Source organism: Silene latifolia, chromosome X (assembly GCF_048544455.1).
Source record: "Silene latifolia isolate original U9 population chromosome X, ASM4854445v1, whole genome shotgun sequence".
Taxonomy (NCBI): Eukaryota; Viridiplantae; Streptophyta; class Magnoliopsida; order Caryophyllales; family Caryophyllaceae; genus Silene; species Silene latifolia.
The window spans coordinates 2648679-2709984 of record NC_133537.1 but is presented as its reverse complement, the minus strand read 5'-3'; the positions used below and the strand labels follow the sequence as shown (position 1 = coordinate 2709984).

Sequence of the window (61306 nt, the reverse complement as noted above, 5' to 3'; positions counted from 1 at the left end):
AAAGTACTCTTGAAAAAAATTCCGAAAATTTAACTAAAAATTTCAAAAAACTTGTCCGCCAGGAGGCGAGGGCAGGGGCGTTTTTCATGGGGGTGCAGAGGGTTCATCTGCACCCCTTCTCCAGGAAATAATTACAATTTTGCTTAGTATAGGAGTACATAAATTATGTTAGTCTAGTGGTTGTTAAGATTATTTTTTAGTTAGAGGTCATGAGTTCAATTCTTGTATTGAACATTTTTTATCCAATACCATATCACCATACATTTTGTCTCGTAGTTGCTCATTCATGGACGAGTTTTACTCTTTCATGGAATTTTTTTCATTGCATGCCCTTTGCCTAGAAAAAAAAAAAAAAAAACTCTCTAATTCTCTCCTCACAAAATTAATCAAATCCACAAAATTAGTCAAATTCGTCAAATTACAATTATGGACGATAATTCTTGTATCGATCGGGTAATAATTCTAATTCTTAATTTTATCAATTATATTGTAGAAGTATCAAATTGAAGAATTGATTTACACTAATTAATTTAGGGTTTGTTTAAACGTTCTAACATTAGGGTGAGGGACGACCATGAAAGAGTATACAATATACTTATAATGTTATTGCCCAATGTCTGAGTCTCGGTGAAACATTTAAAAATCATTATCGGCAGTACATGAACAAATTGAAGACAATGTTACTACGTTATACTCCTTCTGCTAGTTTGATTTTTCCGTTTTTCATTTTCAATTTTTTTTTTGTTAAATGTTTTGTATTTTTTTTAATTGTCCAAGGAGGTTGTCAAGACGGCCGATGGCACAAGGGAGGCAGCGGTGAGGGTGGTGAATGGTGGCTGACGGGTAGACGGGTAGTGGTGGTTGGATGGTGATAGTTAAAGTGAGAAAAGAGTAAAGGAAAGAGATAGAGAGAGAGAGTGAGAGAACGAAAGAAGGGCATTAAAACGAAAATCATTAAAACAAAAAGGGTATTATGGTCATTTACGTCTATGAAAAAAGTAAAACTCGTACATGAATGAGCACCACCCTTTTGTCTAACTAAACTAAATTTTATTCGTAAAACTCGATATTTTCATTGTTAGAAAATTTTACACACCCCCTTACATCAAATCCTAGAATCGCCTCTGGGCGAGGGCTAAATCTTTTCTGCACATATTTACCCTATCTACTCCATCCTAGAAAGTATAATGTTGACTACAAGGCTAAAACAAGAAAAAGTTATCCTACGCAAATCTATCTATTCATCCTTAAATACATGCAATTCCGGTAACAAACTTTCATTTTCTCACGTCATTGGGAGAATGCAACTCCATAGACTGTACCCTGCAAAATAGAGGGTGAAATATTGAAATGGTCCCTAAATACAGTGAAAAAGTAAAACTGACACTGTAACTGTAACTTCAGTGAGCTTTAAATGGAATCTTTATTACCCACTTTTAACTCATTCGTTCATCTTTAATTGGTTTAGCTAGTGGAATATTTAAAGATTTTGCAACTCCTTTTTCTAGCACAAAGCCACAAAATCACACCTTTCCATTCCAAGTAATATCACATTTGAGCAAATATACCCTTGCCAAAATTAGAAACTTTTCCTTATCCCTCAACTATATATAAAGAAAAGTATAAAAATATTTCACACTACAAATATTTAATTTACGTCAATATCCTCGATTTTAAATTTGTCTATTTTGTATTAGAATTGACATCATATTATGATCCTAGATGATAAATAAGAGCATATAAATGTGAAAGTATCAACAAATATTATGTTTAGTATGCGGAGTATTACTTATACCAACGACGAAAAGTCTAGAATCTTTATAACAGATACCATTTTCGACAACTTTCGATGACAAATTAACTAGCTGTTATTTGGTCAATTATCTAATCTAACACTTTGTATACGATTGTCTAGACTACAACGTAACTATATATGGTAATATGAACAATTATCCAAATTCCAATAAAAGAAAAGAATATTCCTAAATATACACTCAATAAGTCACTAGCCACTATTATGATATCACTATCAATAATTCTCGTGTAAGGCGGTTGTACACTAAATTAGTGTAAAACCAACTCATAATTTTACCTAAACACCCTCCCATAACTAACCATGTTTTGGAAACAGTATATTTATCTTTAATGGATTGTTTTACATTAATTTAGTGTAAAAATATTTTACACAAGAATAACTCAAACTCGAGTGGGGATCCTCTGTTCCATTTAGTGTCCCAATGTGTGTGCCACTCAAATCACCTTCTAACACATTAACAAATTAATATAATTATTGCAATATTTTATTTTGCAATAAGTGATTTGTCAAAAGGTGAGTTGGGTGCCACACAGAATGACTGCTCAAACTCAACATCCATTCTCAAATTTGACACTCTTTTTATTTCCATAGTTTTCTCAAAACCTATAATAATTAAATTAAATCAAACTTTTACGGATTAAATTCCTTCATCTAGAAGTTCACGATAATATTATTAAAAAGAAATGTCATTAAATATTCAAATTATCCAAAAACCCTTTTTTTTTTTATAGTAATAATATTTAGGATATATCTCTCTTAAATTTAAGGCTAATCACATAAATAAAATAGATAAAATAAAACAAAATACACAAAAATTAACAAAGACCTCTATTTTATGAACTAAAATAAAATACAGTCGCCTTCATTTTTATCTTAATACGGATACACATGTAGTCGGGAATTTGGATCATCTCTATTTTTTCTCTCTCTATTTTTTCTCTAATACACACATATTTTAATATATTTTCTCTCACTGTCCATTAGAACTTTATTTTATGAAACCATTACAAGCATTGAATCATCACAATATTTCATTTGGACCGTTAATGGAGAATTGAAGTCCATTTCTTTTGAAGAAATGTAGCGAATCCGGACCGTGCGTTCGGATACCAGGTCGTTTAGGATTAGAAATCAATTCTAATAAGGAAGAAACCTGGTGAGAGAAACCTATAAACAGTTTCCTAAAGCTAAATTTTGACGGTTCGAGAATAGAAGACAATAAAGCTGCTTTAGGATATTATATAAGAGATCATAATGGTAAAGTCGTTTTGTTAGGAGCAAAAAAGTACGGATCTAATAATATTCTTGTTGCGGAAGTTCTCGCTTTACAAGAAGTTATTTTAGCCGCTAAGCACTTAGGAATTTCAAAGTTAATTGTGGAGGGTGATAATTTATGTGTTATTAACCCACTTCGTAGTACTTGACAAATTATTTGGAAAATCTCTAGTATTATCAAAGATGTGAAATTAGACCTTCATTTCTTCGATGAAGTAATAATTAAACTTTGTTTTCGTGAAGCCAACAAGTTTGCTGACTTCATGTCTTTTATTAGACATTCATGTCCAACTCTTTCGAGGTAGTTTGAAAGCCGGTGGCTTCAACTTACCTCACTCATTCGAAAAGATGAGATATGTTGATTCTACCCTATAAGATCAACTTAGTTAAAAAAAAAAACGGAAAATTCACGTGATACCCTCGAACTTTGCCATTTTTCACGTGGTACTCAACTTTTTCAGTTTGTGCATATGATATCCTTGAAATTTGATTTTTAAGCACAACGTGCCATTTTTATCGTTTTTAAAATTTTTAATTGAGCATAAATTATAGACCAGAAATCGGAATTGACTAATTTTTTTTTTCAAATTGATTAACTCTTCGAGATCTATAAATTGATGAAACGAAAATGACCATTCGGAAATTTAAGATCTAAGGTATGTTTGTTTTGAGATTTTCTTAAAAAAAAAAACCCTATAATATGTTGGTCGACAATTTTTTTTTCTCAAATCGTAGATTATGACGAGATAATCATTTAACGAGAAAAAAATTGGCCGATTCTGATTCCGATCTAGGAGTTATGTGCAACTTAGTTTTTTTAGAGCGACGAAAATGATGTATTGTGCATGAAAATCAAATATGAATGTTATAATGTACACAAACTTAAAAAGTTGGGTAACATGTGCAAAATGACAAAGTTCGAGAGTATCACGTAAATTTTTCGAAAAAAAAAAAGTCGTTAAGGATTAGGACAAGAGCACTAGAAATCCAAAATCTTGATGGTCCCAAAATGTCAAACTTAAAACCCCACAACAACACACCTCAACTCAGTCTTGTTCTACTTCTCCTCTGTTTCAAGTTCCGTTACTATAAAATTAATTAATTAATTCTCTCTGGCGTTCTCCTCGAGGTATTGTCCTTCTATTGAAACTTCTTCCCTTTTCACAGATCTCACTTTTAATAATCCAGTAACTTTTTTAATTTGTTGCATTCATAATTTATATACTTCGATCAGTAAGGTTTGATTTGTTTTAATCTGTTATGATTTGATTTGATTTTGATCTAATTGTATGATTAGGGAGATTAATTTCAATTTGAATTTGTTCAATCATGATTTTTGTTTGGTTTTCACTGTTAATGGATCTGATTTTTGAGCTATGATGATGATGATGATGATATATGTAATTTAGGATCTTACTCTTTGAATTTGATTTTTATCTCGGTGTGCTATTATTCAGTGACGGTTCTAAATGATGATTCATGTTAGCGGACCCCAAAACATTTCTGGTTTAAGGCTCTGATGATGTTGTTGTTGTGGTCGTCGTAGACGTTGAATTTGATTGAAGAATGTTATTCTTTCATGCATGGTGAATTACATTGTTTTCATATACTCCCTCTGTCCCGGTCATTTGTTGTCCTTTTCCATATTGGGGTGTCTCAATGAGTTGTTGTCCTTTTTATTTTAAGAATGAACTTGATGAGCAATTTCATCATTCACACTCAATTTGTTCCACTTGTCATTTAGTAATTGACCCATTTCTCTTTCCTTTGTTTTTGTGCCAAAGCCAAAGGACAACAAATGACCGGGACGGAGGGAGTAGTAATGTTGCAACTTTTTTTCAATTTTAAATTTTTAATCATGTTTAGTACTACTCCCTCCGATTTGTAGGAATTAACCCATTTGATTAAAATACTTCTCACAAATCTTAAAAAGTGGGGGCAATTCCAATGAATGGGTATGGGAGGTAGTAGTATTATCTCAATATGTATAATATTATAATAATCAATTAATTTCATGCATGGTATGCTCATTTGTTTGATAATTTGAGTTTTTTTTGGGGGTAAAAATCTTAGTTTGGTGATTGTCAATGAAATTGTGGTTATTAATCTAACGAAGTGTTCTTCTGGGGGAATTTGTGTTATAGATCTGAGTAAATTCTAGTGATCGATGGCGGCTGCAGCGACACAAGGTAGATGGTTGAGAGGGAAAGTGAAGGCTGTTCCTTCAGGGGACACTTTGGTCATTATGGGCATGGCTAAGGCCGAAATTCCACCTGAAAAGATGGTTACTTTAGCCTCTGTCATTGCTCCTAGACTGGTTCGTGTTTTTTCCTTGTTTAGCTTTCGGTATTGCATTGTAATTTCAATTCAGTTGTGTGCATACCCAACCATTTGAGATTTTGGTCCAGTTGTCGAGACTGAGGGCGTCTATACAATAGGTCACAACTTTGAGCCGTTCTTTCCTTTGTTATTTTCTCCATTGTGGGAGTTGCGGACCTTGTGGTTCATTTCACACACCCTAAAAAAATAGTCTTTAGGATAATGTGGTGTTAAGGGATATTTGTAAATTCTGACCATGAAACCTCATAAACTCGTATTTTTGTGTCAAATTGTATCATCCAAGATATGCTTGTGCCTTGTGGGCGTATAGGTTTTTATTAATTAGTATCTCGCTGTAATTTAACTTTTTGATAGTCATTAATATGTTTAAACGTAATTCTAGCGTAACTTATGACGGTTGCAAAGCTATAAATCTTCTAGGTTCGTGATTCAAATCCTAATTGATGCAAAATGTATTATTATAGGCCCGCAGAGATGGAGTTGATGAGCCCTTTGCATGGGAGAGCAGAGAGTTTTTGAGGAAACTATGCATCGGAAAGGTGCAGCCTTTTTTTTTTTTTACTTCGCGCCCCCCCTCTCTTCTAGTATATGGCGTAACATTGTTTCTGACATTACTAAATGAATGAAATAGTGACTTGGTAACTTGTTGCCATCACCTGTCATTTTAAAACTCTGAACTTTTATATCTTACATATTATTCCGTACTTTTGTTGTATCATGGCCTGCAGGAAGTAACTTTCTTAACTCATGCCACACCACCTACGCAATCTGGAATGTCAAGGGAGTTTGCTACCGTGCTCCTTGGAGGTAGTACCACACAGAATGTTTCAAAGCTGGTGGTTGCCAATGGCTGGGCAAAGGTTTACTTCATGCTGTTATACAACTCTTCTATGCCTGAAATCTGACTATTATTTTAAAACTAGGTCTTTTCCTTATTTCATTTTTATACAACCAGGTCAAGGAGCAGAAAAGTGAATCAAACGAGGATGTGGCAGAGTTACTGCGGCTTGAAGAGCAAGCAAAAGAACAAGGCTTAGGAAAATGGAGTAAGGTAGTTCTATTGCGTTGTTATATGGCTGTCTATTTAGCAATGCCATAAGTTTTCTCATCCTTTAAGCAGATAGCAAACAATCAGTATACCCACAAATCAATTGATGGTTTTATGTCCGGATTGATTTATTTAAGGAACGTAATGCAGTGGTTTGTTTCTTTGCGACTTACTGTAGAAGTTTTTTGTCCCTTCATAGGTACCTGGTGCTCCAGAGGCCTCCATTAGAAATTTGCCCCCCTCTGCCATTGGTGGTTATAGCGGTTTTGATGCTCTTGATTTTGCAACTAGCAACAAAGGGAGGTCAATTCAAGCAATTGTCGAGCAGGTTCGCGACGGGAGTGCTCTTCGTGTCTACTTACTTCCGGAGTTTCAGTTTGTTCAGGTTTTTGTGGCCGGAATTCAGGTAGGATTTTGTGGTGAATTGGTGACTTCTATTTTTGTGCTTAATCTTGAATTTAGTCTCCTGTACCACTACATACTGATTCCGATGTACGTGTTAATCTCTTTTGACTTTAGTCTCCTTCAATGGGAAGAAGAGCAGCCCCTGAGAATATAACTGAACCAGAGGTGAGCGCAGATAGACCAAACGGGGAAAGTAAAGCTGAGCCTCGCGTTGAGCTCACATCAGCTCAGAAAGTTGCTTCTGGTCAGACAATGATTGAGGTAGCACCTGATCCCTTTGGAAGGGAAGCTAAGCATTTCACCGAGATGCGTACATTACATAGAGATGTAAGTTGGTTCTACATTTCTGAATGTCCATTCTATGCCTAAGTATACCTGTTAATATGAGAGGTTTTTAATTTATATTGCATCCACAGGTCCGTATTCTCCCTGAGACAGGAGACAGATTTAATAACCTGACTGGTTCAATCTATTATGATGAAGCCGGTGAAGTGAAGAACTTGGCCTTGGAATTGGCGAAAAATGTAAGTGAAGCTACTAATCTGACTGCTACTGAATGTCTTCTCTAGGTAAACTTTGATGGTAAAAAAGAGAAAATAATCTCAAGTTTAGGATATCAATTATTGGCGCTATCTATCTGATGATCCACTTGCTCTTTTACACTCTCCAGTCTCCCCACCCCACTTGTCATTTCATAAACTTTAGTTATTGTGAATGGTGGATAGTACAGCCATGTTTTTTCAAAAAAGTTAGTTGCTTCCATCAATTGCCTTGTCTGTGAACTTGTTTGCTTCATTGCCCGTGATTGACTAGAGTGATATGTTACTGCTTGCATGAACTAGGAAAAATGGTGTATATTCACTCTTGTTAGATGGTGAATCTTGTTAGGTGTTTCTGAAAAGCTTTCTTGATTGTTTTTGTTGGCAATCTTATCCGATGAGGTGATGTTTGACTTTTAATATGCAGGGGTTAGCTAAGTATGTAGAATGGAGTGGCAAATTGCTGGATGATAAGGACAAAAAGGAAATAAAATCAGCAGAGCTAGAGGCAAAGAAAAACAGAATTAGGATGTGGACAAACTACGTCCCCCCAGCTACAAATTCAAAACCTATACATGACCAGAATTTCACTGGGAAGGTAAATACACGTTTCTTATTCCTGTCATTTTATTTCATGCTATTCTCAAGCCAAGCTCACGTCTTGTGTCTGATGTTTCACGTCAGGTTGTGGAGGTAGTTAGTGGAGACTGTATTATCGTAGCTGACGATGCCGTGCCATTTGGTAGCCCACTGGCTGAGAGAAGGGTAAACCTCTCAAGCATTCGGTGTCCCAAAATGGGTAATCCACGAACAGGTGATGGGCGTGAGAATTATGCTCGGGAGGCGAAAGAATTTCTTCGCCAGAAGCTCATTGGTCGCCAGGTATTTCTTGTGTTTAGTTTTGTATTTAGTTTTGTAGGGTGCTGTGTGTGGTAATATCTGAGTATCAGACCCCAATGATTTTCCCTTTTTTTTCTGTTGTACTAACATTTTTATCTATTTATTTACTACTAGTATTAATATTATTGCTATTGTTACTTACTGTACACACACAAATTTCATCTTTCTTGTTTATTCTTTAAGAACCGTTTTCTACATTTTTATGACCTAGGTCTTAGTTTAATTCGTATTGACTGTTTATCGTGTTTGAAATATCATTAGCAGAAAAGTCTAATATCTGGAGTGATTGTGAATTCAGGTTAATGTTTGCATGGAGTACTCGAGAAAAGTTCCTGTTGGGGATAGTACTAATCCTGCGGCTATGCCAGCTGAATCCAGGGTGATTGACTTTGGTTCCGTGTTCCTGGCTCCTCAGTCTAAAGGCGAAGGAGTTGTCCCTTCTGCAAATGGTGGACAGCCAGCTGGATCCAATGTTGCTGAAATGTTGGTTGTCCGTGGGTTGGCTGAAGCAGTTAAACATCGGGATTTTGAAGAAAGATCCAGTTATTATGATGCTCTTTTGGCAGCAGAATCAAAAGCTATCGCGAATAGGAAAGGGAAACATTCCGCTGGTGATCCTCCTGCACACCACATCCAAGATCTTACCACTGTGAGTAGTAGTATCTCGTCTCCCATCTTTTGCTTCACTTTTGTATACTTGTATTCGCACCCTCTTTTCTGTCGCCCCTCTTTTTCTCTTAATACTTACCTAGAAGTACTTTCTTAGCTTACGATGTTTTTCTCGTTTGACTTTAAGACCCTTTATACATACATTTTTGCAGTTATCTAAAACCTGTTTTGTTTAAAATATAATTTTGTGGGAGATATTTTTGACAAAAAAAAAAAAAATGTAAATACGAGTATTCTATTATTATATTGTATCAGTAACTTTTGTATACTCCATATACATCTTTTTTTAAAACATATTATCTGTCAAGTGATTTCAACTTTGACTTCAGAAAGTCAAATGAAGACATTATGAAACACAGAGTATTTTTCCTTCTTTGGACTAGATTCTCATGTCTAGTATCAAATATTTCAGGCATCGGCAAAAAAAACCAAGGATTTCTTACCCTTCTTGCAAAGAAGCAGGAGGCTTTCTGCCGTTGTTGATTATGTACTCAGTGGCCATCGGTTCAAATTGGTTATACCCAAGGAAACTTGCAGCATTGCCTTTTCTCTTTCTGGCGTAAGGTGTCCTGGACGGGGTGAACCATACTCTGAAGAGGCAATTGCGTTGATGAGGAGAAGAATTCTCCAAAGGGACGTTGAGGTAATGCACTTCCTTTATTGAACATGATGATACTTGCTTTCATGCTCACAAGCATGATGGTACGAATATTTTCTTCTCAGATTGAAGTGGAAACTGTTGATAGAAATGGAACTTTCTTGGGATCCCTTTGGGAATCTAGAACAAACATAGGCGTAGTGTTGCTACAAGCTGGGCTTGCAAAGTTTCAAGCCTCATTTGGTGCGGACAGGATAGCAGATTCCCATCTCCTTGCTCAAGCTGAGGAGTCAGCCAAACGGCAGAAGTTGAAGGTTAGGATTATGTTCCTGTCTCTTTATACTTGATTGTGTCTTACGCTCTCACTTGCTCCATCCCCAAATTTATTGTATGCATTTGATTGATTTGGTGGCCAACATATGTCAACTTTGACCTTTACTTTCTCCAAATACAATTGAAGATAACATGTAAAATTGGTAAGGTTTGATTTATCAATATGACTTTTTTTCATATTACAAAGGTTTTCTTTTGTTTGTATATAAAAAGCTAGTATTTTATATTGGGAAAAATTTCGGCCACCAAAATCAACTAGGAACAAAGTAAATGAGATTGACGGACATTGGAGTATTAATATATTCCTTGTCATTTTCTAACTGTTCATCTGGTTCTAGATATGGGAAAACTATGTCGAAGGGCAGGAAATTGTTAATGGATCATCTGCCACTGAAACCAGGAAGAAGGAAGTCCTCAAGGTAGTGTTTGATTTGGCTTTTATTGTTCAGAACTTTTTATTCTTTTGTGCATTACTGTTTGAAATCGAACTGTTCCTTTTCACGTTGCCAGGTTGTTGTCACCGAAGTTCTTGGTGGTGGCAAATTTTATGTTCAATCTGTTGGCGACAAAATGGTAGCTTCCATCCAGCAGCAGCTTGCTTCCCTGGACATTGGGGAAGCGCCTGTTCTTGGCAGCTTCAATCCGAAAAAGGGTGATCTGGTTCTTGCTCAGTTCAGCGCAGATAACTCGTGGAACCGAGCTATGGTAAGATATCTGACCCTCCTTGTACCATGATAATAGCATAACAAAAGTGCAAGTGAAACAGTATTATATAAATTTGGCATAGCCATGCTCCATACAATTAGAGAGACCGTCTCATGTTAATATAAAGTGAGACCAACCCAATTCAAATAAAATCCTGACCAGTCTCATAATAATGATCATGAAATTCTCAAATGTGAATTAGTGACTTCCCTTTTCTGATATTTTAACTCAAGTATTTTATTTTGTTATTGTAGATTGTAAATGTTCCCCGTGGTGGTATAGCTCAATCACCAAATGATGAATTTGAAGTTTTCTATATTGATTATGGTAATCAAGAAATAGTTCCCTACAATCGCTTACGGCTTCTACCTCCTGCTGTACACTCTGTACCCGGATTAGCTCAACTCGCCAGCCTTGCTTTCGTCAAAGTACCTAGCTTAGAGGAGGATTATGGACAAGAAGCAGCTGAGTATTTGAGCGAGCTAACTCTTAGCAGTTCCCAACCATTTAACGCCGTGATTGAGGAGAGAGACACATCAGGCGGGAAAGCAAAAGGTCAGGGAACTGGGACAGTTCTTTTAGTTTCTTTGGTTGATGAGGAGAGCAGCTCTAACGTTAGTGCTGCCATGTTGAAGGTAATGGTTATTCCCAAAGTTCATGTTTTATGATTTTCACGAACCTTATATGAGACTTGCGTAGCACGAGAGAGGATCACTTGCTACTGGGAGTTGGGGGAACAAATTGTTAAGAACTACAGTATATTACTTTCTCTAATGTGGCTATCTCGATAAAATAAAAGAGGGTTTTACATTAAGGTACGAGAGTTTTTGCTATTCCTCAAATCCCTCCCTTCGCAGAAGGTTATGTGTGGAGCGGTGACACGGATTGTACGTACAATGTAATATGAAGGTGGGAACTATTCTCCCTGTCTTGCTAAATAGCGTTTTGGGCTTCGATGATTTCAGGCTGGTCTTGCTAGACTAGAAAAGCGAAGAAGGTGGGACACGAAGGAGCGGAAGGCTGCCTTCGACGAACTAGAAGAATACCAGCAAGAAGCAAAAACCAAACGGAGTGGAATGTGGCAATATGGCGATATTCAGTCCGACGACGAGGATTCTGCCCCACCTACGAGGAAGCCGGCAGTTAAGCGTTGAGTATTATCCCCCGCCCATCCACCGATGGGCCAAGGTAAGCAGGGCACTAGTTGCAGTGTTGCAAACCAGTGCCCAAGAGGAGAGAATGTATACTAGATTACTTTTTCCCGCGAGTCCAAATTTTGTTACGAGTATATCTTTTCTATATTTTCAGCAAATTTAAGGACGCGATTTTATTTTTTATTTTTTTTACTTTTAGCTTTGCTTTTAGAAGTCTCAAAATCTAGAACCCACTTCAATAAGGAATAAAAGCTTGTCCTCTGTGTACTTTGGCCTCCATTTGGAGGCCTCAATTTAGTGAAGTAGATTTTTTAGTCTATATATATATATATATATATATATATATATATATATTCCGAGTTTTCTAATTGAATGTATATTGATTATAGAAATACTCTTTGAGTCTCCTTCAAGTCTTCACCCAAGTCATTAATTTAGTTGACTCGGGAGCAAAGGACGAATATAATGCTAACAAAATTTAAAGCAGAGTCGGAGATATTAGTATATTACTGCGTGTCTGCGTATCACTTTACCTGCTAAACTAGTCGATATCTCGCAAAACTGGGTCAGTTTAACATTGAATCGCAAATCTTTCCCTCCCAATGTTCACTACCTGGAACCCTACTCAAACCCCAAACCCTAACCCTAAAAAAATCCCCAAATCTTCCCCAGAACAAAATTCACCTGTAAATAGGAATAGGATTTTCCGTGTAATTGTTTGGATTCCCAAGGAGGTGGATTTACCTCTGACGGTCGTTGCTTGTTGCTTGTTGATAGACCATTGATTTCTAATTTCCTTTTTCTAAGAGCATAGCATGCTCTCAATCATGAGAATATAAAGTTGCCAAGTTATTGTCGGACGCAAATAATTGTTATCTACATTAATACTCGTGGTTTGAGCCAAATCCATTTTACCTTACTAGACACACTTGTACTTTTGCCAGGCGTCCAGTGCAGGATCTGAATCTGGTACTGCAGGTGCTCCGTGTGGCATGGATGTGAAGGCCGACGGTACTTAGGCTGCGCTTGGTAATTTCTATGGTGTCGCGCTTCAGCTTCACAACTGTCATGTTAGCAGCATGTAGATATGCTCTTTAAACAAATTAGGAATCTGTTTGTGTTAATAATATGTACGGAGTATTTGCCATGTCGCCTCTGGAACCGCTTTTGACGAGTTTGGACTAGTGTTTCAATCCAAAGTTAACTTCGCATCAGTTTTTTGTTTTTGTTTTCGTGTAATTCAGTGATTTGATTACCCATTTTGAGTTTCAAGAAGCCAACTGATCGTTTTTCTTTGGCATTGCAAGATGTTGGGGGGTAAAGCGAAATAACTCGTTTTGCCATATGCTCTTCTCGCATCGTGAACTCGTGAAGTAGCAGTCGGTTAATACTTCAAGCAATTCTTGACACATCATCCATTAGGGTCTACTAGGGGTGTTAATGAGACAAGGCAGCTCGCGAGCAACTTGAGATCGGCTCGGTCAAAGCTCGACTCGAAAGCTTTTTAACGAGTCAAGCCGAGCAAAGGCTGGCTAGACTCGAAAAGCTCACAAGCGGCTCGAACTTGTGTGATTACATAAGATATTGGAAATATTTTATAAAAATATTTTATCATGATTATACCTTTGTATCACACGTATCAGATGTGTCTCGCTGATTTGCCAAACATTTTTACATATAACTTCCGAACCTTATTATTGAAAATATCGGAACAAAAAAGTAGAAAAATAAACAGTTTTATAAAGGCTCGAGTTTGGCTCGAGCGAGCTTTTTTTTTTCAGGCTCGGGTAAGCTCGAGCTCGAGTTTTAGTTCTTGAGCACAAGCCGAGCAAGGCCAAGCTCGGACTCGGGTCGGCTCGTTAACACCCTAGGGCCTAGGGTTGATATCGAGCCGATGCATGGTAGAATGTAACATTCGTAGATAAAACCCTTGCCACCAAACTTCGAGGTTCAATAGTAAAACACTTATTATCGTCTTCCCCCATTAAAAAAAAGTGTCGTCCCACAAAAAAATGTTGTGGATAAGAAAATTAAACCCTAGTTGTTAGAGTTTCAATAAGAACTGGTGGTATATAAAACTACAAACCCTAGTAATTTTCATTAACATTTCCATACTCATTTCTTTTCATACTACAAGATGACAACGAAGTTTTCGGTACAAGTTGCGCAACATCTCATCCAAGAAAACCTAGGGAAAGGCAAGAACACGGTATGTTCTCCGGCGTCAATTGACGCCATTCTTAGCACGGTCGCTTTCGGAGCCGTAAACGAGACTCAAGAGCAGTTGCTTACGCTGCTTGATCAACGTGATATTCCAGAATTGAAAGCCGCGTCTAGCAAATTAGTTAACGTTTTTAAAGCGCCGGAAACCTCTTACGCTAATGCGCTGTGGTTGGATCAAAGTTATTCGTTAAACGATGAATTTGAGATCGTTTTGAGGGAAATTCATAATGCTCATGTTAAAGTCGTTGATTTCGTCAATCAGGTACGACTTTTTTTCATTTTAATTTTGATTACTTAGTAATGCGTGATAGATAGATTCAAATTCAATATCGTATTCGATTTGATTACATTTAAATCACGATTTAGGAAATTATGACGATGATATCAAATCGAGCTAGCGATCAATTTAATCCACAATCGAATTGAGCTATCGTATTCGATTTGATTACATTTAATTTTGAATTGTTTTAATTAAATCGATTTGGATCTGTGTTTGATTTCAAATTATCGTATTTTGAATTAATTCAGATTCGAAGTTATACTATATAATCAAATCATTTCGTCGACTCAGTATTTAAAATTATTTTTGTAATTAACAAACTAAATTCGCGATTTTTGAAGGCCGATCAAGTTGTGAATGAAGCAAATGAATTGGCTAAAGAAGCAACAAACGGGTTGATCAAACAAATACTTAGAAGAGATAACATCAAAGGCGATACCGTCTTATTGTTGGCTAACGCTTTGTATTTCAAAGGAGCTTGGCAAAAACCTTTTCTATCAAAAAACACAATAACTCGCTCCTTTAATCGTCTTGACGGAGTCAAAGTTCGAGTTCCCTTCATGAGACAAGCGTGCAAGTACTACGACTATGGAACGTATAACGACTGCCAAGTTATAAGGATGCCATACAAATGTGCTTCGGAAATTATCTTCTCAATGTATGTCTTTCTTCCATTTGAGAAGGATGGATTACCAAATGTCATGGAAAACATCAAGATTATTGATCAAAATATGTTTCAGGACGAAATCAAACTCGAGTATGTCATGGTTGATAAGCTCTCAATCCCAAAATTTAAGTTTGAATCCGATATTGATCTAAAGAATACGATGAAACAATTTGGGATGACGTTACCCTTTGAAGAAAACTGTATGGATTTTTCAGGAATCGCTGATAGTACGACTAAGCCGCTTTTTGTAAGTGATATTTTTCAGAAAAGTTGTGTCGAATTAAATGAAAAAGGGACAACGGCAGCAACTGTGAGTCGCGGGATTGTTGCTACATGCGGGAGGCGTACGGGGCCGCCTCCACCAGAAATAAAATTTGTGGCGGATCACCCGTTTATGTTTGTGATTAAGGAAAATGTTTCCGGTGCTATACTCTTTGTTGGTACAATGCTAGATCCGAAACAAAAACTCTAGATTCGAAGTTTGATTTTTTGAGTGGTTGATACTTGATGTTAGTTATGTTTAATCCATAGGTACAATAAAAAAGAACATTTTTACCTTGCATAATAATATCGTTTTTGTCATAGGTATGTTTAATCCATTGGTTCGATTTAAGTTGTAGTTGAGAATATTTTTTTGTCATAATAAATTAATATTGTCATTTTTGTCGAATTAACATGTACCTTGCATGTACCTATTAAAAAAAAAAATGTACCTTGCATGTTTTAAGTATTACTCCCTACTATAGTAAATAGGAGCCCAATTTCTCTCCATTTCCTAAAAAGAAATGGAGAGGCAAGTTCCTATGAATGGTCCGGATCGTATTTTGGCAACATCTAACGGTTATAAATTTACGCATAAAAATAAAGAAGAAATGAGAATGAAGGGGTAATTATTATTTAAATAGATTGTGAGAGGAAATGGAGAGAAAGGAAATGGAGAGGATCCATTTCCAGTAAATAGGGCGTCACTAAGTGATACTTCTATCTAATATCGTGAGTGCCACCCTAATTAAAAATAAATTAATAATTATTTTGTTTACTTTATTATGAACCGCTACAATAACTTGGATGCATGCTCCAACTGATATCGTGAGTGCCACCCTAATTAAAAGTAAATTTCCAGCCCGGCCCGCCTTGACCCGCCATTTTAGTAAAAAAAATACACAGTCCAGCCAACCCGGCCTATCCTCCACCTATCACGGGCCTGGCCCGGGTCAAACATACTCTCAGCCCGGCCAAGCCCGCCTTCCCCCTGGTCGGTTCAGGGCCTGACCTGAAAAGTCCGACCCGACCCGACCCAAACCCGGCCCGAAGACAGCTCTAGATACTAGACATATACATAGAATTATTAAAATTGAATTTTCTAATATCGTTCAAAAAATTCTTTCACGGAACTTTGACCTTATATTTTGTTTTAAAAACCCTAGTTGTTAGAATTTCCGTAATAAATTAATAATTCATGATATCATATATAAGCTACACAACATAGCTCATCTAAACCAACCCTAGTTTGTTCTTCATTAAAATCTTGACAATGAAGTTTCCGATGCAAGTTGCAAAACATGTCATCCAAGGAAACCTTGCAAAGGGCAGGAGCGTGGTTTGCTCACCGGCGTCAATTGACGCCGTTCTTAGCATGCTCACTGTCGGAGCCGTAGGTAAGACTCAAGGGCAGTTGCTTAATTTGCTTGGACACCGTGATATTCCTGAATTGAAAGCGGTGTCTAGCAATTTAACTAACGTCTTCAAAGCGCCGCAAACCTCTTATACTAACGCAATGTGGTTGGATCGACGATATTCATTGAAGGCTGAATATGAGAAGGTTTTGAGGGAAGTTCATAATGCTCATGTTGGGATTGTCGATTTCGTCAATCAGGTACATACGTATAACTTTTTTAATTTGTCTACAATCTAATACATACGGACTATGGAGTAGAGATATTCTCTCGTATACCCCTAAATTTTTATGTTTTCTAAGGCGTACCCCTCGTTTTTCACAAAAAAACTTTGGCCGCCTATAATTTTATGTTACGAGATCAGAAAACGGTAATTTGAAACCAATTATCTTGTCAAGACTTGAATTTGAAAAAAGAATTCATTGCTTTTTGAAATTAGCCCGTAGTTATGGTTGGTCAAAGTTTTCTTAACGAATAAACTTTGACCGATCATAATTGCCGACTACGAGTTGAGACGTCAGTAAATTCTTGTTCAAACGGAAGACCTCTTAAAGACGATCAATAATTCACCGGTTTTTGAACTTTGACCGACTATAATTCCCGACTACGAGTTGAGACGTCAGTGAATTAATTCACCGCTTTTTGAACTCGTAGCTTGTAGTTATTGTTGGTCAAAGTTTTTTTAACGAATAAACTTTGACCGATCATAATTCTCGACTACGAGTTGAGACGTCTTCAAAAAGTTTATCATTTTAAACTTGTAGCCAAGAGTTATTAAAGTCAAAGTTGTTTTTTTTTACAAGAAAAGAGAGATATCTTAGAAAATGAAAAAGTTAAAGGGTACACGTGAAAATATCTTTTTTTTTGTTATTAACAAACTGAAATTGCGATTTTTGAAGCGCGATCAAGCGGTGAAAGAAGCAAATGCATGGGCTAAAGAAGCAACAAAAGGGTTGATCAAACAAATACTTACAAAAAATAATATTAAAGACGACACTGCGTTATTATTGGCTAACGCTTTGTATTTCAAAGGAACTTGGCAAAATCCTTTTAAATCAATAAATACAAAAAAATGTTCCTTTAATCTTCTTAATGGGCACGAAGTTCGAGTTCCCTTCATGAAACAATGGGACGAGTACTTCGATTATGGAACGTATAATGAATGTCAAGTTATAAGGATGCCATACAAAAGTAAAACAACGAAGACCTTCTCAATGTACGTCTTTCTTCCATTTGAGAAGGACGGGTTACCGAATGTCATGGAAAACATCGAGATTGATCAAAATATGTTCCAGGACGAAATCAAACTCGAGTATGTCAAGGTCGATAAGCTCTCAATCCCAAAATTTAAGTTTGAATCCGATATTGATCTAAAGAATACTATGAAACAATTGGGATTGACGTTACCATTTGAAAAAACCTGCATGGATCTTTCAGGAATCGCTGATACTGTCTTGCCAATCTATGTAAGTGATATATTTCAAAAATGTTGTATCGAAACAGATGAATTAGGGACCGTGGCCGCAGCTTTTACAAGTATGGGATATGGATGTGCTATGGGACCGCCTCCGCCACAGATAAGATTTGTGGCAGATCATCCGTTTATGTTTATGATTAGAGAAGATGTTTCTGGTGCTATACTCTTTGTTGGTACTGTGCTAGATCCTAAGTAGTATAGATGATGATTCTTTTGCATTACACAAGATTTAAGATCTCATTTTTTTTTTTTTGCTGAATGGTTGATATTTGTTTTTTTTTTTTTTGACAGCAACAAATAGCATAGATATTTGATGTTGTTAGGTTTAATCGGTGAAATAAAACAAACATTTTCTTAATCTTTATGTTAAAACTAAGAGAAACTAAAGGTAAACACAAATGACCGCAACGGAAGGAGCAGTAGCAAACAAATGAAAATTCTCCAACAACCATAAGACTTGACAGAATTAATGGGGTTAGTAGAGACAATTGTCCTTGTGAAACAACGGAAAATATTTACGGCACATCCCAAAGCCGTATTATATCAGAGTAAATTTATTCGTACACTAAAGCTAAAATCAAGTAATAAGAAAAGAAAAATTTATATAATTAAATCGTTCTCATGATCATTGGCGGATTTAAGGGGGCTAGCAGGGGCGCTCGCCTCTGCTGAAAAATGAAAATCTCGCAAGTTTTAGTTAAAATTTTTGATTTTTTTTTTTCGAGCTTGTCTTATAGCATTACTTGTACGCCCCCGCTAACCTCAAATCCTGACTCCGCATGCAAAACAACATGATTAAGCATTAGAAACCAACAAATTTTGATTCCTCTCCAAAGAAAGTTGCTTCTGTAGCTGCATTTGCTTTTTAAACCTCTGTATGAACAAATCAGCTGCTTGGTCAATATCTTCATCACCTACCTCCACCGCACCACCGCCGTGTACCATTATCGCCTCCGTCTCCACCTCTGCCTCCATCTCTGCCTCTGACTCCTTGAACAACTCATGTGTTAGGCTTAGCCTTTCATATTCATCATAACTAGTACTGGTTGTAGCTTCGTCGCCTACAACGACGTCTTCAAGTTTGTTCTCGTCGTGGTGGTGGTTTTGGTGGCGGGGATGGTGAGACGACGATGAGGGCGGTTGCGAGACGAGGGCGTGGAGGGATTGGGTTAATGAGGTTTTATCTATGTTTTTGTGTAGGAGAAAGAATATCATTATACGTATTCTTAACTCGTTTGTTTTGTTTGACAATGCCGTTATTATCTTCTTCCATAATCCTCTTACTTTCATCCTCATTTTTTTCCTACACAAAAAAACAACTAGAATTTGTTTGTGTATAAATTGAGAAAATTGTTGGAGTTTTTGAGTGATTTCGACTTTATAAATTAGAAGAACGATAATTTCTCACTCTCGACTTAAGTCGGAACAAGTGAACAATACAATTTTATGAGAAAAGAGTATATATAGGGTGAAATGAGATTATGTATGGAGAAGTTTATATATGTATATATAGACACTAAAACTAAAACTAAAACAATTAAAAGGTACGTACGTAACGTAATTAGTTTGAATAAGAAGTTGGCTAGTTGATAGAGGGAAAGTGATATGTGGCAGAAGATCATGTACGTAATCTTGGAGTTTGGTTAGATACACTAATTGTTGTATGAGACGGTTTCAGAATAACATTATTGTCAGGCCTCTTACGTAAAATGTGTATTTTTTTTCTTTTTTTCGGTTAGTTGTTAGTGTGTTTTTATAGTTGTTTCACAATACTTTTAATTCGAGACTGTCTTAAGGAGAGTTACTCGATTAAATAAACAGACGGGTAGGATTAAATCAATTTCTATGTGTTATATGTCCGTTGTTTTGTTGCAATTGGAAGGATAGTGTGATGGAATGATGGGAGGGTTAATACTTAAGGGGTAAGCTTTTGCTTTGTTGCTTTTTGCTTTTTGTTTGTGTGTGTTTGGAAGAAAGGGTCCAAATTTTCAAAGGTAAATTATAAAGTTGAAGTGAGAAGAAGGCTCTTTTGGGATGATTATGTTTTTCTAATCAAGTTTTTTTTGGTGTTAATTAGGTTTAAGACTCTAGATTTTAGCAATTTGTCAACAAAAGCAATTTATGGAGAGTTTTCTTTTTGTTTTTTGTGTTTAGACTTTTGTTTGATTAAAGCTTCCTTTCTTAGTTGAGTCATTTTCTTATCATTCATTTTATAATCATTTTGTTTTTCATAGTGAAATATCTGAAGAAATTCAGTCTTTGGATTGAAATTCTTTAAACTATACTAAATCAAATTGAATTTAACAGAATTGATGACAAGAATAAAAATGAACTAAAATAAACTTATAATAACCGAACTCAGTGGCGGAGTTAGCATTTACCGTTAAAAGACGAAAATTTTTAGGAAAAACAAATAATAATGTCATAAGATTAACTTGAAAGAAGTTCAAAATTTAACAAAAAAAAATTGGACTTTTTCATTTTTCAGTTCGACCATTTTTTTCAGGCTTATATCATACTCCCTCCCATCCAGACCAAAGGTTACAGCTGCTTTTTGGCACTATTCATGGTCGTAGTAAATCTTTGATATTATTCTTAATCTATAAGACAAAATATAGTCATGTGAGATCTTGTTTGATTTATCGTCATGAATGCTATAAGAATATCAAATTTTTACAAAACGTGTCTCGACAAGTGTGATAAAGCAACTGTAACCTTTGGTCTGGATGGGAGGGAGTATATTTTTTGACATTTTGGTAATTGTTTGCAATGAAAATCCTTTTTGGTGCTAAAAGTTACTCGGACCAATGTGTTAAGGTCAATAAAAAGTTTGAGATCGACGTCCAAAGCCCAAATATATCAAACCAAAAGTCAGTGGCAATCTAATGATGATCCAATGGGCTTATGTACCTAGCCCAGCTTCAGAACATTATTTCATGTTGGATTGTAGGTTGATGATCAAATTTTAGCAAAAACCAGCTCAATAACACAAAGCCCAATTAAATAATTTAATAAACTTGTAAAAAAGTAATCCTTCTTATCCAAATCAAATGTAATACTTGCTTTTGGTACTATTTATAAACGTAGGGAATTTTTGATATTATTCATAATCTATAAGAAAATATAGTCATGTGAGATCTTATTTGATTTATCGTCATGAATGCTATAAGAATATCAAATTTTTATAATTTTTAATAATGTGTAATTAAAGATATTCACGTTGCAAAACGTGCTTCTCCAAATGTGATAAACCAACTGTTACCTTTGGTTTGGATGAGATGAAGTAGTTTATTTTGATATCTTACATATTTAAATATGTCAATATTCATTATAAAATATCGATGAATCAAAATAAAACCGAAATATGAATAATACTCCCTCCTATTCACTATATTCTTCCCTATTTCCTTATTCGGATTATTCGGGTTTTCTTCCCTATTTCTTTTTTTGGGTTGATTTGTGTGGTCCAAATTAAATTGCATGTGGGGTAGTGTGTTTTGTGTGGTCCAAATTCACTTTCTTATTTCTTGTGCAAAAAGGAAAGGGGAAGAATATAGTGAATAGGAGGGAGTATTAAATTTAAAGTTTGGGCATTTTTCCTTTTAAGCCGATCCTACAGGAGAGTTGTTGAAAGCCTGAAAGTCTAATCGTCCTTTGTAGATGGGCTATCAATACTAAGTAGACCTGTTAAATTCTGATCCGACCCAAAATCTAACCCGATCCGGTTTTTCAGGGTCAATGTCCGCCCGTAAATTCCACCCATAGCTTATCCGAACCCAAAATATCGAAATCTGTAACCCATACTCCCTAACCCCTGTTTGACAAGTCTAACCTAAACTCAAAGACATTCGAATTGACAATTATTTGACGCGACAAAGAAAAACGATGTTTCAATATGTTGTTAGGTTAATTGGTGACCCATGACCCCAAAAGAAGCTAGCGTGCATTGGACCAAGACGACCCCACTCAACCAACATATTTAACATCAAACCCACATTGACCTGGCTTTATTGCTAGCTGTACCTTACTCATGCTCATTATTAGCTCCACCCCACTATATTAATCTACCGGTTGATCCTGCTTTAGACGGTATATTTTGGTCTAAAACAATACAATAAGTCTCTCTTGTGACGGTCACAAATAAGAGACGGCCAGATGTGACCACTTTTTGATAAAATGTAACCACTCATAAACTGTTCATAAAATGTTACCTATGAAAAAATGGTCACATTTTCTCATAAAATGGTCACATTTGGCCCGTCTCTTATTTGAGACGAATAGTACCCGTTGCAAATAAGAATTTGCGAAAACAATAATATGAAATTTTATAATTATTTTGCAGTAAAATGTGACCCCTATTAAAAAACAAGTTACCATAAACTATAACACTGACTATACCATTATGGTTACATTTAACATAAAATAAAGCTTCGGACGAAAAGTGGTTGTCGAAAAAAGAATTTGCGTTAATCTACCGTCAATTTCTCTGAATACAGTTGTATACTTGTATCTGTCTTCAAACTAAAACAGGTCAAATAATATTACATAGCTAGATAAGTGTGTTGCTATTTGGTTTTATCCCAGTTATTTAACCCGTCTTAAATTTAAGGCTGATATACGTATTATAAACAGAAAATTGTGATTAATAAAAACCATAAAGTATACGATGATTTGAATACAAATGTGTACCATTTCCGTATATTGACACCTTTAATTAAAGGGACGTCCCGGAAGAGCGGGTTGTTAAGGGACATTTGAATATTGTTGCATGTCGTCTTCTTCCACCGTCCCTCTAATACCGGCCTTCTCCCTCTTTTTCATCTTACATTTTATTTTAAAACATCTTTACTCCATCGTTAACTTATGTTTTGGCCTATGGTTTGCTTCTTGTTCTTAATTTGGTAGGATCTTATATTTAACTCGGTTGGTAAGATTGTTTCATGGTACTACTCATGACCAAATGAATCATATACGATTCTGATCATCAGATCAATTATTTTTGTTAATACTCATTGTAATTTAACCAGCACTCTTTGAATCACTGAATTCTTAAATTTAGGTTCAGGCCTGTTAATATGGGGACAAAAATACATTTGGAAATAGATCCGTTAAAACATTACTTTTGATAAGTGAATTAGAGATAGCGGAAATTTGTCAACATGACATTGAATGAGCTAGCCCGTTCTTGGTTTTGTGGATTTTTTTCACTTGTATAAAGAACGGTAAATCATTTCACTATCTACCTATGGAGATTAATCCGTTTTGTGGACGAAAATACAATGTCATTTTCTTAAAAGTAATCTTATTTTAAAAAGTTATTTAATTAATAGGCAAAAATATAATGTTCCATTTCCCTTAATTTTCCTTAAGTCCAAATCCCACTACTCCTAAGTCCTAACTCACAATCAAAACAACAAAAATACTTTCCTTTTTCTTCCTCTTTTTTCTCCATTATCTCTATCCAAAAATTGGATTAATCTCCATATTAATAAAAAAATCTTAAATAAACAAAAAAAAAAAAAAACTTGGTTGAGTTTGTCCAATTCACAAATAATATATACTATACCTCCATTTGTATAATAAGCATTGTACAATTACTATATTATCTGAGCTCGTGTATAATTTTTTGGAGTTTTCTTAAAGTTTATATTTTTATGTTTAAGTGGTTGAGTTCAAATACTTTACAATACTCCTATAACTCAAATTCCTTAAAACAAAACTTGAAAACCTTAGAACAAAGCTCGAATTCTACCTCATACAACTGGTGGTATAATTTATTACTGAGTAATTGAATTGTCCACAATACCCTTCCCACCAAACTCCTATATATCCCAACAACATCAACTCACATTTTCTCCACACCATCTCCTCAACCTTCTGTGAGGTTTCTCAATCTCACAGAAGTTACTTTCAATTAGCTCTATGTCATTTTCTTAGAGCAAACTATCCCATTATTTTCAACCAAAAACATTTCTATCATATCATATCACATATCAAGTACGTACAACCTTATTTTTGTACGTATTTTATTGTACTGTCCTTTTGGCTCATTTGACAAAAAAAAAAAAAAACGGTTCATTTCGTGGTTAATTATGGAGCTACATTCAAGGAGGAGCTCAATAATAGCTAAAAGGCTATGGAATTTCTTGAGAATAAGTTTTTTTATGATGAGAAAAGGCTTGATCTCTAAGAAAAAACTCATGATGGATATTAACTTGTTTTTCAAACGAGGTCGACTTATTCGAAAGTCGTTAAGCAATCTTATATCGCACCACAACCACCACCACCACCACAACCGCCATCAGATGATGACACATGGTATACGGGAGTACGAGTTCTCATGCAGTAATAGCCCTACTCCCGTTTTTTTCCACGTGTCATCGTCTAAACGTAAGCATCTCCACCACATTCATCTACCGTGCATGAACTCACCTATGGTGCTTGACGAAATTGAGTCGGTTTCACATGAAAATTACGATAATGCCCTTATCGTAGTACCTAAGACACCCGAGTACACATTTAATTTACGTCTTGACGGGTATGATCTAGCTCCTGGTGATAGTCGTAGTCCACTTATTTCTCCAATGCCTATCAAAATATCTGATTATTCGTCCGAGGAAGATATTAATGATGACGGAAATATTCAAGTTGATGATGAAGCTGAGGAGTTTATTAAGAAGTTTTATGAGCAATTACGTGCTCAAAGCCGTGTTCAATTGTTACAATATTAAGTACTCTTGTAAAACTGTTTTACATTGTGTTACGATATCTTGTATTATGGTCTATGTTATCACGAAAACTGTAACGAAAACAAAGGAACATTAAGTCATTAACACGTACTATTGTTATAAAATTGAATTTTCGAGTTTGCGACATTTTAAAGGGACGATAGAATTATAGAAATGTACTCCATAAGTTTGATTTCATGTTTGATCATAGCATAGACAATAGCGAATTCAATTTTTTTTTTTCTGAGGTCCTGATTAATATTTAAAATCTATATACACATAAAAAAGTTATAAATTTATTTTTTTAGCGTGAAAATTTGACAAAATACGCAAAAAAAAAAAATTCTGTTTTTGATGTCCGCACACCCTGGAATGTTGTTAGTAGATCCGCCGCTGAGCATAAGTGTGCTAAGCAAGCAATGTATGTATGATTCTAATTAGTGTATGCTTTAATTTGAGTTGATTTTCCACTAATGAGTGTTAATTGGGTAGTGTTTCATGATGCAATACTAAATTAGCAATAAATGTCTGCTAGCTAGCTTAGCTTGTAAAGTCACGAGGGATGGTATTCATGATCTGAGTGTGAATCTCGTCAACACATATTTGCCCTAAAAAAACTACTGTAAAAATAGCAGATGGTTAATTTAGCTTGTAAAGTCAAGACTCCTGAGGAATGATATTTATGATCTGACTGTGAATCCCGTCACATGCATAAAAAAGGTTGTATGGACCGTTAGTGGCTCCACCATGTGAATTACAAATTGAGGAGCGCCATTTCAATAATTATTGAAGGTGTCGGTTTGAATATAAGTGGATATGTTTTTGAATTTGTTTTTGTTAATTTTGAAATAATAATTATTGTTGGTCCCTTTCTTTTGTACGAAGTGTTAGTTGGTTTTGTACTTTATTTAAGAGTGAAGCCTCTTTTTAATTGCTTAAAAGTATACTTTTAATTTCCTACAACTTTATTGCTTTTAGCCGTTGAGACTTGGAACAGCTTGTTTAGTTTGCTAATGTAATTGGGATAATGTAAAGGAAGGGAAAAGAATACTTAGGAAGTATCGAGGATGTCTTAATTTAGTATCGAAGATGCTCAGTTGCGACTTTTGGGGCAATGTGGTTTGCTAGAGTCGTAATGAGTAATAATGATTATGATTATGATTACCAAGGTTGTCTTAATTTAAACATTACATGAATATTGTCGTTTTTAAAATTTTCGACACCAAAATCAACCGAGATGTATGAAAAAAGTTTTTTCACCGTACTTTGAAATCCCATGTTTAAACGCATCCCCGATTATGATTGAAATATTGTGTTGCTAGTCCTATAATTTGAACCGCCCTCCTCGTTCATCGTCAGTTCTGGTCCTACCCAATCTTTCTTGGAAACCACCTCTCTATATTGCAAAGGACTTGGTCTAAGAGTATAAGACAATGGAGCATGAAGGATGAGAAGTGCAGAATCTGTTACTGCAGTCTGCAGTATTCTCAATTGATAACTATTTTTGTGTATCAGGCAGTACAGTTAGTGATCACTTGATCAGTATTGTAAAATACTCTTGCAACACAGGGTTATACATGCATGTGCAGACGTGCAGTGGTAGTTTATAACTTGGCTGCAGATGTCAAAATTACTCAGAGTACCTGCATTTGGTCGAATATAGCATTTCGCAACTTTGTTAAGCATTCCAGTACTTATTGCAGAAGTAACATCTGCAGTACTCTTTGCAGTCGAATGTGCTCTCTCGAAACAATCAATTTAAGACACGGATAATTTGATTACAAATGCACCAGGGGCTTGTCCATTGAAACACAGATAATCAATCTGAGTATCTCATTACAAATTATCTCATCCTTATATATCTATTACAAACATTTCTCACAAATATGTATCTAACTCAGAACTCATAACAAATGATCATGTCATCCTCAAGTTTCCGTCTTTCTTAATACATCAAATCACCTGAACACCCGCAATTTAGCTGAACATAAATCCCATTTCAGCTCAGTTCATAGCTAACACTCTCATAAAGCCGAGTTTCATTCGAAACATCAGGCTAATACTAATGTTCTTTTCAACCAGACCAACTGAAAAACCAGCTGCAATCCTGACAATGTAGCCAATCTTACCAATCCTTCAAAAATCAACCAACTGATCAATTGCTTTCACCAATGATGCTAGCAATTACAGTCAAACATTCAGCTGCCATTCCTGCAATCTAAGCATTCTTTTAATCCATCAAACACTCAAATTCACCAACGAGGATACCCATTTGATTGATTATTATTATTAGGAGGCCTATAATACCCCCAATGCAGATCCCCATACCGAGGTGGCGGCGGATATACAGCAGTCGGTGGTGGACCCCATTGATTCCCCCGAGGTGGCGGATAAACAGAACCATGAACTGGTGAAGGGTAATGACTAATTCCTGTACTAGTTACCAATGCAGAACTACCAGCACTCCATTCCTCCAAATCAATTCTCGGGTATTCAATTCTTTCGGATTCAGACGACGAAGAATGCTCAACAAATTCATAATGCTGATGCTGATGTCGAATAATTTCTCCTTGATTCTGATGTATATGATTATGATTATGATTATGATACCCACTGATACAAATCTCAGAATGCACAAAACTATTATTATTCTCTAAAAATCCATGTTTTCTTAAAACTTTATACGAAAAATCAAGAACACCATTATGCTTACCTTCAGGACTACGTACCTCATAACTAACAAACCTAACAACATTAACACCATTACTATCAATCAAACTTTTTACAGGAACACAAACTTCACCAACAATCTTATCCCCAAACAACTGTCCCTGATGTCGAAACTCGAACACTAACGACATATTCTCGTAACTTGGGGAAATCGACTCAAGCGGTCCAAGATTGAACATAAGGGTATGATTCCATTCAGGATTACCATCATTTTCTTCATCAGTAGCTGTTTTTTGTTCTTGTTTTTGTTCTTGGGTTAATTCTATTCTTTCATCTTCACATTTTATTGATACTAATGTGTAGATTGTGAGTTTTTGGAAGAAATTGAATGATGTTAAGCCTTTGCACCACATTACTTTGATCTCTAACTCCATTTTTTTGGTTTATGAGAATTTTTCAAAGGTTGAATTGATGGTTTTTTTTTAGGGATTTTGATCTGAAATTGTTTTATGTTTTTAATAATGGGTTTGTTTAGGGGATTTGATCATGTCTTGCACGTGGATCGTTGTTATCTATGTGTGGTAGATTGGTATGTAACGGTCGCTTTCTTCAAGTATAAGAGCAACTTCAATGGATAACTACAATATGATGTAGCTTGATTTTGTCAAATTGATTTTTCATTTATCTTCTTTTTGCACAGGTATCGCTTTCTAATAATAACTACAACATCTTGTAGAAATTTGCATGGGTCCACATTCTTATTTTCAACCAATAAGATAATTTAGCTTTTTCTTTAAAAATCAAGTTCCATGTAATTTGACAAATGTTACGTCTTTGCAGCTCTTCTTGAATTTTTTCACTTCAATGGTAAGCTACATGCTTATAATTTTGTAAATATTGCAAGCAAGTCCCTAAACATGAACCATTGGAGATGCTCTAACACGTTTAAGAGAGTAAAATGGAAATCACAAATTCTCATTATAGACGGACACTATCCGTCTATACGTATAGACGGATACCATTTTCCCTTTCAAAATACCCATTTGCCATAAAGTGGGAAGCACATGGGGGGTGTCCCACCTTGTCCCCTCTACCCATTTTATTAGAGGTCTTTACCCGTCTGTTCACCCCACCCGTCTATAACAAGACCTATTGAATGGAAATAACTTGGATGTTGCCAATTGGAAATTTGCAATGGTAGATGGTCAAAATAGGTTTCATTTTGGAAGCCAAAAGTACTTGGTAAAGTTGTCTTGATCCGGAATTTCGAGTAGTATAAGGTATTTGATAATCTAGGGCCTTAAAATTCCGAAAAACGTATGTTATACACTTCAATTTGAGCAGTTTGAGAGGCCGTTCGGATCGTGTTTCTTTTTTCCTGATTTTTCTACCACGTTTACGGGGTCGCTTCAGGATTTAGCCGATTTACTCTATTCCATTTTTAATGAGTATTTGATTTTCGCCCGAGATTGGTATATCGCACACCGGCAGCCTTAAAAGTCCTCTGTTGCTCGTCAAATTTTGTGAGGCAGCTTTGTCCGACCCGAGAAATCATCCGTATGATTTACGGACTTTTTTGTTCTGGGCCTTAGAATCTAGAAAAACGTGTATTATACACTTCAATTTGAGCAGTTTGAGAGGCCGTTCCGGGTCGTGTTTCCTCCTCTCCTGTTAAGGGAGTAAAATATCTACTCAGTAAGTATTACCCGTATGCCAAATCTATCATCAATGAACTCATTACCCAAGTAATTAACTTCCCCGATAACTATCACCTAATTAAAATTTACCCCCAAATTATTCTATGGATTCCAGGCAAGTTCTAAAGAGAAATTATTCGTAGCTTAATTTAAGACCACTAAAACGGTCTTGACCTAACTTAATCCCACACCGTCCACTTATAAGCTATAACACTGTCACTTTTTTTTGTTTAAATAAGCGCATTTATATTGTGGGTGAGAATCAAACCCCCCCAACTCTTTTATATAAGCGCACCTATATCATGGATCAGAATCAAATCTTCTAAAAGAATTTTTACCACTTAGCTCGAAAACGACTCAGTCACCCGATCAATCAAGAAACTTATTACCCTACCAAAAATGGCCTACATGCCACAAATGTAGCCACACATGTTTCCCGCGGTGACGCACTCCAATTTCAAACCCAAACACCAAAACATCTCCTGAAAAATCCCATCTTTCACCAATTGCAAAACGAGGAATTAAGTAATTAGGGTATAGAGTTTAAGTAATGTTTGAATCAATTGAAGACACAAACCCTAATTCACACATTATTGACCAAGATCAGGAAGAAGAAGAGCCCTCAATTTCCCTCGACGAAAACGGATTCCCAAACGAATATGAACTCCATGAAAACTCAAATGGGTCATCAAAAGATGACACCTTTGCAGCAGATTTCTACCGATGTGGGACAGATTGGTCTAGTTTATCATCAAAACAAGAATCAAAATGTGATTCTAATAAAAAAATGAAGCAAAGGGATTTGTTTCAGATGTGGGGCATTAAGCAGCAAAAGATTGGTGAAGTGGATGAAAATGAGAAACTGATTGTGAAGAATGATGATGTGAATCATGGTGGTGGTGGTGGTGATGGCGGTGTCAATTCGGGGTTGAGTTTAATGGGGTCTTCTTCGAGGAATCAGTTGTTTGATGTCGGTTCGAGTCGGGTTGGGATTGGGAATAGGAAGGCGAGGCCTTGCCCTTTTTATAAGAAAATTCCAGGTATAATCCGGGTTCTTATCGTTTGTTTGTTTGTTTGTTTGTTTGTTTGTTGGTTTGTTGTTTTATCTTCTCATTCGTTTGTTTACCTTTGATTAAAATGTCCGTCACAAAGAATAAAAAAGGTAAAAAAATGATGGGGATGGAGTGAGTATGTATGTATGTTTGATGAAATGTGATTGATTATGTTTGCTTAAATGTTAATGGTGGTTTGAACTTGATCTTGTTATTGTCCACTGTGAATCTGTGTAATTTGCTGTATATTAGTTGAAAAGTGAAGAAATTGCGGTTATGTATGTGATGAAATAAGCTACTTTTGTGTGTCTTAGGATCATATACCATTGTATTTACAGTGTTGAATCTGTTGATTTCTCTAGTTGTTGCGGGTTTAATTGTTCAGACTCGGGTTAGAGGTGTGTGACTGAAGGTTGCTGAAGTTGTCATTGAAAGGGCGAAGTTGTTGCACATGTGCTGAAGTTCTTGCTTTGTTATCGAGTTTCTAGTTGTATGAAGTAGTATTCTCTTAGTGGCTAAGAATCGGTAAAGGAATAATGTATGTATCATAACATTTTTGCTTCCGTACTTTATTTGCTTCGAAAGTACAAGTAACCATTCTCCTGCATCAATTTTCCATCTTGATTTGGTTTTGAGCTTCCTCGTTTTTGTGTTTCAAGGGACGGTTAGAGTTGAAGAGATTATAATAAGGCAAAAACGGTATCATATTTAGTTATTTTAAGATGAAAAGAGATGATTTTCATGATTCTTAATTTTCGTAGTTTTATTATCTAGGGCAAAAGAAAATTAAGAAGATTGGCCAAAAGCAGAAGAGGAATGTGACTAAACATGTTGCTTGTGATTACCAATTTTTCTTGCATGATTTGCAGATGTTTAGCTCTCTTTGGTGCAATTTTGAAATTATGAAGGATGGAAGATTATTTTACACGCGTTTTTTAACAGGTTTCCTCTCATAATCCAGGCACACCCTTTACTGTGGATGCTTTTCGGTATGGTGCTATTAGTGGGTGCTCTGCTTACTTTCTTACCCACTTTCATGCTGATCATTATGGTGGCTTAAGCAAGGCATGGTCACATGGCCGTATCTATTGCACCCCTATCACTGCTCGCCTGGTTAGAATGTGTCTCTATGTTAATCCATCGTAATCATCTCTTCCGAGTTTCTTGACTTATGTGTTTTCAGATAAAGAAGTTTTTACGAATCATCATTTTGCGTGAATTTTCAATTTAACAGGTTTATTTATCCCTTGGAGTTGGATGTTGAACATGATATCGACGGTGTGAAAGTTACACTGTTAGAAGCCAATCACTGTCCAGGGGCTGCCTTGATACACTTTCATCTTCTGGATGGACAACATTTTTTACACACAGGAGACTTTAGGGCTTGTAGACATATGCAAACGTATCCCCTCCTTGTAAACAAAAAAGTCGATATACTTTATCTTGATACTACTTATTGCAACCCAAAATATAGGTGAGAATCCCGAGATACATCTCTACTGTATTTCTCCATGAGTTAGTTATGCTTTATCTAAGTCATTATTCATCTCTCAGGTTTCCTTCAAAAGAGGAAGTGACAAGTTTTGTTGTGAAAACTACAAAAGCGTGTCTAAAAAAGCAACCAAAGACCCTCATCATAGTCGGGGCATATAGCATCGGGAAGGAGAGTGTGTACATTGCTATATCAGAGGCATTAAGGGTGTGGTGCTTCTTTCTTCCTGGTTTAAGTTTCATATTTTCAATTTTATGCCTTCGACATATGATGGAGATGATGTATTCATATGAAAAAACATTTGACAGTTTGAAATGGGCGCTGATCTCCTTACAAATGAATTTCCTAATATAGTAATTTTGTTTGCTATCAGTGTTGTGTTACTAGCTAACTAAATAGATTGCTTATTTTTATTGTAAATTAGCGATCATTGATGCAATTCTCAATGCAATATTCATTACTAGTCATCTGGAAACAACAATTTCGCTGTTTTGTTAACAGGTGGTAATGTTATGTACATTCAATCCCCTTACCTTGTGTTACAAATCAAGAATAATTACGGAAATGTGTGAAATATAGTTAAGAAAAGCTAGTAACGACTAATGTAAATTTGTTACGACTAGTATAATAGAAAAAGCTATACTCTGTTACAGCTTAACAGTACAAACAGCGAGATGTAAATGATCTGAGGAATCATTCTGAAATTCAATACAAAATTCTCTTTTCCTCATTACACCTCGCCATGGACGGGAGCCATTATGACTTGTGTTATGTTGTTGGTGATTGGTGTTCTGACTTAGTTACATGATGAATTATAGGTAAAGATATATGCAAACGCATCAAGAAGAAGAATTTTGCAGTCCTTTGATTGGCCTCATTTGTCCAAAAGTCTCTGCTCAGATGGAAAGGATACCCCTCTTCATGTTCTCCCTATGTCATCTTTGCGGCATGAGGTAATATTCAGGACTTAAACCTCACATTTTCACTGTTAAGGCTGAACTCAATGGACACGTCTCTAACAATGCTGTACTATTTCCTTATTTCTTGATTGCAAGACCTTGAAGACCTACCTGAAGACATACCAGGACCGTTTTACAGCGGTTCTGGCATTTCGGCCCACTGGTATGGTCTCTAATGTTTTATCTATTTTTTTTCCTTTTTGATGGCTGAAGAGCTGGTGGACATGTAAGCTTAGTAGCTTTCGTTTTGCTGCTGCGATCACATAAAAACATTCAAACTCTATTAGAGATTGTATATGCACGAACAGGAATTGACAATAAAACCGCACCGAATCGACTCCGCTTTCCTAATAGAATAATTCGACTCCTTTTAGTGCATGGGTGAAACCGAATTTCTACTGAGATAAGACGGTGCCCTCTGATTTTTGCCAAAAATCAGAGACGTAATATAGAAATATTTTGTGTAGAATGTTATATCGTTCTTTTGATGCAGTAGAAGATTATGTTTTTCTGTGACTTGTTCTTCTCATCCTTTATCTATTTATATAGAAAGGATTTGGGAAACAGGGAAACAAGGGAGATGTATTTCTGAAGGGTTGTAACTCTTCAGAAATTCAGATTACAATTAATTAAATTTCGCGGAATTTACCAACAAACTCCAAAGCAGTAGGGTAGACGTGACTCGTGAGGCTGCCTCAGCAGTCACAAACTCATAACTCACAAGAGTAGTTTTGATACCTATATAGCTATAACTACTAGACTTGCCCTCTTAATGTCCGGGTTTTTTGAAAAATAGTTAATTGTTGGAAATTGTTGTTAGAAGTAAGCTAAACATGCATACTGTTTACAGGTTGGACTTTCTCAGAGTCCATTGGTAATCAATTAGACTTAATTAAACCCAACTCAAAGGGAAACATCCAAGTTTATGGTGAGTTATTCAAACTCTTGTGATTTTGAGCCTTCCCTTCGCTTCAGTTTTTACAATCATCCCATTTCGCTTTGTGCAGGAGTTCCATATAGTGAGCACTCGAGTTTTACGGAACTAAAGGAATTTGTTCAGGTATGATTCAACTTCTTTACCCATAATTTCAGATTGTAAGAACTTTAAGATAAGCAGTTGCTTCACATTACCTAAAATACATGCTGATCTGCCACAATCTGTTGCATACTTGCATTACATCAGCACTGTCCTGAATCCTGATACCGCGGTGAATACCACAGTAAATTATCATGCATTCATGCCGACGTTACCTGCCATAGTACACAAACTACCCTTGTGTATGTTATATGTTCCTAATATTTTTTGAATGATGGATGATAGTTTCTCAAGCCGAGGAAGATAATTGCAACAGTGAACATCTCAAACGCTGCTTCTCGAGAAAAGCAGCAGTCATACTTCAAACAGTGGTTGCGTGAATAGCCGGAAATCTGGAGTAAAACGCTGATTTAGCCGGCTGATCTAGTTTAGGTTATTGATAAAATCTCGAAACTCAAAAATGATTTCATTTTTCTCCGATTAAGATTCTCCAAGGTAAAAGTATTAATAGGAAGAGCAACATTTGTATCAATCTTCTAATGTATTTTGTGGAAGCATACTGTGGAGATGCCTTCCCTTTGTTTTGACTTTGTACAACTGCCGTAATGAAAATGCATGCAATTGACGGAACTTTGTGTCTACTGGCTAATGCATTGTCTCCCGTAATTTAAACAAATGTATGAAAATGAAATGGATTAAGTGAGCGATACTTTTCCAATGAGGTCAGACTATTGAAGGATGAAATATTGTCGATTAATGCAATTTCGACCCATAATTGCCTTTCCTCCCAACTCTTTTACAAACATACTGTAGATACTAGTGCTAGAGAATGGACATCTAAGTAACACCAGTGGATCGATCACCTGCAATATCCTCAAGCTAGTTTGCCTTTTTGCTTTTGTGCGTAATTTTCAGACGAATCTCCTTTATCTTTCTCCCTTCTCTGAGAATAACCTCAAAGTCCAGCTTGTCTCCAATCTTTACTTCAGTTTTTTTACAAAGCTCATTAAATCCTTGACCTCCCAAGCGAAATCTGTCAGTTATTTTACGCAAGACTGACTCTACAACGCACCCCTTCTCCTCGCGCAGGGTTACCTCCTGAGGCAGTCCGTGCTGATCACATGCCTTGATCACAGCCTTGGGAAAATCCTGCCATGGTTCAACATTAGCAATTTGCGTTCTTGTCTTTATATTTATTTATATATACTCCGTATTTGGGATAATGCATAAATTCGAGTTCTTACCACATAAAATTTATTATAAGGCTTGTAAATCTTACTGAACTGCAAGATTTGCGAAACATCATCTTTTCCTAAGTCCGCAGCAGCTTCCGTAGCCAGACCTACCAAATCCGTAATAAGTTGTATCGAAATTTATAAACGCTTAGCTAATGAATAGGCCTCAAACAAGTAGTATACCTGTGTCTACAGGTTCTTCCTTGATAACCCCATCAATGCCGAAGACCTTAACGTGGAAGTCAGACTTATTAAGCGGCTTAAACACTAAGAAGTCTCCTCGGACCAACGAATGATTTCTCACGTATTCATTCCAGCCTTTTGCTATGTATACGCGGCCATCTTGAACAACTTCGAGTTTAACTTTCCATAGTTTCCCTTGCAAATTCCGCAATTTGACCTTCTTTGGAATGTCCCCATTGAAATATTTGATAAATGGTGGCGGTATCAGCTGTATTATGAACATGTTCAAAGCGATTAAAGCAAATGAGACATCTCAATTTCAAAATAGAAAGAAAAGGAGCGGGTTTCGCTTAAAACCGTCTTAAGTATACTCATGCAGTCATAGTACTCCCTTACGTCCCACCAGGAACAATATATGAAAGGTAAACAAATGATCAAGACGGAACATACCAGCTTGTTAGAGTTGTGCTCAGGGAGGTATAATTTGAAGAATGAAGGAGTTGGTTTGACCACCATGCTTAACTTAACTTGTCTCCTACAGATGCATCAACTTTGTTTAAGAGAAATTAAAGAAGAAAGAGGAAGAACATACCTTTGGAATAAAGTGTAGTAATAATGACAAGATCACAAAATGGAGATTTTCTGAATGTTTTCACTTACTCCTCTGTACTACTCTGTACTTCTGACTTTTTTGTTGAATGTTTTCTGACTTTTTTTGTTGAATTTCCTCTCACAGTCTCTTTAAACAATAACGAGTGTAGATCCCGCGCAAATGCGCAGTATATTAGACCTTTTAATTTTTACTATAATGCTTATAGATTTTATACTTACATCTCATGAATTTTAAAAAACAAAAATTAATCTTAAAATTAATCAAGAGAATTGAATAATTTCATGAAGTGCGTTTTTTATGAAAATATTTGAACTACCACAAATTATTTTAATAAATTCTTTTTTCGTCACGATATTAATAATAGGAATAACACAAGTGGAATAATAGTACTTCGTGATGAAACGCATTTTTTGAGGAATTTTGAACGAGATTCAGCACACGAGATTTTATTTTAGTTAAAAGTAACAATAGTAGTCAATTGATGCAATTCCGACTCCCATAATCGCCTTTCCTCCAAGGAATTATACAACTCGGTCTAATTAACATACTGTAAATACTAGTACTAGAGATTAGACAGTAAAGGGAAATTTTAGCATTACTTTAGCATTACTGATTCTGGTGCTGAAATTTTTCGCTCTTCTTAATTACAAATCTTGGGTATGCCATTGCATACATACATACCAAAGCAAATGAGACATTTCCGAAAAATGGGAGTATCTTCGATATAGTTCGTATGAGACGATTTTACAATAGACAGTAAAGGGATCCCACAAAAATGTAAAATAGTCACTAATGTTACAATATTCTCATACGACTCCTTACGTCCAACCTTGGAAGTTGGAACAATATAAATGGTAAACAAATGATGGAGACGGAACATACCAGCTGGTTAGAGTTGTGCTCAGGGAGATATAATTTGAAGAATGAAGGAGTTGATTTGGTCTTCATGCTTAAGTTGTCTCCTTAAGCTAATATTCCTACAAATTTAACAACTTAAGTGTGGAAGTAAAATTGCATGAACTTTGTAAAGAGGAAGAACATACCTTTGGAAAGAGTATTGATACAGAGTACAGACAAAATCACAAAATGGAGATTTTCTGAATGTTTCATTAAATCCTCTGTACTCTGTAGGGAGTAGTGATCGGTACGTCTATTTAATATATTCGGAATATTCACTTTTTGGTTAAAATTGGATTAAAGAGGGATAAAGAACACAAAGAATGAGAAAGGAGTCGTAATTAATCCGAATTATTGAGAATTAATGAACCTCGATTTTTTTTAAGAAGGGAAGAGGATCCTTACATTGTAACATGTGACTTTTGAGTTTTGAGACTTGGGATGGTTAAAATGTTGGAGGCTATTATTGTGAGCTTGTGAGCTTGAAAAATGGATTAATACTTGATATTTTCGGCTGAAATCAAATAAGTTAACTTATGAAATGACCCTCGGACACGTGGTAGAAAAACCGAGAGACAAAGAAACGTGGTCCTGTACGACCTCCCGAACGGGTCAAATTAAAGTGTATAATATATGGTTTTCGAGATTAGAGGGTTCCGAAACAAAATTGTCTTTACATCACACATAAGGATCCTCGGATGAGGTAAAGCGACCACATAAAACTTGAGGAGCACCAGACGACATTTTTGGGGTGTCGGTATGCAATAAACCAACTTTCCTTAAATTCGGATAATCGTGAAAAATAGATTAATACTCGTTTTTTCTGCTGAAATAGAATAGGTTAAATTATGAAATGACCTTCAGATACGTGGTAGAAAAACGGAGAAAAAAAAGAAACATGGTCCTGTACGACCTCCCGAACGGCTTAAACTGAAGTGTATATAATACATGGTTTTCGAGATTACAGGGTCCCGGAAAAAAATTGTCTGTAAATCACACATAAGGTTCTTCAAATCAGGTAAAGCGACCATACAAAATTTGAGGAGCAACGAACGACATTTGGGGGTGTCGGTATGCAATAAACCAGCATTCTTCGAACCTTAGATAATCGTGAAAAATAGATTAATACTTGATATTTTTGGCTGAAATCGAATAGGTTAACTTATAAAATGACCCTCGGACACGTGGTAGAAAACCGGGGGAAAAAGAAACGTAGTCCTGTACGACCACCCGAACGGCTCAAATTAAAGTGTATAATAAACGGTTTTCGAGATTACAGGGTCCCGGAATAAAATTGTCTGTAAATCACACATAAGGTTCCTCAAATAAGGTAAAGCGACCACACAAAATTTGAGGAGTAACAGACGACATTTGGGGGTTTCAGTACGCAATAAACCAGCTTTCCTTGAACCTTAGATAATTGTGAAAAAGGGATTAATACTTGAAATTTTCTGCTGAAATCGAAAAGGTTAACTTATGTAATGACCCTCGGATACGTGGTAGAAAAACCGAGAGAAAAAGAAACGTGGTCCTGTACGACCTCCCGAACGGCTTAAACTAAAGTGTATAATACACTTTAATTTGAGCCGTTCGGGTGGTCGTACCGGACCCTGTTTCTTTTTCCCCCGGTTTTTCAATCACGCGTCCGAAGTTATTTCAGGAGTTAACCTATTCCATTCAGCCTCAAAAAACGAGCATTAAACGAGCATTAATCCATTTTTCACTATTATCCGAGGTTCGACGAATGCTGGTTTATGGCATACCGGCACCCCCAAATGTTTTCTGTTGCTACTCAAATTTTACGTAGCCGCTTTATCTGGCCCAAGGAACATTCTAAGGGATTTCCGGAGAGTTTTGTTCCTATACCCTGGAATCCGGAAAAACCGTGTATTATACACGTCAATTTGAGCCGTTCGGGAGGTCGCAACGGACCGTGTTTCTTTTTCTCCCTGTTTTTCAATCACGCGTTCGAGGTCATTTCAGGAGTTAACCTATTCGATTCAGCCTCAAATAACGAGCATTAATCCATTTTTCACGATTATCCGAGGTTCGACGAATGCTGGTTTATGGCATACCGACACCCCCAAATGTCTTCCGTTGCTACTCAAATTTCGCGTGGCCGCTTTATCTGACCCGAGGAACCTTCTATGGGATTTCCGGAGAATTTTGTTCCAGGACCCTGGAATCCGGAAAAACCGTGTATTTATATACACTTCAATTTGAGCCGTTCGGGAGGTCGTAGCGGACCCTGTTTCTTTTTCTCCCGGTTTTTCAATCACGCATCCGAGGTCATTTCAGGAGTTAACCTATTCGATTCAGCCTCAAATAACGAGTATTAAACGACTATTAATCCATTTTTCACGATTATCCGAGGTTCGACGAATGCTGGTTTATGGCATACCGGCACCCTCAAATGTCTTCCGTTGCTACTCAAATTTCGCGTGGCCGCTTTATCTGGCCCAAGGAACTTTATATGGTATTTCCGGAGAGTTTTGTTCCGGGACCCTCGAATCCCGAAAAACCGTGTATTATACACTTCAATTTAGGCCGTTCGGGAGGTCGTAATGGACCGTGTTTCTTTTTCTCCCGGTTTTTCAATCACGCGTCCGAGGTCATTTCAGGAGTTAACCTATTCGATTCAGCCTCAAATAACGAGCATTAAACGAGCATTAATCCATTTTTCCCGATTATCCGAGGTTCGACGACTGCTGGTTTATGGCATACCGGCACCCCCAAATGTCTTCCCTTGCTACTCAATTTTACGTGGTTGCTTTATCTGACCCAAGGAACTTTCTATGGGAATTCCGGAGAATTTTGTTTCGGGACCCTGGAATTCCGAAAAACCGTGTATTATACACTTCAATTTGAGCCGTTCGGGAGGTCGTACAGGACCCTGTTTCTTTTTCTCCCAGTTTTTCAATCACGCGTCCGAGGTCATTTCAGAAGTTAACCTATTCGATTCTGCCTCAAATAACGAGCATTAAACGAGCATTAATCCATTTTTCACAATTATCCGAGGTTCGACGAATGCTGGTTTATGGCATACCGACATCCCGATATGTCTTCCGTTGCTGCTCAAATTTTGTGTGGCCGCTTTATCTAACCCGAGGAACTTTCTAAAGGATTTCCAGAGAATTTTGTTCTGGGACCCTGGAATCCCGAAAAATCGTGTATTATACACTTCAATTTGAGCTGTTCGGGAGGTCGTAACGGACCGTGTTTCTTTTTCTCCCGGTTTTTCAGTGACTTGTCCGAGGTCATTTCAGGAGTTAACCTATTCGATTCAGCCTCAAATAACGAGCATTAATCCATTTTTCACGATTATCCGAGGTTCGACGAATGCTGGTTTATGGCATCCCCGCACCCCCAAATGTCTTCCGTTGCTACTCAAATTTTGCGTGGCTGCTTTATCTGACCCAAGGAACTTTCTATGGGAATTCCGGAGAATTTTGTTCCGGGACCCTGGAATTCCGAAAAACCGTGTATTATTACACTTCAATTTGAGCCGTTCAGAAGGTCGTACCGGATCCTGTTTCTTTTTCACCCGGTTTCTCAATCACGCATCCGAGGTCATTTCAGGAGTTAAACTATTCGATTCAGCCTCAAATAACGAGCATTAAACGAGCATTAATCCATTTTTCACGATTATCCGAGATTCGACGAATGCTGGTTTATGGCATACCGGCACCCCCCAAATGTCTTCCGTTGCAACTCAAATTTTGGTGGCCGCTTTATCTGACCCGTGGAACTTTCTATTGGATTTCCGGAGAGTTTTGTTTCGGGACCCTGGAATCCCGAAAAACCTTGTATTATACACTTCAATTTGAGCCGTTAGGGAGGTCGTACCGGATCTTGTTTCTTTTTCTCCCGGTTTCTCAATCACGCGCCCGAGGTCATTTCAGGAGTTAACCTATTCGATTCAGACTCAAATAACGAGCATTAAACGAGCATAAATCTATAATTCACGATTATCCGAGGTTCGACGAATGCTGGTTTATGGCATACCGGCACCCCCAAATGTCTTCCGTTGCTACTCAAATTTTGCGTGGCTGCTTTATCTGACCCAAGGAACTTTCTATGGGATTTCCGGAGAATTTTGTTCCGCGACCCTAGAATCCCGAAAAATCGTGTATTTATACACACTTCAATTTGAGCCATTCGGGAGGTCGTAGCGGACCCTGTTTCTTTTTCTCCCGGTTTTTCAATCACGCATCCGAGGTCATTTCAGGAGTTAACCTATCCGATTCAGCCTCAAATAACGAGTATTAAACAACTATTAATCCATTTTTCACGATTATCCGAGGTTCGACGAATGCTGGTTTATGGCATACCGGCACCCCCAAATGTCTTCCGTTGCTACTCAAATTTCGCGTGGCCGCTTTATCTGGCCCAAGGAACTTTCTATGGTATTTCCGGAGAGTTTTGTTCCGGGACCCTCGAATCCCGAAAAACCGTGTATTATACACTTCAATTTAAGCCGTTCGGGAGGTCCTAATGGACCGTGTTTCTTTTTCTCCCGGTTTTTCAATCACGCGTCCGAGGTCATTTCAGGAGTTAACCTATTCGATTCAGCCTCAAATAACGAGCATTAAACGAGCATTAATCCATTTTTCACGATTATCCGAGGTTCGACGAATGCTGGTTTATGGCATACCGGCACCCCCAAATGTCTTCCGTTGCTACTCAAATTTTGCGTGGCCGCAATATCTGACCCGAGGAACTTTCTATGGGATTTCCGGAGAATTTTGTTCCGGGATTCTGGAATCCCGGAAAACCGTGTATTATACACTTCAATTTGAGCCGTTCGGGAGGTCGTACCGGATCCCGTTTCTTTTTCTCCTGGTTTCTCAATCACGCATCCGAGGTCATTTCAGGAGTTCACCTATTCGATTCAGCCTCAAATAACGAGCATTAAACGAGCATTAATCCATTTTTCACGACTATCCGAGGTTCGACGAATGCTGGTTTATGGCATACCGGCACCCCCAAATGTCTTCCGTTGCCACTCAAATTTTGCGTGGCTGCTTTATCTGACCCAAGGAACTTTCTATGGGAATTCCGGAGAATTTTGTTCCAGGACCCTGGAATTCCGAAAAACCGTTTATTATTACACTTCAATATGAGCCGTTCGGGAGGTCGTACCGGATCATGTTTCTTTTTCTCCCGGTTTCTCAATCACGCATCCGAGGTCATTTCAGGAGTTAACCTATTCGATTCAGCCTCAAATAATAAGCATTAAACGAGCATTAATCCAGTTTTCACGATTATTCGAGATTCGACGAATACTGGTTTATGGCATACCGGCACCCCCAAATGTCTTCCGTTGCAACTCAAATTTTGGTGGCCGCTTTATCTGACCCGTGGAACTTTCTATGGGATTTTCGGAGAGTTTTGTTCCGGGACCCTGGAATCCCGAAAAACGGTGTATTATACACTTCAATTTGAGCCGTTCGGGAAGTCGTAACGGACCCTGTTTCTTTTTCTCCCGGTTTTTCAATCACGCGTCCGAGGTCATTTCAGGAGTTAAACTATTCGATTCAGCCTCAATTAACAAGCATTCAACGGGCATTAATCCATTTTTCACGATTATCCGAGGTTCGACGAATGCTGGTTTATGGCATACCGGCACCTCCAAATGTCTTCCGTTGCTACTCAAATTTTGCATGACTGCTTTATCTGACCCAAGGAACTTTCTATGGGAATTCCGGAGAATTTTGTTCCGGGACCCAGGAATTCAGAAAAGACGTGTATTATTACACTTCAATATGAGCCGTTCGGGAGGTCGTACCAGACCATCTTTCTTTTTCTCCCGGTTTATCAATCTCGTGTCCGAGGTCATTTCAGAAGTTAACCTATTCGATTCTGCCTCAAATAACGAGTATTAAACTAGCATTAATCCATTTTTCAAGATTATCCGAGGTTTGACGAATGCTGGTTTATGGCATACCGGCACCCCCAAATGTCTTCCGTTGCTACTCAAATTTTGCGTGGCCGCTTTATTTGACCCGAGGAATTTTCTATGGGATTTCCGGAGAATTTTTCTCCGGGATCCTGGAATCCTGAAAAACCGTGTATTATACACTTCAATTTGAGCCGTTCGGGAGGTTGTATCGGATCCTGTTTCTTTTTCTCCCGGTTTCTCAATCACGCATCCGAGGTCATTTCAGGAGTTCGCCTATTCGATTAAGCCTCAAATAACGAGCATTAAATGAGCATTAATCCATTTTTCACGATTATCCGAGATTCGACGAATCTTTGGTTTATGGCATACCTAAGCACCCCTAAATGTCTTCCGTTGCAACTCAAATTTTGGTGGCCGCTTTATCTGACCCGTGGAACTTTCTATGGGATTTCCGGAGAGTTTTTTTCCGGGACCCTGGAATCCCGAAAAACCGTGTATTATACACTTCAATTTGAGTCGTTCGGGAAGTCGTAACGGACCCTGTTTTTTTTTCTCCCGGTTTTTCAATCACACGTCCGAGGTCATTTCAGGAGTTAAACTATTCGATTCAGCCTCAAATAACGAGCATTAAACGAGCATTAATCCATTTTTCACGATTATTCGAGATTCAACGAATGCTGGTTTATGGCATACCGGCACCCCCAAATGTCTTCCGTTGCTACTCAAATTTTGCGTGGAAGCTTTATTTGACCCGAGGAATTTTCTAGGGGATTTCAGGAGAATTTTTCTCCGGGATCCTGGAATCCCGAAAAAACGTGTATTATACACTTCAATTTGAGCCGTTCGGGAGGTTGTATCGGATCCTGTTTCTTTTTCTCCCGGTTTCTCAATCACGCATCCGAGGTCATTTCAGGAGTTCGCCTATTCGATTAAGCCTCAAATAACGAGCATTAAATGAGCATTAATCCATTTTTCACGATTATCCGAGATTCGACGAATGCTGGTTTATGGCATACCGGCACCCCTAAATGTCTTCCGTTGCAACTCAAATTTTGGTGGCCGCTTTATCTGACCCGTGGAACTTTCTATGGGATTTCCGGAGAGTTTTTTTCCGGGACCCTGGAATCCCGAAAAACCGTGTATTATACACTTCAATTTGAGTCGTTCGGGAAGTCGTAACGGACCCTGTTTCTTTTTCTCCTGGTTTTTCAATCACTCGTCCGAGGTCATTTCAGGAGTTAAACTATTCGATTCAGCCTCAAATAACGAGCATTAAACGAGCATTAATCCATTTTTCACGATTATTCGAGATTCGACGAATGCTGGTTTATGGCATACCGACACCCCCAAATGTTTTCCGTTGCTACTCAAATTTTGCGTGGCCGCTTTATTTGACCCGAGGAATTTTGTAGGGGATTTCCGGAGAATTTTTTTCCGGGATCCTGGTTTCCCGAAAAACCGTGTATTATACACTTCAATTTGAGCCGTTCGGGAGGTCGTACCGAATCCTGTTTCTTTTTCTCCCGGTTTCTAAATCACGCATCCGAGGTCATTTCAGGAGTTAGCCTATTCGATTCAGCCTCAAATAACGAGCATTAAACGAGCATTAATCCATTTTTCACGATTATCCGAGATTCGACGAATGCTGGTTTATGGCATACCGGCACCCCCCAAATGTCTTCCGTTGCAACTCAAATTTTGGTGGCCGCTTTATCTGACCCGTGGAACTTTCTATTGGATTTCCGGAGAGTTTTGTTCCGGGACCCTGGAATCCTCGGGCCAGATAAAGCGGTCATGCAAAGTTTGAGCACCGACGGAAGACATTTGGGGTGCTTGTGTACCCAAACCAAAGATTCGCCGAAACTCCTGATTATAGTGAAAAATGTGTTAAAGCTCGTTATTTGAGGCTGAAATCGAACAGGTTGATTCCTGAAATCGAACGGGTTGATTCCAGAAATGAGCTCGGAAGCGTGATTGAAAAACAGGGAGAAAAAGAAACAGGGTCCGGTAGACCTTACGAACGGCTTAAATTGAAGTGTATAATACACGGTTTTCAGATTCCGGTCCCTGAAAAAATTCTCCGGAAATTACAAAGAAAGTTCCTCGGTCGATAAAGCGGCCACGCAAAGTGTGAGCACCAACGGAAGACATTTTGGGGTGCCGGTGTGCAACAAACCAGCATTCGCCGAAACTCGGATTATCGTGAAAAATGTGTTAAAGCTCGTTATTTGAGGCTTAAATCGAACAGGTTGATTCCTGAAATCGAACAGGTTGATTCCTGAAATGAACTCAGACTGATGATTGAAAAACAGGGAGAAAAAGAAACAGTGGTCCGCATTTACCTTCCGAATAAAAATTGAAGTGTATATAAATACACGGTTTTTAGGATTTCGGGTTCCGGAACAAAATTCTTCGAAATCACATAGAAAGTTCCTCGGGTCAGATAAAGCGGCCATGCAAAGTTTGAGTACCAACGGAAGACATTTGGGGGTGCTTGGTGTGCCACAAACCAAAGATTCGCCGAAACTCGGATTATCGTGAAAAATGTGTTAAAGCTCGTTATTTGAGGCTGAAATCGAACAGGTTGATTCCTGAAATCGAAAAGGTTGATTCCTGAAATGAGCTCGGAAGCGTGATTGAAAAACAGGGAGAAAAAGAAACAGGGTCCGGTACGACCTTCCGAACGGCTGAAATTGAAGTGTATAATACACGGTTTTTCGGGATTCCGATGTCCCGGAAAAAAATTCTCCGGAAAATACATAGAAAGTTCCTCGGGTCAAATAAAGCGGTCACGCAAAGTTTGAGCAGCAACGGAAGACATTTGGGGGTGTCGGTGTGCCTGAAACCAGCATTCGCCGAAATTCGGATTATCGTGAAAAATGTGTTAAAACTCGTTATTTGAGGCTGAAACCGAACACGTTGATTCCTGAAATCGAACGGGTTGATTCCTAAAATGAGCTTGGAAGCGTGATTGATAAACAGAGAGAAAAAGAAACAGGGTCCGGTACGACCTTCGAACGACAGAAATTGAAGTGTATAATACACGGTTTTTCGGAATTCCGGGGTCACGGAAAAAAAAATTTCGGAAGTTTCATAGAGAGTTCCTCGGGTCAAATAAAGCGGCCACACAAAGTTTGAGCACCAACGGAAGACATTTGGGGGTGCCGGTGTGCCACAAACCTGCATTCGCCGAAACTCGGATTATCGTGAAAAATGTGTTAAAGCTCGTTATTTGAGGCTGAAATCGAACAGCTTGATTCCTGAAATGAGCTCAGACGCGTGATTGAAAAACAGGGAGAAAAATAAACGGGTCCTGGTCGACCTTCCGAACAGATGAAATTGAAGTGTATAATACACGGTTTTTCGGGATTTCGGTCCCGAACAAAATTCTCCTAAATCACATAGAAAGTTCCTCGGGTCAGATAAAGCGGCCACGCAAACTTTGAGCACTAACGGAAGACATTTGGGGTGCTTGGTGCCATAAACCAAAGATTCGCCGAAACTCGGATTGTCGTGAAAAATGTGTTAAAGCTCGTTATTTGAGGCTGAAATCGAACAGGTTGATTCCTGAAATGAGCTCAGACGGATGATTGAAAAACAGGGAGAAAAAGAAACAGGGTCCGGTACGACCTTCCGAACGGCTGAAATTGAAGTTATATAATACACGGTTTTTCGGGATTTCGGGGTCTCGGATCAAACGAAATTTGTTCATTTAGCAAAATAAATTCAAAATGGTTAACTCGATGACTTTTTCCCGGGTCCGAAAAAATTGCCTCATATATGAAAATGTGACGGTCAATAGTTAGACGGAAATTGAGACGGGAATTATTATTATTACGGTCACTATTATCGTCACTATTATTATCCGACCAAAAATACGTATATTCGGAAATCACATAGAAAGTTCCTCGGGTCAGATAAAACGGCCATGCAACGTTTGAGCACCAACGGAAGACATTTGGGGGTGCCGGTGTGCCACAAACCAGCATTCGCCGAAACTCGGATTATCGTGAAAAATGTGTTAAATCTCGTTATTTGAGGCTGAAATCGAACAGGTTGATTCCTGAAATGAGCTCAGACGGATGATTGAAAAACAGGGAGAAAAAGACACAGGGCCCGGTACGACCTTCCGAACGGCTGAAATTGAAGTGTATAATACACGGTTATTCGGGATTCCGGGGTCCCGGAACAAAATTATCCGGAAATCACATAGTAAGTTCCTCGGGTCAGATAAAGCGGCCACGCAAAGTTTGAGCACTAACGGAAGACATTTGGGGGTGCCGGTGTGCCAAAACCAAGATTCGCTAAACTCGGATTATCGTGAAAAATGTGTTAAAGCTCGTTATTTGAGGCTGAAATCGAACAAGTTGATTCCTGAAATCGAACGGGTGATTCCTGAAATGAGCTCGGAAGCGTGATTGAAAAACAGGGAGAAAAAGAAACAGGGTCCGTTACGACCTTCCGAACGGCTGAAATTGAAGTGTATAATACACGGTTTTTCGGGATTCCGGGGTCCCGGAACAAAATTCTCCGGAAATTACAAAGAAAGTTCCTCGGGTCAGATAAAGCGGCCACGCAAAGTTTGAGCACTAACGGAAGACATTTGGGGGTGCCGGTGTGCCACATACCAAAGATTCGCAAACTCGATTATCGTGAAAAATGTGTTAAAGCTCGTTATTTGAGGCTGAAATCGAACAGGTTGATTCCTGAAATCGAACAGGTTTGTTCCTGAAATGAGCTCAGACGGATGATTGAAAAACAGGGAGAAAAAGAAACAGGGTACGACCTTCCGAACAGCTGAAATTGAAGTGTATATAATACACGGTTTTTCGGGATTTGGGGGTCCCGGAACAAAATTCTACGGAAATCACATAGAAAGTTCCTCGGGTCAGATAAAGCAGCCATGCAAAGTTTGAGCACCAACGGAAGACATTTGGGGGTGCCGGTGTGCCACAAACCAGCATTCGCCGAAACTCGGATTATCGTGAAAAATGTGTTAAAGCTCGTTATTTAAGGTGAAATCGAACAGGTTGATTCCTTAAATGAGCTCAAGACGCGTGATTAAAAAACAGGGAGAAAAATAAACAGGGTCCGGTACGACCTTCCGAACGGCTGAAATTGAAGTGTATAATACACGGTTTTTCGGGATTTCGGGGTCCCGGAACAAAATTCTACGGAAATCACATAGAAAGTTCCTCGGGTCAGATAAAGCGGCCACGCAAAGTTTGAGCACTAACGGAAGACATTTGGGGGTGCCGGTATGCCACAAACCAGCATTCGCCGAAACTCGGATTATCGTGAAAAATGTGTTAAAGCTCGTTATTTGAGCCTAAAATCAAACAGGTTGATTCTTGAAATCGAACAGGTTGATTCCTGAAATGAGCTCAGACGGATGATTGAAAAACAGAGAGAAAAAGAAACAGAGTCCGGTACGACCTTCCGAACGGCTGTAATTGAAGTGTATAATACACGGTTTTTCGGGATTTCAGGGTCCCGGAACAAAATTATACGGAAATCACATAGAAAGTTCCTCGGGTCAGATAAAGCGGCCATGCAAAGTTTGAGCACCAACGGAAGACATTTGGGGGTGCCGGTGTGCCACAACCCAGCATTCGCCGAAACTCGGATTATCGTGAAAAATGTGTTAAAGCTCGTTATTTGAGGCTGAAATCGAACAGGTTGATTCCTGAAATGAGCTCAGACGCGTGATTGAAAAACAGGGAGAAAAAGAAACAGGGTCCGGTACGACCTTCCGAACGGCTGAAATTGAAGTGTATAATACACGGTTTTTCGGGATTTCTGTCCTAACAAAATTCTCCGGAAATCACATAGAAAGTTCCTCGGATCAGATAAAGCGGCCACGCAATGTTTGAGCACTAACGGAAGACATTTGGGGGTGCCGGTGTGCCATAAACAAAGCATTCGCCGAAACTCGGATTGTCGTGAAAAATGTGTTAAAGCTCGTTATTTGAGGCTGAAATCGAACAGGTTGATTCTTGAAATCGAACAGGTTGATTCCTGAAATGAGCTCAGCCGGATGATTGAAAAACAGGGAGAAAAAGAAACAGGGTCCGGTACGACCTTCCGAACGGCTGAAATTGAAGTTATATAATACACGGTTTTTCGGGATTTCGGGGTCTCGGAACAAAATTCTTCGGAAATCACATAGAAAGTTCCTCGGGTCAGATAAAACGGCCATGCAAAGTTTGAGCACCAACGGAAGATATTTGGGGGTGCCGGTGTGCCACAAACCAGCATTCGCCGAAACTCGGATTATCGTGAAAAATGTGTTAAAGCTCGTTATTTGAGGCTGAAATCGAACAGGTTGATTCCTGAAATCGAACAGGTTGATTCCTGAAATGAGCTCAGACGGATGATTGAAAAACAGGGAGAAAAAGAAACAGGGTCCGGTACGACCTTACGAACGGCTGAAATTGAAGTGTATAATACACGGTTTTTCGGGATTCCGGGGTCCCGGAACAAAATTATCCGGAAATCACATAGTAAGTTCCTCGGGTCAGATAAAGCGGCCACGCAAAGTTTGAGCACTAACGGAAGACATTTGGGGGTGCCGGTGTGCCACAAACCAGTATTCGCCGAAACTCGGATTATCGTGAAAAATGTGTTAAAGCACGTTATTTGAGGCTGAAATCGAACAAGTTGATTCCTGAAATCGAACGGGTGATTCCTGAAATGAGTTCGGAAGCGTGATTGAAAAACAGGGAGAAAAAGAAACAGGGTACGACTTTCCGAACGGCTGAAATTGAAGTGTATATAATACACGGTTTTTCGGGATTTCGGGGTCCTGGAACAAAATTCTACGGAAATCACATAGAAAGTTCCTCGGGGCAGATAAAGCAGCCATGCAAAGTTTGAGCACCAACGGAAGACATTTGGGGATGCCGGTGTGCCACAAACCAGCATTCGCCGAAACTCGGATTATCGTGAAAAATGTGTTAAAGCTCGTTATTTGAGCCTGAAATCAAACAAAGTTGATTCTGAAATGAGCTCGAGACGCGTGATTGAAAAAAACGGGAGAAAAATAAACGTGGTCCAAAGATCGACCTTCCGAACGGTGAAATTGAAGTGTATAATACACGGTTTTTCGGGATTTCGGGGTCCCGGAACAAAATTCTCCGGAAATCACATAGAAAGTTCCTCGGGTCAGATAAAGTGGCCACGCAAAGTTTGAGCACTAACAGAAGACATTTGGAGGTGCCGGTGTGCCACAAACCAGCATTCGCCGAAACTCGGATTATCGTGAAAAATGTGTTAAAGCTCGTTATTTGAGCCTGAAATCAAACAGTTGATTCCGAAATCGAAGCATTGATTCCTGAAATGCGCTCGAGACGGATGATTGAAAAACAGGGACAAAAGAAACAGGGTCCGGTACGACCTTCCGAACGGCTGAAATTGAAGTGTATAATACTCGGTTTTTCGGGATTTCGGGGTCCCGGAACAAAATTGTACGGAAATCACATAGAAAGTTTCTCGAGTTAGATAAAGCGGCCATGCAAAGTTTGAGCACCAACGGAAGACATTTGGGGGTGCCGGTGCCTGACAACCCAAGATTCGCCAAACTCGGATTATCGTGAAAATGTGTTAAAGCTCGTTATTTGAGGCTGAAATCGAACAGGTTGATTCCTGAAATGAGCTCGACGCGTGATTGAAAAACTGGGGGAAAAATAAACGAGGTCCTGAGTCGACCTTCCTAATCAAAATTGAAGTGTATAATACACGGTTTTTCGGGATTTCGGGGTCCCGGAACAAAATTCTCCGGAAATCATATAGAAAGTTCCTCGGGTCAGATAAAGCGGCCACGCGAAGTTTGAGCACTAATGGAAGACATTTGGGGGTGTCGGTGTGCCACAAACCAGCATTCGCCGAAACTCGGATTATCGTGAAAAATGTGTTAAAGCTCGTTATTTGAGCCTGAAATCAAACAGGTTGATTCCTGAAATCGAACAGGTTGATTCCTGAAATGAGCTCGACGGATGATTGAAAAACAGGAGAAAAATAAACAGGGTCCTGATTTACCTTCCGAACTACCGAAATTGAAGTGTATAATACACGGTTTTTCGGGATTTCGGTGTCCCGGAACAAAATTATCCGGAAATCACATAGAAGGTTCCTCGGGTCAGATAAAGCGGCCACGCAAAGTTTGAGCACTAACGGAAGACATTTGGGGGTGCCGGTGTGCCACAAACCAGCATTCGCCGAAACTCGGATTATCGTGAAAAATGTGTTAAAGCTCGTTATTTGAGCCTGAAATCAAACAGGTTGATTCCTGAAATCGAACAGGTTGATTCCTGAAATGAGCTCAGACGGATGATTGAAAAACAGGGAGAAAAAGAAACAGGGTCCGGTACAATCTTCCGAACGGCTGAAATTGAAGTGTATAATACACGGTTTTTCGGGATTTCGGGGTCTCGGAACAAAATTCTTCGGAAATCACATAGAAAGTTCCTCGGGTCAGATAAAGCGGCCATGCAAAGTTTGAGCACCAACGGAAGAAATTTGGGGGTGCCGGTGTGCCACAAACTAGCATTCGCCGAAACTCGGATTAACGTTAAAAATGTGTTAAAGCTCGTTATTTGAGGCTGAAATCGAACAGGTTGATTCCAGAAATCTAACGGGTTGATTCCTGAAATGAGCTCGGAAGCGTGATTGATAAACAGGGAGAAAAATAAACAGAATCCGGTACGACCTTCCGAACGGCTGAAACTGAAGTGTATAATACACGGTTTTTCAAGATTCCGATGTCCCGGAAAAAAATTCTCCGGAAAATACATAGAAAGTTCCTCGGGTCAAATAAAGCGGTCACGCAAAGTTTGAGCAGCAACGGAAGACATTTGGGAGTGCCGGTGTGCCACAAACCAGCATTCGCCGAAATTCGGATTATCGTGAAAAATGTGTTAAAGCTCGTTATTTGAGGCTGAAACCGAACACGTTGATTCCTGAAATCGAACGGGTTGATTCCTAAAATGAGCTCGGAAGCGTGATTGATAAACAGAGAGAAAAAGAAACAGGGTCCGGTACGACCTTCCGAACGGCTGAAATTGAAGTGTATATAATACACGGTTTTTCGGGATTTCGGGGTCCCGGAACAAAATTCTTCGGAAATCACATAGAAAGTTCCTCGGGTCAGATAAAGCGGCCATGCAAAGTTTGAGCACCAACGGAAGACATTTGGGGGTGCCGGTGTGCCACAAACTAGCATTCGCCGAAACTCGGATTATCGTGAAAAATGTGTTAAAGCTCGTTATTTGAAGCTGAAATCGAACAGGTTGATTCCTGAAATCGAACGGGTTGACTCCTGAAATGAGCTCGGAAGCGTGATTGAAAAACAGGGAGAAAAAGAAACAGGGTCCCGTACGACCTTCCGAACGGCTGAAATTGAAGTGTATAATACTCGGTTTTTCGGGATTCCGGGGTCCCGGAAAAAATTCTCCGGAAATTACAAATAAAGTTCCTTGGGTCAGATAAAGCAGCCACGCAAAGTGTGAGCACCAACGGAAGACATTTGGGGGTGCCGGTGTGCCACAAACCAGCATTCGCCGAAACTCGGATTATCGTGAAAAATGTGTTAAAGCTCGTTATTTGAGGCTGAAATCGAACAGGTTGATTCCTGAAATCGAACGGGTTGATTCCTGAAATGAGCTCAGACGGATGATTGAAAAACAGGGAGAAAAAGAAACAGAGGTACGACCTTCCGAACGGCTGAAATTGAAGTGTATAATACACGGTTTTTCGGGATTCCGGAACAAAATTCTCCGGAAATCATATAGAAAGTTCCTCGGGTCAGATAAAGCGGCCACGCAAAGTTTGAGCACCAACGGAAGACATTTGAGGGTGCCGGTGTGCCACAAACCAGCATTCTCCGAAACTCGGATTATCGTGAAAAATGTGTTAAAGCTCGTTATTTGAGGCTGAAATCGAACAGGTTGATTCCTGAAATCGAACGGGTTGATTCCTGAAATGAGCTCGGAAGCGTGATTGAAAAACAGGGAGAAAAAGAAACAGGATCCGGTACGACCTTCCGAACGGCTGAAATTGAAGTGTATAATACACGGTTTTTCGGGATTCCGGGGTCCCGAACAAAATTCTCCGTAAATCACATAGAAAGTTCCTCGGGTCGATAAAGCGGCCACGCGAAGTTTGAGCACTAACGAAAGACATTTGGGGGTGCCGGTGTGCCACAAACCAGCATTCGCCGAAACTCGGATTATCGTGAAAAGTGTGTTAAAGCTCGTTGTTTGAGGCTGAAATCGAACAGATTGATTCCTGAAATGAGCTCAGACGCGTGATTGAAAAACAAGGAGAAAAATAAACATGGTCCTAATTTACCTTCCGAACGGTCAAATTGAAGTGTATAATACACGGTTTCCGGGATTTCGGGGTCCCGAACAAAATTCTCCGGAAATCACATAGAAAGTTCCTCGGGTCAGATAAAGCGGCCACGCAAAGTTTGAGCACTAAAGGAAGACATTTGGGGGTGCCGGTGTGACACAAACCAGCATTCGCCGAAACTCGGATTATCGTGAAAAATGTGTTAAACTCGTTATTTAAGGCTGAAATCGAACAGGTTAATTCCTGAAATCGAACGGGTTGATTCCTGAAATGAGCTCGGAAGCGTGATTGAAAAACAGGGAGAAAAAGAAACAGATCCGATTTACCTTCCGAACGGTACAAATTGAAGTGTATAATACACGGTTTTTCGGGATTCCGGTCTCGGAAAAAAATTCTCCGAAATCATATAGAAAGTTCCTCGGGTCGATAAAGCGGCCACGCAAAGTTTGAGCACCAACGGAAGACATTTGGGGGTGCCGGTGTGCCACAAACCAGCATTCGCCGAAACTCGGATTATCGTGAAAAATGTGTTAAAGCTCGTTATTTGAGGCTGAAACCGAACACGTTGATTCCTGAAATCGAACGGGTTGATTCCTAAAATGAGCTCGGAAGCGTGATTGATAAACAGAGAGAAAAAGAAACAGGGTCCTAAGACGACCTTCCGAACGGTAATAAATTGAAGTGTATATAATACACGGTTTTTCGGGATTTCGGTCCCTAACAAAATTCTTCGAAATCACATAGAAAGTTCCTCGGGTCAAATAAAGCGGCCATGCAAAGTTTGAGCACCAACGGAAGACATTTGGGGGTGCCGGTGTGCCTCAAACCAGCATTCGCCAAACTCGGATTATCGTGAAAAATGTGTTAAAGCTCGTTATTTGAAGCTGAAATCGAACAGGTTGATTCCTGAAATCGAACGGGTTGACTCCTGAAATGAGCTCGGAAGCGTGATTGAAAAACAGGGAGAAAAAGAAACAGGGTCCCGTACGACCTTCCGAACGGCTGAAATTGAAGTGTATAATACTCGGTTTTTCGGGATTCCGGGGTCCCGGAAAAAATTCTCCGGAAATTACAAATAAAGTTCCTTGGGTCAGATAAAGCAGCCACGCAAAGTGTGAGCACCAACGGAAGACATTTGGGGGTGCCGGTGTGCCACAAACCAGCATTCGCCGAAACTCGGATTATCGTGAAAAATGTGTTAAAGCTCGTTATTTGAGGCTGAAATCGAACAGGTTGATTCCTGAAATCGAACAGGTTGATTCCCGAAATGATCTCCGACGGATGATTGAAAAACAAGGAGAAAAAGAAACAGGTCCGGTACGACCTTCCGAACGGCTGAAATTGAAGTGTATATATAATACACGGTTTTTCGGGACTTCGGGGTCCCGAAACAAAATTCTACGGAAATCACATAGAAAGTTCCTCGAGTCAGATAAAGCGGCCATGCAAAGTTTGAGCACCAACGGAAGACATTTGGGGGTGCCGGTGTGCCACAAACCAGCATTCGCCGAAACTCGGATTATCGTGAAAAATGTGTTATAGCTCGTTATTTAAGCCTGAAATCAAACAGGTTGATTCCTGAAATCGAACGGGTTGATTTCTGAAGAGCTCGGAAGCGTGATTGAAAAACAGGGAGAAAAAGAAACAGGGTCCGGTACGACCTTCCGAACGGCTAAAATTGAAGTGTATAATACACGGTTTTTCGGGATTGCGGGGTCCCGGAAAAAAATTCTCCGGAAAATACAAAGAAAGTTCCTCGGGTCAGATAAAGCGGCCACGCAAAGTGTGAGCACCAACGGAATACATTTGGGGGGTGCCGGTGTGCCACAAACCAGCATTCGCCGAAACTCGGATTATCGTGAAAAATGTGTTAAAGCTCGTTATTTGAGGCTGAAATCGAACAGTTGATTCACGAAATCGAACAGTTGATTCCCGAAATGATCTCCGAAGGATGATTGAAAAACAAGGAGAAAAAGAAACAGGTCCGGTACGACCTTCCGAACGGCTGAAATTGAAGTGTATATATAATACACGGTTTTTCGGGATTTCGGGGTCCCGGAACAAAGTTTTACGGAAATCACATAGAAAGTTCCTCGGGTCAGATAAAGCGGCAACGCAAAGTTTGAGCATTAACGGAAGACATTTAGGGGTGCCGGTGTGCCACAAACCAGCATTCGCCGAAACTCGGATTATCGTGAAAAATGTGTTAAACCTCGTTATTTAAGGCTGAAATCGAACAGGTTGATTCCTAAAATCGAACGGGTTGATTCCTGAAATGAGCTCGGAAGCGTGATTGAAAAACAGGGAGATCCGGTACGACCTTCCGAACGGCTGAAATTGAAGTGTATAATACACGGTTTTTCGGGATCCCGGGGTCCCGGAAAAAAATTCTCCGGAAATCATATAGAAAGTTCCTCGGGTCAGATAAAGCGGCCACGCAAAGTTTAAGCACCAACGGAAGATATTTGGGGGTGCCGGTGTGCCACAAACCAGCATTCGCCGAAACTCGGATTATCGTGAAAAATGTGTTAATGCTCGTTATTTGAGGCTGAAATCGAACAAGTTGATTCCTGAAATCGAACGGGTTGATTCCTAAAATGAGCTCGGAAGCGTGATTGATAAACAGGGAGAAAAAGAAAGAGGGTCCGGTACGACCTTCCGAACGGCTGAAATTGAAGTTTATAATACACGGTTTTTCGGGATTCCGGAGTCCCGGAAAAAAAATCTCCGAAAATTTCATAGAAAGTTCCTCGGGTCAAATAAAGCGGCCACACAAAGTTTGAGCACCAACGGAAGACATTTGGGGGTGACGGTGTGCCACAAACCAGCATTCGCCGAAACTCAGATTATCGTGAAAAGTGTGTTAAAGCTCGTTATTTGAGGCTGAAATCGAACAGGTTGATTCCTGAAATGAGCTCTGACACGTGATTGAAAAACAGGGAGAAAAATAAACAGGTCCGGTACCTTCCAACGGCTGAAATTGAAGTGTATAATACACAGTTTTTCGGGATTTCGGGGTCCCTGAACAAAATTCTCCGGAAATCACATAGAAAGTTCATCGGGTCAGATAAAGCGGCCACGCAAAGTTTGAGCACTAACGGAAGACATTTGGGGGTGCCGGTGTGCCACAAACCAGCATTCGCCGAAACTCGGAATATTGTGAAAAATGTGTTAAAGCTCGTTATTTAAAAATTTGAAATCGAACGGGTTGATTCCCAAATCGAACGGGTTGATTTCTCAAATGAGCTCGGAAGCGTGATTGAAAAACAGGGAGAAAAAGAAACAGGGTCCGTTACGACCTTCCGAACGGCTGAAATTAAAGTGTATAATACACGGTTTTTCGGGATTCCGGGGTCCCGGAAAAAAATTCTCCGGAAATTACAAAGAAAGTTCCTCGGGTCAGATAAAGCGGCCACGCAAAGTGTGAGCACCAACGGAAGACATTTGGGGGTGCGGTGTGCAACAAAAACCAAAGATTCGCCAAACTCGGATTATCGTGAAAAATGTGTTAAAGCTCGTTATTTGATGCTGAAATCGAACAAAGTTGATTCCGAAATCAAACAGGTTGATTCTGAAATGAGCTCGACGCGTGATTGAAAAACAGGAGAGAAATAAACAGGTCCTATTCCGCGACCTTCCGAACGGTGAAATTGAAGTGTATAATACACGGTTTTTCGAGATTTCGGGGTCCCTGAACAAAATTCTCCGGAAATCACATAGAAAGTTCCTCGGGTCAGATAAAGCGGCCACGCAAAGTTTGAGCACTAACGGAAGACATTTGGGAGTGCCGGTGTGCCACAAACCAGCATTTGCCGAAACTCGGATTATCGTGAAAAATGTGTTAAAGCTCGTTATTTAAGGCTGAAATCGAATGGGTTGATTCCTGAAATCGAACGGGTTGATTCCTGAAATGAGCTCGGAAGCGTGATTGAGAAACAGGAAGAAAAAGAAACAGGGTCCGGTACGACCTTCCGAACAGCTGAAATTGAAGTGTATAATAGACGGTTTTTCGGAATTCCGGAGTCCCGAAACAAAATTCTCCGGAAATCATATAGAAAGTTCCTCAGGTCAGATAAAGCGGCCACGCAAAGTTTGAGCACCAACGGAAGACATTTGGGGGTGCCGGTGTGCCCTGAAACCAAAGATTCGCGAAACTCGGATTATCGTGAAAAATGTGTTAAAGCTCGTTATTTGAGGCTGAAATCGAACAGGTTGATTCCTGAAATCGAACGGGTTGATTCCTGAAATGAGCTCAGACGGATGATTGAAAAACAGGGAGAAAAAGAAACAGAGGTACGACCTTCCGAACGGCTGAAATTGAAGTGTATAATTCACGGTTTTTCGGGATTCCGGGGTCCCTGAACAAAATTCTCCGGAAATCATATAGAAAGTTCCTCGGGTCAGATAAAGCGGCCACGCAAAGTTTGAGCACCAACGGAAGACATTTGAGGGTGCCGGTGTGCCACAAACCAGCATTCTCCGAAACTCGGATTATCGTGAAAAATGTGTTAAAGCTCGTTATTTGAGGCTGAAATCGAACAGGTTGATTCCTGAAATCGAACGGGTTGATTCCTGAAATGAGCTCGGAAGCGTGATTGAAAAACAGGGAGAAAAAGAAACAGGATCCGGTACGACCTTCCGAACGGCTGAAATTGAAGTGTATAATACACGGTTTTTCGGGATTCCGGGGTCCCGGAACAAAATTCTCCAGAAATCACATAGAAAGTTCCTCGGGTCAGATAAAGCGGCCACGCGAAGTTTGAGCACTAACGAAAGACATTTGGGGGTGCCGGTGTGCCACAAACCAGCATTCGCCGAAACTCGGATTATCGTGAAAAGTGTGTTAAAGCTCGTTGTTTGAGGCTGAAATCGAACAGATTGATTCCTGAAATGAGCTCAGACGCGTGATTGAAAAACAGGAGAAAAATAAACATGGTCCGGTATGACCTTCCGAACGGCTGAAATTGAAGTGTATAATACACGGTTTTCGGGATTTCGGGGTCCCGGAACAAAATTCTCCGGAAATCACATAGAAAGTTCCTCGGGTCAGATAAAGCGGCCACGCAAAGTTTGAGCACTAAAGGAAGACATTTGGGGGTGCCGGTGTGACACAAACCAGCATTCGCCGAAACTCGGATTATCGTGAAAAATGTGTTAAACTCGTTATTTAAGGCTGAAATCGAACAGGTTAATTCCTGAAATCGAACGGGTTGATTCCTGAAATGAGCTCGGAAGCGTGATTGAAAAACAGGGAGAAAAAGAAACAGGATCCGGTACGACCTTCCGAACGGCTGAAATTGAAGTGTATAATACACGGTTTTTCGGGATTCCGGGGTCTCGGAAAAAAATTCTCCGGAAATCATATAGAAAGTTCCTCGGGTCAGATAAAGCGGCCACGCAAAGTTTGAGCACCAACGGAAGACATTTGGGGGTGCCGGTGTGCCACAAACCAGCATTCGCCGAAACTCGGATTATCGTGAAAAATGTGTTAAAGCTCGTTATTTGAGGCTGAAATCGAACAGGTTGATTCCTGAAATCGAACGGGTTGATTCCTGAAATAAGCTCGGAAGCGTGATTGGTAAACAGGGAGAAAAAGAAACAGGGTCTGGTACGACCTTCCGAACGGCTGAAATTAAAGTGTATAATACACGGTTTTTCGGGATTCCGGAGTCCCGGAAAAAAATTCTTCGGAAATTTCATAGAAAGTTCCTCGGGTCAAATAAAGCGGCCACACAAAGTTTGAGCACCAACGGAAGACATTTGGGGGTGCCGGTGTGTCACAAACTAGCATTCGCCGAAACTCGGATTATCATGAAAAATGTGTTAAAACTCGTTATTTAAGGCTGAAATCGAACGGGTTGATTTCTGAAATCGAACGGGTTGATTCCTAAAATGAGCTTGGAAGCGTGATTGAAAAACAGGGAGAAAAAGAAACAGGGTCCGGCACGACCTTCCGAACGGCTGAAATTAAAGTGTAATACACGGTTTTTCGGGATTCCGGGGTCCCGGAAAAAAATTCTCCGGAAATTACAAAGAAAGTTCCTCGGGTCAGATAAAGCGGCCACGCAAAGTGTGAGCACCAACGGAAGACATTTGGGGGTGCCGGTGTGCAACAAACCAGCATTCGCCGAAACTCGGATTATCGTGAAAAATGTGTTAAAGCTCGTTATTTGATGCTGAAATCGAACAGGTTGATTCCTGAAATGAGCTCAGACGGATGATTGAAAAACAGGGAGAAAAATAAACAGGGTCCGGTACGACCTTCCGAACGGCTGAAATTGAAGTGTATATAATACAAGGTTTTTCGGGATTTCGGGGTCCCGGAACAAAATTCTTCGGAAATCACATAGAAAGTTCCTCGGGTCAGATAAAGCGGCCACGCAAAGTTTGAGCACTAACGGAAGACATTTGGGGGTGCCGGTGTGCCACAAACCAGCATTCGCCGAAACTCGGATTATCGTGAAAAATGTGTTAAACCTCGTTATTTAAGGTCAAAATCAAACAGGTTGATTCCGAAATTGAACGGGTTGATTCTGAAAATGAGCTCGGAAGCGTGATTGAAAAACAGGAGAAAAAGTAATAGGATCCGATCGACCTTCCGAACGGCTAAAATTGAAGTGAATAATACACGATTTTTCTGGGATTCCGGTCCCGAAAAAAATTCTCCGAAATCATATAAAGAAAGTTCCTCGGGTCGATAAAGCGGCCACGCAAAGTTTGAGCACCAACGGAAGACATTTGGGGGTGCCGGTGTGCCACAAACCAAAATTCGCCGAAACTCGGATTATCGTGAAAAATGTGTTAAAGCTCGTTATTTGAGGTCGAAATCGAACAGGTTGATTCCTGAAATCGAACGGTTGATTCCCGAAATGATCTCGGAAGCGTGATTGAAAAACAAGGAGAAAAAGAAACAGTCCGGTACGACCTTCCGAACTACCGAAATTAAAGTGTATAATAATACACGGTTTTTTGAGCGGGATTCCTGAGTCCCGAAAAAGTTTTCGGAAATTTCATAGAAAGTTCCTCGGGTCAAATAAAGCGGCCACACAAAGTTTGAGCTCCAACGGAAGACATTTGGGGGTGCCGGTGTGTCACAAACTAGCATTCGCCGAAACTTGGATTATCGTGAAAAATGTGTTCAACCTCGTTATTTAAGGTTTGAAATCGAACGGGTTGATTTCTGAAATCGAACGGGTTGATTCCTAAAATGAGCTTGGAAGCGTGATTGAAAAACAGGGAGAAAAGAAACAGGTCCTGTCGACCTTCCGAACGGCTGAAATTAAAGTGTATAATACACGGTTTTTCGGGATCCGGTCCCTGAAAAAATTCTCCGAAATCAAAGAAAGTTCCTCGGGTCAGATAAAGCGGCCACGCAAAGTTTAAGCACCAACGGAAGATATTTGGGGGTGCCGGTGTGCAACAAACCAAAGATTCGCCAAAACTCGGATTATCGTGAAAAATGTGTTAAAGCTCGTTATTTGATGCTGAAATCGAACAAGTTGATTCCCGAAATGAGCGGGTTGATTCCTAAAATGAGCGGATGATTGAAAAACAGGAGAAAAATAAAGAGGGTCCGGTCGACCTTCCGAACGGCTGAAATTGAAGTTTATAATACACGGTTTTTCGGGATTTCGGGTCCCTGAAAAAAATTCTCCGGAAATCACATAGAAAGTTCCTCGGGTCAAATAAAGCGGCCACACAAAGTTTGAGCACTAACGGAAGACATTTGGGGTGCCGGTGTGCCACAAACCAAAGATTCGAAACTCGGATTATCGTGAAAACTGTGTTAAACCTCGTTATTTAAGGCTGAAATCGAACAGGTTGATTCCTGAAATTGAATGGGTTGATTCCTGAAATGAGCTCGGAAGCGTGATTAAAAAACAAGGAGAAAAAGTAACAGGATCCGGTACGACCTTCCGAACGGCTGAAATTGTAGTGAATAATACACGGTTTTTCGGGATTCCGGGGTCCCGGAAAAAAATTCTCCAGAAATCATATAGAAAGTTCCTCGGGTCAGATAAAGCGGCCACGCAATGTTTGAGCACCAACGGAAGACATTTGGGGGTGCCGGTGTGCCACAAACCAGCATTCGCCGAAACTCGGATTATCGTGAAAAATGTGTTAAAGCTCGTTATTTGAGGCTGAAATCGAACAGGTTGATTCCTGAAATCGAACGGGTTGATTCCTGAAATGAGCTCGGAAGCGTGATTGATAAACAGGGAGAAAAAGAAACAGGGTCCGGTACGACCTTTTGAACGGCTGAAATTAAAGTGTATAATACACGGTTTTTCGGGATTCCGGGGTCCCGGAAAAAAATTATCCGGAAATTACAAAGAAAGTTCCTCGGGTCAGATAAAGCAGCCACGCAAAGTGTGAGCACCAACGGA

General features: G+C 39.1%; 6 protein-coding genes across 10 annotated transcripts; 4 read left to right on the top strand and 2 right to left on the bottom strand.

The window, feature by feature from the left end:
* Positions 1–4102: 4102 nt before the first annotated feature.
* Positions 4103–12999, top strand: LOC141622232 (ribonuclease TUDOR 2-like). 5 transcript variants are annotated; one of them, XM_074438279.1, is made up of 18 exons: positions 4106–4220; positions 5236–5408; positions 5896–5970; positions 6160–6291; positions 6387–6482; positions 6679–6885; positions 6999–7211; positions 7301–7408; positions 7851–8021; positions 8108–8305; positions 8622–8972; positions 9405–9635; positions 9716–9904; positions 10262–10342; positions 10434–10628; positions 10883–11263; positions 11594–11816; positions 12727–12999. In XM_074438279.1, the coding sequence occupies exons 2-17, from the start codon at positions 5259–5261 to the stop codon at positions 11780–11782; spliced, it is 2967 nt and encodes a 988-aa protein (XP_074294380.1). In that variant the 5' UTR covers positions 4106–4220; positions 5236–5258; the 3' UTR covers positions 11783–11816; positions 12727–12999. The 5 variants fall into 5 exon arrangements, with proteins under 5 accessions (XP_074294378.1, XP_074294380.1, XP_074294379.1 ...); XM_074438277.1 differs by lacking the exon at positions 12727–12999 and having other exon boundaries at positions 4103–4220; positions 11594–12101; XM_074438278.1 differs by lacking the exon at positions 12727–12999 and having other exon boundaries at positions 4167–4329; positions 11594–12101.
* Positions 13000–13830: 831 nt separating this feature from the next.
* On the top strand, positions 13831–15513 carry LOC141621142 (serpin-Z10-like). Its single transcript, XM_074437835.1, has 2 exons — positions 13831–14267; positions 14627–15513. The coding sequence occupies exons 1-2, from the start codon at positions 13920–13922 to the stop codon at positions 15422–15424; spliced, it is 1146 nt and encodes a 381-aa protein (XP_074293936.1). The 5' UTR covers positions 13831–13919; the 3' UTR covers positions 15425–15513.
* Positions 15514–16486: 973 nt separating this feature from the next.
* On the top strand, positions 16487–18301 carry LOC141622910 (serpin-Z10-like). Its single transcript, XM_074438935.1, has 2 exons — positions 16487–16828; positions 17528–18301. Exons 1-2 carry the CDS (start codon positions 16487–16489, stop codon positions 18299–18301), a joined length of 1116 nt encoding a protein of 371 aa, XP_074295036.1.
* A 7764-nt stretch (positions 18302–26065) lies between these two features.
* On the bottom strand, positions 26066–28095 carry LOC141622230 (uncharacterized). The gene has a single exon (XM_074438276.1). The coding sequence runs from the start codon at positions 27935–27937 to the stop codon at positions 27086–27088; it is 852 nt and encodes a 283-aa protein (XP_074294377.1). The 5' UTR covers positions 27938–28095; the 3' UTR covers positions 26066–27085.
* Positions 28096–29590: 1495 nt separating this feature from the next.
* Positions 29591–34377, top strand: LOC141622228 (DNA cross-link repair protein SNM1). The gene is made up of 9 exons (XM_074438274.1): positions 29591–30240; positions 31214–31394; positions 31487–31726; positions 31807–31951; positions 32563–32697; positions 32800–32866; positions 33554–33631; positions 33711–33763; positions 34025–34377. Exons 1-9 carry the CDS (start codon positions 29751–29753, stop codon positions 34121–34123), a joined length of 1488 nt encoding a protein of 495 aa, XP_074294375.1. The 5' UTR covers positions 29591–29750; the 3' UTR covers positions 34124–34377.
* A 38-nt stretch (positions 34378–34415) lies between these two features.
* LOC141622229 (B3 domain-containing protein REM5-like) lies at positions 34416–35886 on the bottom strand. The gene is made up of 5 exons (XM_074438275.1): positions 35818–35886; positions 35608–35692; positions 35158–35425; positions 34984–35081; positions 34416–34888 (listed from the first exon to the last, which is right to left on the bottom strand). Exons 2-5 carry the CDS (start codon positions 35671–35673, stop codon positions 34619–34621), a joined length of 702 nt encoding a protein of 233 aa, XP_074294376.1. The 5' UTR covers positions 35674–35692; positions 35818–35886; the 3' UTR covers positions 34416–34618.
* Positions 35887–61306: the final 25420 nt, after the last annotated feature.

What these genes read in the sequence shown, in the direction of transcription:
- LOC141622232 (XM_074438279.1), top strand. Translation starts at nt 5,259, where the DNA reads ATGGCGGCTGCAGCGACACAAGGTAGATGGTTGAGAGGGAAAGTGAAG. An exon ending in TGCGTACATTACATAGAGAT is followed by an intron (nt 7,212 to 7,300) that starts GTAAGTTGGTTC and finishes TTGCATCCACAG; the next exon opens with GTCCGTATTCTCCCTGAGAC. An exon ending in TTCTCCAAAGGGACGTTGAG is followed by an intron (nt 9,636 to 9,715) that starts GTAATGCACTTC and finishes TTTTCTTCTCAG; the next exon opens with ATTGAAGTGGAAACTGTTGA.
- LOC141621142 (XM_074437835.1), top strand. Translation starts at nt 13,920, where the DNA reads ATGACAACGAAGTTTTCGGTACAAGTTGCGCAACATCTCATCCAAGAA. An exon ending in TCGTTGATTTCGTCAATCAG is followed by an intron (nt 14,268 to 14,626) that starts GTACGACTTTTT and finishes CGATTTTTGAAG; the next exon opens with GCCGATCAAGTTGTGAATGA.
- LOC141622910 (XM_074438935.1), top strand. Translation starts at nt 16,487, where the DNA reads ATGAAGTTTCCGATGCAAGTTGCAAAACATGTCATCCAAGGAAACCTT. An exon ending in TTGTCGATTTCGTCAATCAG is followed by an intron (nt 16,829 to 17,527) that starts GTACATACGTAT and finishes CGATTTTTGAAG; the next exon opens with CGCGATCAAGCGGTGAAAGA.
- LOC141622230 (XM_074438276.1), bottom strand. Translation starts at nt 27,937, where the DNA reads ATGGAGTTAGAGATCAAAGTAATGTGGTGCAAAGGCTTAACATCATTC.
- LOC141622228 (XM_074438274.1), top strand. Translation starts at nt 29,751, where the DNA reads ATGTTTGAATCAATTGAAGACACAAACCCTAATTCACACATTATTGAC. An exon ending in TGTCTCTATGTTAATCCATC is followed by an intron (nt 31,395 to 31,486) that starts GTAATCATCTCT and finishes TCAATTTAACAG; the next exon opens with GTTTATTTATCCCTTGGAGT. An exon ending in GGGAAACATCCAAGTTTATG is followed by an intron (nt 33,632 to 33,710) that starts GTGAGTTATTCA and finishes CGCTTTGTGCAG; the next exon opens with GAGTTCCATATAGTGAGCAC.
- LOC141622229 (XM_074438275.1), bottom strand. Translation starts at nt 35,673, where the DNA reads ATGGTGGTCAAACCAACTCCTTCATTCTTCAAATTATACCTCCCTGAG. An exon ending in AGCACAACTCTAACAAGCTG is followed by an intron (nt 35,426 to 35,607) that starts GTATGTTCCGTC and finishes TTCATAATACAG; the next exon opens with CTGATACCGCCACCATTTAT. An exon ending in GGAAGAACCTGTAGACACAG is followed by an intron (nt 35,082 to 35,157) that starts GTATACTACTTG and finishes CGGATTTGGTAG; the next exon opens with GTCTGGCTACGGAAGCTGCT.